The sequence below is a fragment of the Daktulosphaira vitifoliae genome, unplaced genomic scaffold, assembly GCF_025091365.1.
Source record: "Daktulosphaira vitifoliae isolate Bord-2020 unplaced genomic scaffold, ASM2509136v1 Scaffold_5, whole genome shotgun sequence".
Taxonomy (NCBI): domain Eukaryota; kingdom Metazoa; phylum Arthropoda; class Insecta; order Hemiptera; family Phylloxeridae; genus Daktulosphaira; species Daktulosphaira vitifoliae.
In genome coordinates, this window is record NW_026099576.1 from 13,617,412 (window position 1) to 13,686,815 (window position 69,404).

General features: G+C 24.9%; 4 protein-coding genes across 8 annotated transcripts; 3 read left to right on the forward strand and 1 right to left on the reverse strand.

Moving 5' to 3' along the window:
- Positions 1 to 4,543: 4,543 nt before the first annotated feature.
- Positions 4,544 to 11,203, reverse strand: LOC126908624 (RAB6A-GEF complex partner protein 2-like). Its single transcript, XM_050690865.1, has 7 exons — positions 10,902 to 11,203; positions 10,599 to 10,831; positions 10,231 to 10,380; positions 10,054 to 10,166; positions 9,548 to 9,700; positions 5,022 to 5,211; positions 4,544 to 4,918 (listed from the first exon to the last, which is right to left on the reverse strand). The coding sequence occupies exons 1-7, from the start codon at positions 11,021 to 11,023 to the stop codon at positions 4,704 to 4,706; spliced, it is 1,176 nt and encodes a 391-aa protein (XP_050546822.1). The 5' UTR covers positions 11,024 to 11,203; the 3' UTR covers positions 4,544 to 4,703.
- A 147-nt stretch (positions 11,204 to 11,350) lies between these two features.
- On the forward strand, positions 11,351 to 17,307 carry LOC126908621 (cytochrome c oxidase assembly protein COX15 homolog). Of its 3 annotated transcripts, XM_050690859.1 has the most exons (9): positions 11,351 to 11,608; positions 11,684 to 11,758; positions 11,842 to 12,089; positions 12,896 to 13,082; positions 13,178 to 13,424; positions 13,855 to 14,009; positions 14,085 to 14,198; positions 16,948 to 16,962; positions 16,995 to 17,307. In XM_050690859.1, exons 1-9 carry the CDS (start codon positions 11,540 to 11,542, stop codon positions 17,115 to 17,117), a joined length of 1,233 nt encoding a protein of 410 aa, XP_050546816.1. In that variant the 5' UTR covers positions 11,351 to 11,539; the 3' UTR covers positions 17,118 to 17,307. The 3 variants fall into 3 exon arrangements, with proteins under 3 accessions (XP_050546816.1, XP_050546817.1, XP_050546818.1); XM_050690860.1 differs by lacking the exons at positions 16,948 to 16,962; positions 16,995 to 17,307 and adding an exon at positions 14,428 to 14,531 and having other exon boundaries at positions 11,352 to 11,608; XM_050690861.1 differs by lacking the exons at positions 16,948 to 16,962; positions 16,995 to 17,307 and having other exon boundaries at positions 11,352 to 11,608; positions 13,855 to 14,023; positions 14,085 to 14,190.
- A 244-nt stretch (positions 17,308 to 17,551) lies between these two features.
- On the forward strand, positions 17,552 to 20,837 carry LOC126908617 (tubulin alpha-2 chain-like). The gene is made up of 5 exons (XM_050690854.1): positions 17,552 to 17,959; positions 18,039 to 18,340; positions 18,402 to 18,569; positions 19,206 to 19,553; positions 19,651 to 20,837. Exons 1-5 carry the CDS (start codon positions 17,692 to 17,694, stop codon positions 19,906 to 19,908), a joined length of 1,344 nt encoding a protein of 447 aa, XP_050546811.1. The 5' UTR covers positions 17,552 to 17,691; the 3' UTR covers positions 19,909 to 20,837.
- A 2,515-nt stretch (positions 20,838 to 23,352) lies between these two features.
- Positions 23,353 to 52,088, forward strand: LOC126908613 (delta-1-pyrroline-5-carboxylate synthase). Of its 3 annotated transcripts, none has more exons than XM_050690846.1 (14): positions 23,353 to 23,509; positions 35,502 to 35,632; positions 35,702 to 35,875; positions 35,975 to 36,391; positions 37,600 to 37,815; positions 39,290 to 39,455; positions 41,537 to 41,746; positions 42,662 to 42,813; positions 43,459 to 43,596; positions 44,145 to 44,340; positions 47,184 to 47,305; positions 48,401 to 48,587; positions 48,671 to 48,766; positions 51,910 to 52,088. In XM_050690846.1, the coding sequence occupies exons 2-14, from the start codon at positions 35,510 to 35,512 to the stop codon at positions 52,074 to 52,076; spliced, it is 2,364 nt and encodes a 787-aa protein (XP_050546803.1). In that variant the 5' UTR covers positions 23,353 to 23,509; positions 35,502 to 35,509; the 3' UTR covers positions 52,077 to 52,088. The 3 variants fall into 3 exon arrangements, with proteins under 3 accessions (XP_050546803.1, XP_050546804.1, XP_050546802.1); XM_050690847.1 differs by lacking the exon at positions 23,353 to 23,509 and adding an exon at positions 35,087 to 35,312 and having other exon boundaries at positions 35,705 to 35,875; XM_050690845.1 differs by lacking the exon at positions 23,353 to 23,509 and adding an exon at positions 35,088 to 35,312.
- The last annotated feature ends 17,316 nt before the right edge of the window (positions 52,089 to 69,404 follow it).

Here is a 69,404-nt window from a genome sequence, read left to right on the forward strand (position 1 = left end):
AAATTACATTTGTTGCATATTGTAATATAATATTATAATAATGTTATTTATAGCCACTGAATCAATTTTAAATGATTGTTTATTTAATTTGAGTTTGAAGAAAACACATTTAACATTTTTTAATAATAAATGTTTGCCTAAATTATAACTTTGTACTTATTTTATAAAACAAATTAAAAAATTTTAATTTATTTATAACTAAAAAACAATTTTATTGTTATAATTGAAAACAATCAATATTGTGTAATATTCAGACCGAAACAATGAACCGAAAAGTGAAAACGATACAGTGTTTTGTGCAAAACGAAAACAGACAAGTATGAAAAATCTCCGCTCTGGTAATAACGGGTTAAGTGTTTTAATTACAGATTTTATCGCCAAACGAGCAAAAGAACAGTGGGCTAATTAAATTTGTCAAGTTAACAAATGCTGGGCTGGAGGGCGACACGATGTAGCAATGACGAAGAATGGGCCGGTTCCATTATTAGCAGCTTTGGAATGCCTATGTAATGGCCGGGAGAGAAAACCAAAATCGTCATCCCTTTTTGTGTGCTACAGCCCGTTTTAAAAGGCATTCCTGATTTTTATTACATCGTCGCCGTGAGTATCTCCCAAAAGGTTTAGCAGTAGGACGAACGGGGTTTATTGGATTCCCTTTTCGCCTCCGTTTGCCATCCCTGTTGTCGCTGGATGTATATTATTGTAGCTAATAATATTATGTCCTTTTCTTTCAGTTTTCAATTTCTCTACTATGGGTAATATTTACATAAAAAATGCTTTATTTATGCCAAACTATTAAAAATTATTATTTCTGTAAAAGGTAATTTGTTTATAATGGGTGCACAAACAATTATAACTATTTATAAAAAATATACATAATATGATGGATTTATTACTGATTGAGTATGCAATTGTGGTTATTTTTTATTACATTTTTTTCTATGATAAATCTAAAATTAATCAATAGAATATTGTTCAAATATTGGTTAATTAAAACAATGTGGATTCATGAAGTTTTTGCACTAGTTGGTCAATTTTTCTCTAATTAGTGTAATTTTGGATTGAAATATTTATACGAATCTGCTTTCCTTGTATTTATATTTCTCTCTTTTTCTTCTCCTAAAGGCCTTCCCTTGTTAAAAAATTTGGTTTTCCATTCTTCCCTGTTTATAGTCAGTATTTTCATGTCTGCTTATTAATTATAGCCAGCTTGTCTTGTCATTTCTTTTAACTATGTCTTTCTTGTTCTTTCTCTTCTTTCATGTTTATATATATGTACGTCCCTCGAATATGTTCATTAAAAACGGGTTAAGTGAACGAACATTTTCCCGTTCCTTTCTTTTATGATATTTAACAGAATCCTATTTTCATTTACTTGGTTTAATATATTTATGTTACTTTTAATTCTATCCAACTGGCCTTCAATAATCTTCTCCGTGATCATATATTCATGGCTTCCAGTTTCTTTTTTATTATTTTTAAAAAATATTCATTTATAGAAGATATCTTATTTCTTATCCTTAGGTTGAAGTGTTAAAAATATTTGTTTCTTTTTTTCTTATGACTTAACATTATTTTTAGCTTCTTCTTATTTTATATTCAAAATTTTTGTATTAAATACAATATTCTATTATAAAATTTTATTTACGTGCTAAAAATTTATAATTGGATATTATCAAAATAACATAAGACTTTACCAAATGGAGAAAAAATCATTTACAATAAAAAAAACTTGAAATATTTAGGTTAGCGGGATAACTAAGAGAGTTTGGGAGTTGTATTCTCCCTTTTTACACTTATAAAGCTAATTTTTAAAAAAAAATATTTTAATTCCTTCCAGATAAAATACTTGTTTAAATTTTTTTTTATCATTACCTACTTGTATAAACTAATGAAATTGATCACAAATGATAAATTTTCAATATCAACGATATATTGTTGATTTTTAATTATAAAATGCATTACTGAAATAATAATACATCTAAAAATAACACTATTAATGCAGTAAGAACGTATTAAAAAATATATAAAGTTTAAAAAAGCCGCTTGTTTTACTTGCTGGTTATTTTTACTACACATATTTTAAACAAATATAACACACATTATTAATCACATATAAACGAAAATAAGAGAAAAATCGCAGGCTCCAATTACAAAATAAATTGTAATACTACCGAGCGTTCTATCGGGAAAAATTATATTTCTCAATAGGTCTGATTAATTAGAGTTAGACGGTTAAGACTGTAATATTTGGAAAATTATCCAACAAAATAAATTTGGTATTTATCGTCTTGTAAATAATCTGCTTGTCATAAAAAAATCTTCCTTTGATCAATAAGTTATTTCTGTGACATTTAATAATGCTTTATCATGATGTCTATCCTAAATACTAAACGAAAACAATTTAGTCACGATTGCACATTGAAGTAGCCACTCCATGAACCTTTACAAAAAGAAAATACACGATATAACTCTGTCATATCCCCGTCTCTGTTTACGCGGGTGGATTCGCAATGGTCGGTGTACATAAAAAAAAAATTGATTACACATTTTATTAAATAACAACGACGACCATGTACAATTGCTAATACAACAAACAATAAGCACACGCAAAACCAGCAACGGACCGAGGGGTGAGCTGCCTTTTATATGGTTGACATCACCGCTGTTACACTCTTCTATTGGGTTGGGACGGGGGAAACTAGCGTATAAAAATTCCTCCGTCTCGTTACACGCAATATATACAAAGTGAGAGGGTGCGCTTAAAGTCTTTAATCTGTTGAACACGCGGATCTAATCGTCCCTCACAAGCCTTTAAACGTGAAACGCTCGTCATTAAAAAATATATATGTATGATGATGATGATAATAATAATAATAATGCGACGACAAAAAAATGAACACTGTTCAAAAGGCGGCTCGTAGATTTTTATATTAAAAATAATAAACGTTACGCGGAATTTCAATTAGCTTTTGACTGAAGCGTTGTACGCCTATTAGTTATTAAAATATGTACACTGAATATTATCGTGTGATCTTCGTACAAAACACCGTAGAACTGTTTATCTAATGCCTATGATGATATTTAAATTTAAGTGTCTAAAATATAAGTACTACATTTGAAACTAAATATAGTTTTAAAAAGTCATTTTATTAGCCGTTATCGACAGTTATATAAATGACATAAAAATATGACTTGATTCTAAAATGAAAATAAACAGAAAATAGTTCGGTGTTTTTCTTTTTTAATTGCTCTTTAATAAAAAAATTTTCAAAATTTAGGAGTAGTTGTAACAATTTCTACAACATTAATGCTGTGTACATACATAAATTCAGTGCGTGTATTGTGGTGCTTCTTTCGAATAACCATTATTATTGAAACGATTCATCAACCTCACCCTATTCAACAAGACCCGTTACTTGTAAATGTATATGGAAGTTTAGCTGTTCGATTTTCATGAAAATTAAAAGTTAATGTTGACAAATAAATCACTCGAAAAGGACGAGCAGAAGAAAATCGAAGATACTTAAACTTCACGCACGCTAATTTATCGACAGCGCGTTATTAAATTCCCATTGACTGTAAAATCAATTATTATAATCTTTTGTAAAGTATGTTGTCTTGGATATCAGCTACGCTGACATTTACACTGAAATAACAACTTAGTAAAATCAACAAATTCATTTTTGTTATTTAACATCAATCATTTTTTACAAGAATAAAAAATTTATCGAGCAAATAAATATTTTGTTCGAGTAACAAAAATATAATTGTTTTAACAATAAAAAAAAAATGTTGGCTGTATTTTTTCTTTTTTGATAAAAACTTTTTGTTCTACTGTTTGAAATTATTCCAAACGGCAGTATTTTGTTTTGAAATTCGTCGGTATTGTAATAATATTTGTAATCTAACAACATGAAAGCACTTTTAGAAAGGAGACAATGACCATAAAGAATTTTCGTGGATGATTTCGCTTAAAATACGAACGATTTATCGCATATAGGTACATGATAATCCAAAGCAGCCTTTCAGACATTTATGATGATGTTTGACCGACCGGAAGTTATTTTAATATTCATATATTTTGGAATGCTTTTGTTTGTGTATAAAATTACACACCGTTTGGTTTCTTGTTTGTTAAATGATTAGCATTTCATAACTATTTCAGCTGCATAATATTACAATTATTTTGTATGACATAATTGTTTAATACGTACTATCACCGTATTCATGTTATCAAGGGTTACCAAAGTTTACGGGCCCGTCAGAAGCTTTTGAAATAAATATATCATTTTGTACACGTCACAATGATAATGATTATTTTACTAGAGGATCGCGAGTTTTCATCAGTTATAAAACTTCCTATATGTCTAAAACAGTCAACGTGTTTTTCAATGATTAATGTTCCACGAGTAAAACTGGACATTACATCTTTTAATAACAACCCACAAAGGGACACGTTTTATTGTGTTATTTACGTAATTTGAAATTTGTGAAAGGATATTAGGGTCGTTTACTAGACAAGGAGAGGAAGAAAAAATCTCACACACACAAATGGAGCACTAAGAGAAAAGGTCCCTTTTTAAACAATTTTTAATAACAAAATAAAAATACATAATTTATCAAGATTTAAATAATAAACAAAAAATAAGGTGTAAAAAAAAGATGATTAATAATTTTTTTTTTATTTAATTAAAAAGAATTCAAATAGCGATTGTTATTCTTGTTTGAGCATGTGGGTCACTAGCTGTAGATGGTACTGAAGGGTAAATATGTATAGGCAAGTCCCACACCATAGTTTCAATGGCAATGTGTTCAGGGCCAGTCCAGCAAGAACCTTCTTTGGTCTTAACCAAACGTTCACCACTTTCTTTTGTGCTGGTGACAAACTCAAAATGTAGTCGCCATTTGACACTTACTGATAGTATTAAATTTCATACAAAGAAAAAGAAACAAGTTTAATTATATTTAATATGATTGATAAACTATAATTTTTACTGAATAATAAATAATTTTAATACCTAGAAGAGTATTAAATGCAGGTGTTACATTCAAAGGAATAGCTAGTTGTAAAAATGACTTTAAAGTATTTGCACAAAATTGATGTTGAGTGTTGTATGAAGAGATGGACACATTGTCTTTACGAGACCTAGGATTGGAAACAATAAATTCTTTATTCACTTCTTCTTCACACTGTAAACTAACTGTAAACTAAAAAATACAAACAAATTTATGTTATTTGATGGTAATTAATAAATCACATTGAAAAATTTCATAGTAAATGTTTATAAGATATTATACAGTGTAATTTAATAACTTTACTAAAATATTCATAACATAATTTCTTAATAAAAATATACTGGATAAAGTTTTACTGTGGATTTTCTTATTTTCATAACTCATGATGATATCAAGTATATAATTGAAAAAAAATTATTATTTCTCAGTATAATTTTAAATGTAATATAAAATTTATTTTATCAAACAAATAGATGGAAATTAGTTTAAATAATTTTTAATAATAATAATTAAATTTGTCATACTGATGTTATAAAATTTAAACAAGTTTATCTCAAAATAGAGTATAAAAATATTACTATGTTATGCATCTCTCTTGTCAATACTTAAAAATTATATCAACTCAAGTATATGTATCTAAAAACTGGTAACTAACCAGCCAAAACATTATTTAGTCCATTCTCCATCTAATTATAAATTTGAGTGTAGCAAAAATTAATGTAGTTGGTATTGTGATGATAATTTGTAATGCTTAAAAATTGAAGAGTCTATTGCAATAACCAGCTATCCTCATTTCTTGAAATTGTTCAGAGGATACATAAACTAAATAACTTTAGAGTAAAACTTTGTATATTAGGAATATCATCATAACATTTATTGGGTGCGTCTTATAATAATTTAGAGACAAGTTTACATTTTTTTATAATTTTGATAGGTTTATTGAAAATCATTGTGATAGCAGGGAAAACACCAATTTTCAACTTTTTTTCACATAATCTAGGAAATTTTTATCAGTTTTAATCTCTAGTCATTGATATAATATTTTTAGAGGGAATTTAAATCATTATTGGATTTTTGAACATGAATACAAATGTCAGAGCTAAAAATGTTTAATATATTTAAGAATAAACGATGAAAATTGTCATAGATAATTAGTAGGCATGTAAAAATTAACAATTTTAAAATAACTATAAAAAATATTTATTTTTTTTTTACATATTTTTTCTTTTACCTTGCATGTAAATAATAACTTATTAATCAATTGTCAATTTTTTATCGAACAAAGGAAACCCAGACTAATTAAAGCATTTTTGAAAACTGAACATAACAAAATGTCTAAGAAATGATACAATCATGAAATCCCTGGTAGATTTTGTCACTCATTTTATATTCTTGATATAGCTAGTTATATGTTTTCATTTGTAAAACATAAATTGTTACTATTTTAAAAGGATGACAACTTTTTTTTAAAAAATGATAGAAAATAGGATTTTTATTCTAAAAAAAAAAAATGATAAAATTTATATATTTTTGTGGATATTATATAGTTAAACACAGGGATTATAATGAATAAAACCCTAGGAAAAAAGTTAAAGGCTATATACAATATGACGATAGAATCATTGTAGTCAAGTTCCAGACGAAACCAAAAGATACAATAGTAGTTCAAGTCTATACGCTGACATCAAATAGTAATGATGAAGAGGTAAAAGAAGTATACGAAAATATAGATAAAATAATCGAAAATGTTAAAGAGGAAGAGAATCTGGTAGTAATGGGTGATTGGAATGCTGTTGTAGGGGAAGAATAAGTAAATGTAACAGGTGCCTTTGGGTTGGGAACACGAAATGTAGAAGGAGGACGCTTATTAGAATTTTGTGCGAAATATAACTTAATAATCACAAACACTTGCTTCGATCACCATCGAAGAAGAAGATACACGTGAAAAAATGCCAGGAGACATAAATAGATACCAAATAGATTACATCATGGTTAAGAACAGATTTAAAAATCAAGTAAAGGAAAGTAGAAGTTACCCAGGAGCGGATAGCGACCACAATCTAGTAATGATGAAATGCAAACTTAAATTTAAAAGAATAATGGATAAAAAGAAGAAAATAGTGCAATGGAAAATTAAAAATCTGAGAGATGAGAAAATAAGCAAAAAATATAGTGAAGACACTAATGATATAGTTATTGAAGAATCCCAAAATATTAAAGAAAAATGGCAAAACTTGAAAGATACAATTACAATGGCTGCAACGAAAACTCTAGGAAATAGCAACAATGCAACAAGAAAGGAATGGATTACAACGGAAATAGTCAACATGATAGAGGAAAGTAGGAAATACAAGAGTTTGAACAGTATAGATGGACAGGAAAAATACAGAGTACTGAGGAATCTAATCATTAGGAAATCGAGGGAAGCAAAAGAAAAATATTTGGAAGAAAAGTGTAATGAAATAGATACCATCATAAAGACAGGAAGTAGTGATGAAGCATATAGAATGGTGAAAATGTTTTTTGGTCAATATAAGCCCCGAGCAGGGGGAATAGAAGATAACAACGAAAGAATGCTATATGAACAAAATGATATAGTGAAAAGATGGAAAGAATATCTAGAAATCCTGTATAAGGGGGAAACACTTAAGGAAAATGAAACCAACGAATCAAACAAAGAAGATAAATCTGAAGAAGATGAAGAAATAGACCCAATTATGAGAGAAGAGTTCAACAAAGCTTTGCGCAATCTGAAAAATAAAAAAGCAGCAGGAATCGATGGAATACAAGCAGAGCTTTGGAAGGAGGCGGGAGAAAAAGTTAAAAGGGAATTATTTCAAATAATCAAAGTCATATACGAAACCGGTGAATTGCCTGAATATTACATAAAGAACCTAATTATGCCCATCCCAAAGAAAACAGCAGCAAAGAAATGTGAAGAATACCGTACTATTAGTTTGCTATCCCATGCCTCTAAAATACTAACAAAGATTATATTCAAACGTATTGAAGGTAAAATAGAACAATCATTGAAAAAAGACCAATTCGGGTTTAGAAGGAATATGGGAACGAGAGAAGCAATATTGGCATTAAGGATAATCATTCAAAAAAGGATTAGGAAAGACAAACAAACATTTATAGCTTTTGTGGATATCGAAAAAGCATTTGATAACGTAAATTGGAAGGTAATGTTTAACATGATGAAAAGATTGGGGTTAAAATACACAGATAGGAAACTTCTGTATAACCTATACAAGGATGAATCCACAGTTATAAGGATGAGGAGGAAGAAGTAAAAATAAACAGAGGAGTTAGACAAGGTTGTATATTATCCCCAATTATATTCAACGCATATATTCAAGAAGCAATAGATATGATAGAGGAAAATGCTAATCTAGGGATAAAGATTAACGGACAAAAAATAAGTATGTTACGTTTTGCCGATGACATAGCTTTAATTGCTGAATGCAAGAAAGATCTGGCTCAAATAATTAAAGCTATGGATAAATCATTTGAAAAAGAGTTGGAAATGAGAATAAATGTGAAGAAAACAAAAGTAATGGTATGTGAAAGGAAAAATAATACAAGAATACAGATAAAAATACAAAACCAAGAAATAGAACAAGTAGATGAATTTACATACCTGGGAAGCGCAATCAGCAAGGATGGAAAAAACAGAAGTGAAATTATAAAACGTATCTGTAAAGCTAAAATAGCCTTTAACAAAAAGAAAATTATATTTACATCAAGAAGCATGAATCTAAAAATAAGAAAAAACCTATTAAAGACGTATGTATTGAGCATTGCTCTGTACGGGTGTGAAACCTGGACAATAGCAATGGAGGAAAAAAGAAGACTTGAGGCGTTTGAAATGTGGTGCTATAGAAGGATGCTAAGGATAAGTTGGATGGACAGAGTAACCAATGTAGAAGTACTGGAAAGAATATCAGATGGAAAGTTACTATGGAATAACATAGTCAGAAGACGCAACGAATGGATAGGTCATATAATGAGACATGAAGGATTGTTGAAATTGATAATAGAAGGAACAGTAGAAGGAAAGAACCGTAGGGGTAGACCAAGATTGGAATTCATTCAACAGATAATAAAGGACCAAGGATGTGACTCATATGTGGAAATGAAAAGGAAGGCGGATATAAGGGAAGACTGGAAGATGTCTGCAAACTAATCTACGGATAGAAACCATAGAGAGAAAGAGAGAGAAACACAGGGATTGAAAATGTTTCACTTTAAGTTCTGTTTGCAGTTTGTTCAGGTTAAACATTTTTTTATATTTAATTAAGCCTACTGAAAGGAACCTCAAAACTATCATAACTCTTTACTAAAAAATATTTTATTATAATTAATAAATCCTGCGGAAAGCAAGTGCTTTTTTCAAAAAAATTTTATTTATTTATTTATTAAATTTAATACTAAGATAATGGGATAAAATATCAGTTACATAGTTTTAAGATTTAATTTAAAGACAAACCACTAACATATATTAAATAATATATTGTAATATTACCTCAATACATGATACATCAGTCTGTTCAAAATCAAAAGTTCCAACTATGTCTTCTCCAAGTTTATAAGCTTGTTTAAACAAACAAAAACGAGCTACTTTTCCTTTAGAATTTGTTATGTTATAAAAATTTGGACTACGTTTTGCTGTTATGTTCTGAAAAGTCATACATGCTAAATAATATTATAAACTAATTTGAATATAACTAAAAATACAACAATCTTATTTAAAAATTGTAGTATTGAAATATTTGTTCAAAATAAATACAGCAAAAGTTTATTTTGAGGGTAATGTTATAAAGAATGAAATTGGGTAGATCTTAAATGCACAAGTTTCTGTATAGAACTTACATTTAATATGATAATAACATGTATAAAGACCAGAATTTTTCAGTTTAGTATAAAATCTGTTAATTATTCTATGAGAAAAATAAATTTATAATTATTTGAATTGTTTACATACATCCTAAAAAAAATCTTCTTATCTCAAATTATAAATGATAAAAATACCTGTAAAATTTGAAGAGCCATATCACTTTCTTCATGTTTATCCTTGGATTCTATAAATGGATTACTTGGTGATAAGTCTACACTATTTTCACATGTTGCTCCTTCTGTTAGCCCTAAAAATTATTACAATGAGAATTAAATTAAAATTCTGTAAGTTATTTAGATTACTAAAATTACCACAAATAACCACAACCCGAAGAGGCACTCTTAATAATTTAATAGGACAATTTAGGCGCTGCATTCCAACAGTAATTTTATAAGCATATTTTACCAAATGACCTTTATATGATGGTGGAGCATCATTTGATAATGTTTCACTGTATAAATCTATAATATAAAAATTTTTAATGTAAATTTTTTAGAACAAAAAAAAATATATTTTCTTAATAAAATCAAATTGACATTTTCTGGTTGGATTATAGATGATAGAGAACATTTTTTACTTTTATGACTTATCAGCTTTTATAAAAAAAGCTTAATATACTCTTTTCAAATTACTCTTTCAAAAAAAAAACAGAACTCATATATGTTAAATAAATACTAACAAGATTTGCTTTCACCCGGTGATAATCTGACATCACAAAATAAAATTTTTGGTTTTGTAGACAAAACAACATGCCCATGTTCACTTAAACATGGTGCAAAAGATGTTTCAGAATTGCCCAAGAAACGTTCATCTTTAGTAACACTCATATCAAGTGGAAAATTTATATTATCATTTGTTAAACAAAGACAATTTATCTGTACACTAGCCCATGCTAAATTTTCTAAAACATCACTGTACAAATAAAACAAAAATTAAAAAATTATATTTATATATCTTTTTTATAAATTTATTATTTACATACTCATTACTCTGACTTCTAGAATCTGATGGTAATGGAGGATGTGTAAAAGTAATACAGCATCCAATTTTGCTACCAGGCATAAAAATAGGTCCACCAATAAGTTTAGTTGACACTTCTATCATTTTTTTAAGTTAAAAAAAGTTCAAGATATTTTATTAACTATAAAACTAAATAAGAGTATATTATATTCAATTATTAAAACAGAGATTCATTATTACAGAATATTTCAAGTTTAAAGTTAGTTAAATTATCAAATAATAAATATTTATTTTAAATTAATTAATTTGAAATGAATTGGTACATTTACTGTATAAAAATATTACGATTGCTATTGTGGGCATGTATAATGATAAGGTTTATTTCCAAATCAGCTGAGTTATCAGATTATGAAGTCTTGATAATTTTGATTAAAATATTTTGTAAGCCGGATAGATAAGTTCGAGATAAAAATATTATTACTCATGTTGTGAAATCCACTTAACGATTTAATGTTTCTAAGCTTTTTGTTGTAAATTTTATTACCATGTTTGACTTATTATATTATTTTCTTAAGACTTTTCAAAAAATTGATCATTGACTTTTTGATTTAAAATTTAAGTAAAGTAGTTTAAGTGAGGAACGTATTCTAAATTTGAATCATGTTAGGTATAAGGAACTTTTTCTATAGTTCGTGTTCTAAATTGTGTTTATGGCGTATTCCTAACATGGTATTGTATATCATTGCATTATTTATTTTATAATTACTAAAAATTAATTTAACATGGAAATTATTTTTATTGTAGAATAAACTTGAATGTACTATTTCATCACAATCTAGATATATTTATAAATCGTCATTAATAAAAAAAAATATTTATGTAAGTTGAGTAATAATGTTTATCATTCCTAATAAAAGTGTAATAGTTATGCAATAAACACTTATAAATCTTAAAAATTTTAGTCAAATATATGGAAAAGACATTCAAGTAACATAAAAACTATTGAAACAGATACTAAGTTTGTTGGTTACTGGTTTCTTGGTTGTAGTGGAATGGTTTTTGTTGCTGTTGCTTTAGGTGGAGTAACCAGACTTACTGAATCAGGTTTATCTATGGTTCATTGGAAATTACTCGGTGAAAAATTACCAACTACTCAGAGTCAGTGGGATGAAGAATTTAATAAATATCAACAATATCCTGAGTTTAAAATGTAAATTTTATGTAATGTATATTTGTTAAATATTTTTTTAACTAAAAAGTGTTTAATAATTATTGTTAAAGCAGTTTATAAAATAAAGTGGAAGTATCAAATGTTTAATGTACTAAAAAGAAATCATTATTTTAAAAAACATTTTTTAAGATGATTAATCATTTTTTTTAATTAAAATTAAATCATATTACTTAATAATATAAATCACAATAAAAAAACATTTTATGAATAAGCTGAATTGGGCTCTCATAAATAAATAAGCTCCAATAAATCATTTAATTTTTTGTTGAAATGAATTATGAAATTCCAATATTCAATGACTTTTTATAAAAACAAAAAACTATGTTTGTTGATTACTTATTGTTCTAGTATGCATTGTTATGCTAATATTTTATCTCAGTTAAAATTAATTATTTTAGTAGAGAACTATATTTTTGCAAAAAAGCCTAATTTGGTTCTTATTTTGAAAATAAATTGTAATGTTACAAGTATTTTTCAAAATTTAAAAGTTAATGTTAGCATTTTTTATTTGGGTCATTTTTATTTTTTCAAATNGTTAATGTTAGCATTTTTTATTTGGGTCATTTTTATTTTTTCAAATACATTTTTTAAAACATTAATGTTAAAGATTATTTTCTATTTTTGCTTGATGTATATTTTAAATTCTTAAAATAATATTTTAAAAAAAACATTATTGAAATAGACTAAATTCCTTAAATTGTGAACCAAATATAAGATTTTGAGAGCTTAAAATTATTTGTTTGATTGCATACATTTAAAGGTATCATTTTTTAATTAATAATTAGGATAAATTCAAGGATGACTGTTGAAGAATTTAAATGGATATGGTGGATGGAATATGCACATAGAACTTGGGGTCGGTGTATTGGAGCAGCTTTCTTTATTCCAATGAGTGCATTATGGTTAACACGTAAACTGAGTCGTACATCTAAAATAAACTCTATGATTTGTTCTATATTATTAGCAGGGCAAGTAAGTTTCTAACTAATTTTATGGCATAATTTAAAATTACCATTTTTATCATTGATGATACAATTATTTTTAATTTATATTCAAAAATGTTTTAGGGACTTATGGGTTGGTACATGGTTAAATCTGGTTTAGAAAATAGATTTGACAAACCTACTGATGTTCCTAGAGTATCTCAGTATAGATTAGCTTCCCATCTTGGTTTAGCATTCATATTATATTCATTTCTACTAACTAACTCACTACGAATACTTTTACCAGTTAAAATTATGGGAACTGTTAGTAAAAAAATTTTTAGATTATCCATAGCTGCTACAGGAATCGTGTTTCTAACAGCTATGTCTGGTTAGTATATTACTTATTTCTTTATCATTATTATTAGTATTACTATTTTTATTTTTTATTAAGATGGACAGTTTGGCCGAGTCAGTAATGTTCAAATACTTGATGTACATTATAACAAATTCGAGACTCGGTCACATGTATTTTCATTTGCTAAACAATAGATTAGTTCAGCAATTGGAATCACCATTCCTCTCTCCAATGATGGTCTAACCATTCATCATAGAGTATTTAATGTTAAGAAAGCTCCTCTTTAGAGAATGCTGCATTGGCCTTTAATGTACTATAAAAAGCTAAAAAAAAATTTTTTTCTTTCGATCTGTTACAAAATTTGAATGATTCATATATGATTTATGATAATATAATAATACATATTATGTATTATTATTTATTTACTTATAAAATTTTTTTACTTATTTTTTTACAATTTTAGGAGCATTTGTGGCTGGTTTAGATGCTGGGTTGGTTTATAATTCATTTCCTAAAATGGGTGATAACTGGATTCCTGATGATATATTAAATATGGACCCTATTATTAGCAATGTTACTGAAAATCCAACTACTGTTCAATTCAATCACAGAATACTTGTAATTAAAGAATAGTTTGTTAAATAGTATGTTTTCTATATTTAAAAAAATACTTTATAATTTTATTTTTATTAGGGTATGAGTACTGTATCAATTTTATCTGCATTATACATTATGTCACAGAAAAGTAAATTACCTCCTAGAGCCAAAACTGCTGTCACAACTTTAGCTATTTTTTCTTGGTGTCAAGTAAGCCTTAATTTTGCAAAAATTAATATTAAAAATGTAATTAAGCTTTTTTATAGCCATGTAAATAATTAATACAGTATCATTATTCAAGTAACATAAATATCTCACACTTATATAATATTTTAATGATTTTGACTTTATTTTCTTTAACTAAATGTTAAATACCTTGCTGAGAAGGTATTAATTTTACTATGATATATTTTTTTGTGTCTGTTGACATTTTTTTCAGCTCTCACTGAACCGATTTTGATGAACAATATGTTAAAAGATCACAAATCATATTTAGTTGAAGACTTTACCTTTAAAAATTGAAAAAATTTCTGTTGCTCCGAGTTAATGGGGAAAATTTTTAAAAAAATAAAATTTTTCAAATCTGTAAATTTTGTTANCTCCGAGTTAATGGGGAAAATTTTTAAAAAAATAAAATTTTTCAAATCTGTAAATTTTGTTATTTTTTTTTTTCATTTTTTTTTCTTAAAATTACCATAACTTTTTCAAAAATTAACAAAACAACTTAATTTTTTTTGTATTAAAACCTTAGATATTTCCCTTTCATTTGGTATAATTTTTTTGAAAATCTAACACTTAACCTGCTCACAAGGGGGGATTTAAGATAGCAACTTTTTTATGAAAATTAACTTTTGAAATTGTTCGAGAAATAATGCATCCTTTAAACAAATATCAAATTAATGCTCATGTCATATACTATAAAATGAAAAAAAAAACATGCTATTTTTGTTTTAAAATTTTGATTTTCGATTTTATATTTTCAAGTTTAAATTGCTATAACTTTTAAAAAAATGTATGTATCAACACAAATTATATACCTCTTTCATTTAATATACTTTTAATTTAAATTGGAAAATTTCCTTTTATACAGGAGGCGTTCAAAACTTGATACATACATATAAAAAGTAGCACTTTTTCTTAACTTTCGAAAATGTTCTGGAAATACTGCGTCCTTTAAACACATGTAAAATTCAACCTTATAATAAATACTTTAAGTTCAAAAAAAAAAAATTGTTCCGACACCTTTTCTTCTGTTGGAAAATGGCTGTTGAATTTAATGAAAAATGTAATTTTTATATAAAAATCTATGTTTAACATGAAATATTTTAATACTTAAAACTGCCATAACTTTTTAAAAATTAAACAAATTAAAATTATTTTTTTTTATACTAAAACCTTATATATTTTTCGTTTATTTGATATAATTTTTTTGAAAATCTGATTCTAAATCTGCCCGCAGGAGGAATTCAAAAAATCAATTTTTGCACACAAGTTAAGTTTTTTCGATGTAATTTTTGAAAATGTTCCGGAAATAATGACACTTTTATTTAATCTTAAATTATAGTTTATATTATATACTTTACTATGAAAAAAAAAAATTTGAAATATAGATATTCTTCTTAGTGAAAATGGCTACTGTATTCCAAAATATGTCATTTTTTGTGTTAAAATTCTGTACTGTATTTTATATTATTTTAAAATATCTTATAAGGGAAATACACTGACTTTCATTAATATTATAAAATTTAATTGACATAGAATAATGTTCTTAAGACATAAGATGTTAAACTTATTTAAATATTTTTGCTTTTTTATATAAATCATTAATCTAAAAATAAAATTATTTTTAGTTTAAAAATGGATTTTTACAGTTATAATGAAATTTTATAATACACTCAATTGAGTAGATCTTTTTAATAATTTTTTTTTATTGGTTTTTTTAGTTAAAGTAAATCATTAAAATTAATTCAGTTCTGCATATTTCAATTGTAGAATCTTTTTAAACACTAAATGTTAATTAGAAATGATTACTATAATTTCTATTGAAGTGATATATTACGATAAAAATGCAAAAAAATTTGAGCTTTTCTGATAAATTTACCATAAATAGTAATTATAAAATTTGCCGACTCCTTATTAATCTTAACAATACCATTTTTTACTATTTAATGATGTCAATTTCAAACTTGCAAGTTGAGCTAAAAGTTATGGCAGTGAATTTTTTTTTTTTTTTATAAAGAACTTTCACAAAAAAAGTAGGTTAAAAATGATTACTTTTTAAAGTAATTACTTATTAAAAATCAAAATCAGTAATAATTTGAAAACAATTTATTATAAAAATTATATAATATATAATTAAAAAAATATGTATTATATTTTTGAATCTAAGAATTACTAATCTGGATATAATAAAGGAAATAGAAGTTGATGTTACTTTTGTAATTATCCACCAATTTCTTAGAATTAAACACTATCTATAGATTTGCATTGAAACGTTTCTTTTGATAGTGATTTTAATCACTATCATATTAAATCTATACTACATCTCCACTGTGCTGAATTTTTTTCTTTTAATTTTAAAATAATTAGAGGTTTTAGAAATATATCATGTCTTAAAAAATGTATTATTTGGAAATCCTAGATGTTTTAATATTGATTAAAAATTCATCTCATAGTATAATTTATTTAAAAACTATACTATGCAAAATGATGTACTAATTATTGAAAGATTTAAGCACTTTCCTAATAGTTTAATATACACATTAGTTTTGTGTATAAGTAAAGATTTAAAGAAAATGATTATTTTTTGGTCTATAATGCTTATTTTTCATATGTATTTTGTGTTTTATAAGTAATTTTTCTGTAATTTATTTATACAACTTTTCAAAAGTTCATCTTTGTATTCTAAATTAATGAACTTTATAAAATAATAATATTAATGTAATAATTTTAATTTCAGATGGGGCTTGGACTTTTAACACTTTTGACATATGTTCCTACTTACCNTTAACACTTTTGACATATGTTCCTACTTACCTTGCTGCAGCCCATCAATCGGGGTCACTTACATTACTTTCACTCTCTTTATGGTTAATTCACGAACTTAAAAAATTGCCGAGAGTCAAATGAGTGGAGTAGAAATATAAATTAATTTGTATAGTATTCATTAAAAGTATATTTATTATAATGAAACAATATTCAATTTATTAATTGTATTGTCTTAATATTATTATTATTTTAATTAATGTATATAGTTAAAATTATTGTCGTTTTTAAAAAGAGTTTAGTTGTGATTCCAGACGTTTGATATTATTTCAAAAATAGTTTTTTGAAATGTATATATTTAATTGTATAAAATGATAAAGTTGTTGTTTTAAGAAGTATTTAGTTTACTTCATTATGTAATACTGATATTCTATTTGTATTTACTATTTAATTGTCTAGTAACCATTTTAAAAATTAAAACAGTAAAAGTCAACAAATAGTATGATTTTTTTTTTAATTAATATTAATGGGATATTTTGTTTTGAAAATTAGATAAATATTTTATATACAATATATTGTAATTAAAAATTAACTCATCTAATGCCTAAGGTAAAATAAATAAGATGTATCCAAAAAAATATTGTTTTAAAAGTTTTAGAAATGTTTTTAGAAAAAAGTTTCAAAAAACCATAAGATTAAAAAGAAGCTAAAAAAAGCGATGTCAAAAGAAGTAGAGAGTACAGTATTATCAACTCCACCACCACCATTTCCACTCACTCAAGGAGAGTTTATATTTATACATGTTGGCCAAGCAGGAATTCAAATTGGATCAGCATGCTGGGAATTATTTTGTTTAGAACATGGTATTAATCCTGATGGAACTGTACAAAAATTAACAACTAGTTCTACTTCTATATTTTCTTTATCTCAAATGGGAAAATATGTACCTAGAGCTTTGTTAGTAGACACTGAACCTTCAGTCATTGGTATATTATATTTAATTAAAGTTAAATTATTTATGTTTTTTAATATATTCTGAATGATTATTTGTTCAATATTATTTAGATGAGATTAGAACAGGTGCTTACAAAGATTTATTTCCAAGCCAAAATATTTTTACTGGTAAAGAAAATGCAGCTAGTAATTTTGCAAGTGGTCTATATGGAATTGGAAAAAGACTATCAAAATCTATATTAGATCAACTTAAAACATTAGCTGAAGACTGCAACTCATTGCAAGGAATTGCAATCTTCAGATCTATAGGTGGTGGTACAGGTTCTGGATTGGGTACATTGCTTATTGAATCGATTAAAGACTTATATTTAAATAAAACAGTTCTCGATTTTAATGTGTATCCCTCACCTCAAGTAAAAATTTTTTAAAATTATATTTATTAAGATCTTATTTTTCATATGTTTAATCTTTCAGTTATCATCAGTGATTGTTGAACCATACAATGCAATTCTAACTACACATCATGTTTTAGATTTGGTCAATTGTTCTATGATATTTGATAATAGTGCATTGTACAATATATGTTTTAAATTAGGAATTATAAAACCTACATATACTAATATTAACAGGATAATATCTCAGGTTTAAAATTTAATTTAAATATATAATTAAAAAAAACATTTGCTTCAGCCTATTATTTAAATTACTGAAAATTCTAGAGGTTAAAAAAATTACTGTAAAACTTCTTTACAATCTCATTTATTTTAATTAAATTTTTAAAACAATACATATTTTTTTGTTTAAAGCTTCAAGACTTAAAATAATTAAAAATATATATTTTTACAAGAATTTATTTACAAAAATACTCATAAATTTATTTTATAAATACATTTTGTAGAATATTTTATTAAAATTGCTACAATAATATCTTAAGTAAAAAATAAGTTCTAATCAACCTTACATGTCAAATTTAGTTTAGAATAATTGCCATATTAACATGATACACAGGACCAAAAAATTTGATCCAATAAATTTTATTGTGTAATAAAATTTTCTTACTTACATATTATCTTTTCTCTAAGATAAAATTTTTATAAATATACTAGTTATGTCCAATGTTATACACAGGTTAAAAATACCAAGTTATGAAAATTAGATACACATTTGATATGTAAATTTGAAACACAGTAGTAAAAAAACACATACCATATGGGGCTAACAAACCATTTTGATATAGCTTATAAAAATAATAAGTAACATGAAAATATTGTTTTATAGGTTTCATCAGGTATAACATCATCTCTTCGTTTTGAGGGTTCTTTGACAAGTAATTTATCAGAATTACTGAGTAATCTTATTCAGTGGCCTAGACTACATTTCCCATTAATTACTCATGCTCCTATTATGACTAATATTAATAATTTATCAGCTAATTCACAACTTGCTCGTATGTGTTTCGATGTTAACAATCAAATGATTATTGCTGATCCTCAACAAGGAAAATATTTATCAATTTGCATGATGTTTAGAGGTGATTTAACACCTACTGATGTCAATACAACCATTGCTTTTATTCAACGAGAACATACTATTCCTGTGACAAATATGAATTCTCCACCATTTAAAGTTAGTTATAGTAAAAAATAATTTAAGATGTTAATTAATCCATTTAAAATACTCTCATAACTTCATGGTAATACTTATTTATTGAAATCATTTTTAGTTTGGTTTGTGCTATCGGCCTCCTATTACTGTGCCAAATAGTGATATAGTTCCTACTGCCAAAACAATAACTACATTGTGTAATAACACAGCAGTTAGGTATAGATGGGAAAGTCTTTTAAAAAAATATGATACTTTAACGAAAAAAAGAGCCTTTATGCATCACTATGTAGGTGAAGGAATGGAAGAAGGAATTTTCACCTCAGCTAAACAGAACATAATAAAATTAATAGCAGATTATGAAGAAGTAGAAAAATAATAAAAAATGATAAATAAATACAAACTATAAAAGTTTTATTATTGATCTATTGTTACTTTGTTTTATGTTAAAAATTATTCAACTTAAATTAAAAATCTAATAATAGAAAATAATTTAAGACACGTTAAAACTTATTTACTTTATATATTATTTATATTTTTAGAATTATCAATAAAAAAATATTTTGTAGTTGAATGGATATAACCCATGTAGCAAATTTAGACATATTCAAGTACTTATCAATACTACATTTAATTGAGAAGAGCGGGTAAAATTAGCTTCTCATACAATCGTTTTTAGTTCTTGGTAAATTATTATTTTATTGGCTGCTTATAGTAATTAATTAATATTTCATAATGGTAACTTCATATTGTAGTGTAAAAATAAAATGTTTAAACACTAAATATCTTGTATAACTTAAATCAAAATCTGCATTTTTGTAAAGTGAAATTTAAGCCACTAATTTGAGTTTCACAAACGTTAGCTTTATTTCTTAATTTCTTTTATTTTTATGACTAAACTTTTTTAAAACTTAGACATTTTTTGGCAATACATAGGTGTTTAAAAATTGTTGGACTTAGCTTTCCTTGATTTCCAATTTTAAATTACACTTGTGATCATTTAATTTAATGAAAAACACTAGAACCGTATGCAAATTATACAAAAATAGAATTTTTATTAGTGGGATAAAAGATGTGTATATAGTTCAACCAGATTTTTTTAGCTTTGTAACATAGGAGGGAACCGATTTTATTTATTAATCTTTTATCTTCTACGTAGAAAATAGTTTAATTTAATATAATCTAAAATCCATTTGTCAAAATATTAATTTTGAAAAAGCTCGTTGAATACCTATTGTCAAATATTATCTATATTCATCTGTATGTCAGTCTTTTGTAATCTTTTAGTAATATATTGTTTTTAATAAAACCATTCACTCATTTTTATTGTTGATTTTATTTTACATAATCTACAAAGTTATTATTCACCAATAGCAATTTAAATATCTAAAAATTTATACATCCGATAAGTTTTTTACAAACGTAAGTTATTTTAAAATAACAACAACCTATAATTTTAATTAATTAAGAATAAATAGTATTTAATTGACCAATATTATTGTGGATAGATGTTTTTTTATTTAATAATAAAAAAGCGAATATCATTAGTATGTCGAAATTTGCGTATCAATATTAGAGAACTTGTTTATCTAAAATTTCCGGTATATCTAAAAGTAACTAAAATATCTGATTTCACATTTGAAACTATAAGTTTTATTACAAACTAAAATAAAATATGGGTGGAAGTTCAGTAATAACATGGTGTGCGATCCGATTTTGTTATAAAAATTCCGCAGAAAGGGAGTTTAGGTGAATAGTAAGCTCTAGATACGAACACTTTTTCAAAACATAAAATTTTAATAACGCAGTGGGGAAATCCGGAAATACAAGTAAAATAGTTGATGATGATGCCGTTACTTCAAAATTCCCTCTTCTACTAGAAATGTTTAACAAAACTAGATTGCATGATAAGGCTTCGTGTTCAGTTCATTTAATCTTAATTTGTGGTTTTATTTGTTATCTCCACCGGATAATATATAATGCACAGAGTTGTACTCTTTATTATAATAAAGAACAATGATTATTCCTTATCGTGTTTGATGTTATTTATTATTGTAATTTTAAATCAGCATTTGAAAATCCTTTAAAAAGCAATATTTGCTAATTCCCATTCCGGTGTTAAAAAAAAGAAATGTATTTACATACAAAGTTTGAAACATATTAGTTGTGTGTTCCAAAAAAAATTTTTTTTCAATGAGATCTTACAAAATAAATATTTTTTGAAAAGAGTAAATTTAGATTAAAGCAATTGAGTGGGAAGACACAAATACTCATCCCTCGAGTATTTTGGTTCTGGTAAAACGGCTGTTAACTTCTGCCAACAGCTAATGTAATGTTGACACGATGTCTTGTTGGGTTATAATTTATTTAAATATTTAACCGTTGTACTTGTCCGTTTACGTTATTATCACATAATAGACATCACTAATTGATAAAAAAATTATTTGATAACATATAGTATATGATATCAAATATTTAATATAATACAGTACACTACATAGTTATATTTTTAATTTTGAAATGTTACTTATATATATATTGTTCGGACAACGCTGTTAGTCGTCACCACACATGTTCGTGTGTTGCGTGCGTACCGCATATGCAGAGAGAAACAACTATTGTTTGCACACAACAAATGTATTTTAACTATTTTACTATTTAAAAAATTGCATTTTTAATAAAAATGTAGATAAGATTATACAATTAATTTTCTTCTTTTAATTCATTTTAGTAAGGTGTACGATCGTCCCGTCGTCCAAGCCACGAGCCGCCACTGCTACAAAATATAACATACATAGTATAAAAATTGTAAAAAATTTCAAAAAGAGTAAGTCAATGGGGAGATCTATCAACTCCATTTGACTGCCATTATAATATGTTTATCAAAATATTATTTAACATTAAGTCTTTTAATAAAAATATGTATGTTGACTATACATAGTGTTAATAATTTTTAAACTGTTTAATGTTGTACATCATGTACACTCTATATAATAATAATGTTTTAAATGAATTACTTAATAAAAACTTATTGATTAATTTATATTTTATTTTTTGCTAGAGCCCTCAATTTTTTTCTCTACTTCTCCCTCACTAATAATCCGTGGGGGGAAGCTTCGACAAGGACTTGCTGAGGAGCAATAATATTAAAATATAACCCATCGTAAAAATATCCTAGATACACCACTGTTGTATTATATTATATACTGTATATTATTTATAGTTGTATTATGTCTATAAATAGTTATAATCTATTATATTCTGATATTCAATGAGTACATTTTAAAAATTTCTTGTTTTCATTTAAAATGCAAAGTTAAATTGAAAATGTATCAACAATTTGTGTGATCAAAAATAGATATAATTGATGCTTCAAATATTTTTGACAGTTCAATAAGCAAGAAAAAGCATTCATTATTAATAAAAAAATTGAGCATTAAAGTTTAGGGTAGTACTTTTAAATTAAGTTAGAAAATAAGTTCCACGATATTTATTGACTATATGACAATACATTGAATTTAAAGTCGCAACTCATAAAGTTCATGATTTGTTATCGACACTAAAAACTGTTGCTCGCAACTCTTTATCATTTTAAATGGTATTAAATAAAGTTACAGCTCTGATATTGTCTCGTATTTGTACAAAATGTTATTACAAGACAGTTTCTACAAACGAGTTGATGTATTATTTATTAAATCTAAATATTTGATAAGAGTAAAATGATAAAAATGTAAATATTTGATAGAATAGTTATCAATAGCAAAGTGCTTAAAATTTGTTTGATAAAATTTCATAAATTTGTTTTTAAAACATTTAATAAATTTGTTTTTAAAACATTTAATATTTTGAATTGTTCTCTATTAGTGGTTAAATCTTGGGACGGACACAATCTTATAGATGACGTATATTAATTTATTTAATAGTTGATGGAGCCTGTAATTATTCATTCATTTTAATTTGACAATCGAAATAAATATAAGGTAAGGTTTTTAACACTATTTTTGAATAATAGATTTACACTAGTGTTATAGTAAACTCTAAATTATAATTTAATAAAATTAATATTAATGCGTAATAACAGGTTATTTATTATCGTTTACATGACAAGTACATAACACCTTTTAATTTTAGACCGCTATTAATCTTTATTCAAAGATGAACCATTAGTTGTTTTGGAGTGTAATTCAAACTACCTTACGTACAGTGGCGTTCTCAGGGTTTCGTCTTAGGGGAGATATACCCCATATCCCCACAGTGAGAACGCTCATGCTCCCCTCCCCAACTTAACCTAGGTTAGAGTTCTTTTTCATGAGTTTAATTAAAATAAATATTTTTATTCGTACTTAAAAAAGTAATACTTATTAATATATATATACAAGTTCAATATAATTTATGAATCGATAAAATATATTGTTTTAACTTAATAATTTTTGACACATAATCTAGCTTATCATTACTGAACTTTAATTAGATTTTAAGTCAACAAAAGGAAAATGTAACAAGTATGCCATTTAATAGTTTCGAATTCCCATGTGAACACAATGTACTCATACGTTATCGTTTACTGAGTGTAGATACACTTATAGTTGGTCTAAATGTGTTAAACTATGAAAATATTTTTTTCATGTTTAATGTTCTACTATGTTTTGGTTACTTATATAAAAAGAGCATTGACTATTTTAAAATTAAAAGGGTATTATTGTAATTCATTTTTCGAGTTAATAAGATATTTAAAAAAAGATCAGTGTTGTCAAAAAATAATTATGATTTTAAAGTTAAATTAGCTTTAAGATTATACTAAATACTCTTACTATAGAATACAGTTTTACAAAAAGCAGACATTATGTTGTTCATTTTTAAATTATTACGAGCTTAATTAATCTCTGAATCTCTTGGAAATTTTGAGAAAGATTTAATAATTAGATACTAGAAAACCGGGATTTATATAGATAAATTGAGAAATCTTTTAAGTTTTGGTTGGTTTTTTTCTGGATATATAAGTTACTTAAGTTAAAATAGTAATCGCTTAGAGATTACTATTTTACTAACTCGAGATTAATTAAAATAAATACTTGTTTTAATTGAGATATTAAATTTATATTAACTTAAATTATCTATACAGCATAATTAATGTACGAATCTGAAATAGAAAAACTTTTTAGGGTAACTAAATTACTTACTCATGTCGTTATTAATAGGACTATTATTTTCAGTGTTAGCGAAAATTATAATCAATAGTTTGCTAGTTTTTTAATCACATAGAAATAAAAATGTTATTATGGTTAAAATACTGAATAAAGCTAATTTTTCAATAAATTNTAGTTTTTTAATCACATAGAAATAAAAATGTTATTATAGTTAAAATACTGAATAAAGCTAATTTTTCAATAAATTAAAATTTTTATGTCAATTTCAATAAATAATTGAGAGTCATTTATTTCAAAATATATAATTGACATATATCAGTGAATGTAAAATAATGACATTGATTTATTTTGTGTCAAAGATTGATATTTTAAATTTAAATTTAAAATTTTTATTGTTTGACAAAAAAATCCTTTTTTTTTTTTTAATTTTATTTACAGTTTTTTTCAAGTTACTTTTGTAAGATGCTATTATATTTCAGATAGATAAAAAAACCATGTGATACATAGCTTGTTAATTATTTTTTTTATTTTGGCAAAATAGGTATAATTCAAATTTATAATTAATTTGAATCTTTTTTTACTAAATATGACAGAATTAAAGACGAACAATGTATTCACATAAAATTAATTTTATTGGAAAATTCAATAACAATTGTTGTTAGTTAGTTATCTTGACAAAATAAATGATTGTAACGGACTCACCAGAGACATTTGACAGCTTTGTTGAAATTTAGGTTGTCACATCAAGTTATTTTCTCATTGTAGGATATTTCTGTGATATATTCAATTCAATAATAGTTAATTACATTCAGATAAAAAAAAAGTGGTTTGTACATTATTTTATTTATAACTGACAGTTACAAATGTTTCTTAAGTAATAAAACATCTTTTGCGAACAAAAAAAAAATAAGATGTTTCTGTTTAATTGTTATTACAGAATATTTTTACTTGAATAAAATTACACCACAAATTATAATTACACTCGCAAGAATTAGAAAAGTTAAATTCTGAGGAGTGTCATTTTACCTTTTTTTTTAGTGGAAATTGATTCGTAACAAAAATAGTTATATCGAATTATGTAGACACAATCTGGATGGGTCTAAGGTAGGATTAGCCTTCTCCAAAATTATGAAAATGACATATTATAGATATATAATTTATATAAAAATATTTTTAAGGAAGGAGAAATTAAGTTAGATCCCTAAACATTTTATTCAAATTGCACCAATGAATTTAAAAGGGTAATGCATTTATCAAAACAATATTAAAAAAATGCAAATGAATTACAAATTTATCAGTCAAACAAGAATATTTAGTAATGGGATTCTAATTTATTTATTTATTTAGTATTAAAAATTAGAGTTCTTAAATACTTAAAATAATATAAATATAAATTTTTATTACCATTATTATGGAATGATATATATAAAACAGTTAGTTTTAACCCTAATATTAAGAAACTGTTAATATTGATGTTTAGTATAGTGATTTCATATGGTATGTATATATATATATATTTTAATTTGAAATATCATTTTAGGAATTTTGCTATAATGATATTGATCATTGAAATATTGGTTATTTTAAAATGACGTTTTAATCATAACTGAAAGCACTATATTAATTTTGTTATTATAATTGGCCAATGTATATAATAAATTATTTTAAATAATTTCTCCAGTATATGTAAAGCATTTTTGTTTGATAGACTATACATTCACATAAATACATTGATATACATAGGTTCAGGGGAAATATGGAACAAAGCACTGTTGTAAAACATTAGTTGAAATACTCGTAACATAAATATTCCCCTGGGAAAGAACCAAAATCACAATACTGAACAAATGTAGTGCTGTAGAGTATATTTTAATGATTCTCAGTTATATATTACGTAATTCGAATTTTAGTTGTCTAATTTTATGACGAAATAATGTTTTGTATAACTGTACACTAAGACTTGAGATTATCAAAATCGTGGATCTTTTTAATATCCCTGTAATAAAAAACATGTTAAATACGAGAAAATAGGTTAATTTTAATAACAATAATTGAATTTTATAATTGAGATATGAATATGTATTTCTGAGTAAAAATTATTTTAGATTATTTCACGTATAAAATTAGTTGCCGTTTTTTTTATTTACAATAATTGTAAATAAGTCAATTATTGACTTCTAATGCTGAAGTGAAATATAAAATTTCAAAAAAAATTATTTGTAAACAGTAATTTGTTAGAACTATTTTCGTATTTAAGTCCTAATATGATTAAGTAGTGGTAAGTAGTTTGTGTCAACATTGAGAATTATAAAACTAATTAATTTATAATGAACTCAAATATTGTAACTTTGGTGAGTAACTCATTTTTTACTATATTGTCGTTCTGCCCTCTCCTTTAATGTTGAGCGTCCTCTAGGTTGGTCGGTCGACGGATCGGCATGTCACCGAAACAAAATACTAATAAATATAAAAGCGTTCACTAGAACATTACGTTGTGCGACTACTTTGAGCTGACAGATCAATCGACCTGATGAACAAAAGAACGATTGGATTTTTCCAAATTTGTCTACTGTCTGCTACTAAAGGAGTCACAACGTGTCATATGTTTACTCTTATCATGCGGTTACAAACTACATTGTAAACTGTATAATGTTGATTTATCAATATTTTGTATTGATATGATATGGTACCATAAATATGATAAAGCTTTATGTTATCTGTACATGTTATTTATGTAAAATATACCCTAGTACCTAAATACTCTAGTATAATATAATATAGTTCGTATGGACAAAAGTCATTCATGCAGTCCGTTCATTTTAACTTTTTTCTTCTGACGGCAATATTAATTCTGATCCTATTAATATCCATAGTTTTTGTTTAGTTATGTAATATACTTTAATTTGAAAAAAAAATTTGATCTCTGGACTTGTCTTTGTGGTGAAAACGGACATCAAAGTTAAAGAAAAACGTACAATTTCCGTGAAAAAATTCTCGATTTTATATTTTTAAATTTATATTGCCATAATATTTTGAAAAATGTATTAATCAATATTATTTTTTTTTATAAATATTTTTTATATGCCCTTTCCATTCGATATACTGTTTTTTGAAATCAGACCATATCCCATCATACAAGGATGATCAAATATTAAACATGCATATAGAAAGTAGAAGTTTTTCAACTTCACTTTTGATAATGTTCCGGAAATACTGACACTTTTATATATATCTTAAATTAAAGTTTATGTAATATAATTTATTTAAAAAAAAAAAAAATTGACATCAGGACGTATGGTTAAAATGACTACTATAAATATACTATTTTTGTGTTAAAATTCTGGGCTTTGTATTTTATTTTATTTTAAAATACCTTACATGGAGAATAAACAGATATTCATAAATATTATATAAATCTAATTGACATAGCATAGAATGTTAAACTTATTTAAATTTTTTTGCTTCTTTTAAGTCGAGAAAAACAACTTTGAAATTTGAACTAGCGTAAATTGCCATTTTTTTCATTCGATGGAAGTGACGTTGGGTTGTCGAGTCTGTAACACTTGTGTCTTACGTGCTAGAAGTACGAGGTACTCGTCTGTGTCTATGATTTTTTGCACTTTTTTCTTAATTCTTTTTGAGTTACAAAAACATTTTCAACTCTTTTATTACGATATAATTAAGGAAATAGGAGTTAATGTTGCTTTTTTAATCATTCATCTTTTTGTTAAAATTAAACACTATCTACAGATTTACATCAAAGCGTTTCTTATGATAGTGATTTTAATCATTGTCAGATATCGTTTATACTTGTCCCAACTGTTTCACGCCCATACTGTGCCGCAACTCAACTGTGCTACCGTTTTTGTTAAAAAGAAATATTTGGTTATTTTTAGTTTTGTGTTAATGTAATAACATAATTTCGAACAAATAATACATCATGGAAATTCAGTTATAAGAATAGCCTCGGAGACAATAAATTTTAGTAAACTGTTCAGAAAAAATTGTTTGAATAAATAATTTATATTTTTTTCCCAAATATTCTTTATTGAAACTTTTTTTAAGCTAAAAATAAAAATGTTAACATTTAAATGATAATTATTTAAAAAATCTATGTAATTGTATTGTAAATAAAATTTAAAATTGCAGTGGTAAAAAATTCATTCATAGCATTAAATTAATTATTTATCATTTTTCTTCGTTATTTTCATGAGCATAAAATTTTATTTTATATTCTTCTACTATGTTAGTAACGAAAATGTTTATAGCTTCAATTAGTTCCTTATTCTTGTGTTTAATTTCTGTCGGAGGATAATATTTTATGTCTATTAAATTTTGACTTATTATAGATTCGTACATATCCCAATCTATTTCTAGGTTGAATGAAAATAGAGCACTAAAATAATATAGAAAATATTTTTCCTCTATGAAATAATTATCTATGATATTTATGATTTCTCTAAAAACATGGTGTATGATTTCAAAATGTGGAACAGAATTTGGTTCTATCGGTGAATGTTTAAAATTCTCTAAAACATTTCTGATGTTTTCTAGAAATTCATTTTCTAAATTAATAAACTTAAAAAAATGTCTTATGGTGTATACCGCGGTATTTAAATTTGCAATAGATTTTTGATGATTCTTTAGTCCAGTGGTCATATTACCATAATAGGCCAATACAAAGACATATTTCAATGATCGGTAGACCATGGCATCTTTATAGTAAGGGTAAAGCAACCTCCACTTTGCATCTTCATCTATACTTTGGTTTTCATTTACAACTTTCTGAATTGTCTTGAATGATTTAAATGAACAGCGATTAGCCAATGTGGGGCGTAACGAGATTAATCTTACTGATTCATTTTGCAAATATTCTATATTTTCGAATATCAATTCATCTAATTGAATATAATCAACGTAGAAACACAGTAAAAAAATTGTAGACAAAAATAAAGTTTTATTTACTCAACTGAATGAGTATTTTTCAAATAAAATAAACTGTTAAATAATTAAATACAAGAAATATTACTAATAATAATGCTTTTTTTTTTATAAAATTTCTAGAGCTGCCATTTTATGTTCGAACTATTTATAATTTTAACTGAGTAATGAAATTATGAATACATGTCCCTGTGGATAGGGGATAAGAATACTTCCACGGCCCCCCTGCTAGTCGTAAGAGGCGGCTAATGAGGTTGCGTCAGGTCAACAGTCGGTGTAAAATTGTTGTCAAAAAGTATGAGGAGTCTTGAACAAAACTTAGGCGAATTGTCCCATCTCGGACGTACGCGATGATAACAGGTGAGAGGAAGTACAGTAGTTAGTTACGGAGAAGGCCTTAAGAATAAAGTCTTTAATATTAGCAGGACAACTTTTGAGGTAGCTGTATCACCAGTCATGTGTACAGGTCTACCCAACGCTTGAAATGTCAACGGTGTAGAGATATTATCACTTTTTTTATCTTAATTTAAGTTCATATTTAATATAAAAAATAATAATCAGCCATCATCATAAAAATATTTTCTATACTTGTTAATTAGTGTTTAATCAAGTAATTAATTTTTCCATTTTCAAAATATTCAGTTCTACTGTTCACTAATTGATTAACCAGTGAGTTTTAAAGTTATAAATATCGTATTTTTTAATTCAAATTTATAAAGTCTAATACAAAAAATAATTTTTAGATACCTTAACACAGTTTATGTACTACATGATAATTTGAACGAAAAATTAGTATTAATTATACTTTAAAAACAACTTCCAAAATAGTTTAACACACAATATGTAAAAACAAAGGCCAGATTCTAGATAATGTTTGTATTATGTACTGCAATAGTAAGAAAACGATACAATTCACAATAATTGTTAGATTTTGTTTGAAATTATTTTTAATCCCACGCTCATGCACCACCAGTACTATATCTTATTCAGCAGGCTGGTACTATAACTATATTTTATGACTATCAGATAATGTTATCACTATACGCTATTATTTAAAATTTAATAATTTAATTTTTTTCTAAAGTATCTTTCAAATACATGTATAAATATAAAAGTATTTTAAGTGCATCTCAAATACCCGAAATAAAAAATATTCTTAATACTTTATTAATATTTAAATACACTTACTCAATTACTTTAAAAAATTGTTTGTTGTAATCTTTATAGTCTAAACCTTTTGAATTTAATATGTACAAATTTTTGTAAATATACTTTAGTCTCATTTAACTTATGGTCATAGTTTGTTAAAAAATATAGCTTTATTTCTCTATTAGAAAAATTTAATTGTCAAGCTATCGTATTTTTAATAATGGCTATTAAAAGAAAATTGTAACTTTTTACTAGAAAAATGGATTTAAAATATTTAAATAACGGTTTACTAACGGTTTCTATTTGTAAATCGTTATGGTAACTAATTATTTAAAAAAAAATTAATAAAATTCGAAGCATTATCACACATTTTTCAATACCATAAGTGTACTCCAAAGTATCGTATTAAGTCTTTTCTTACACTTACAAAGGCTTAAACGTCATATCGTTTACTAAAAACGTCTACTTTACATTAATGTCTAAAGTGATTTTAAAGTGGTTTTAGAAAAGAAATTTTTTTGTTTCTCTTTAAAGTGAAAAAATTGTATCTTTGTCATACAATTATTTTTCGTTATTGATTGATTCGATATTATATCTTCCTATAATTAAGCCAGTGCATTGCAATAGACAAGATGGTCTACTAAACAAAAAACTTACCAAAAAAAGTCTACTATATGTATACGGTTGTCATATATACTACCTAATAATATTATTACTAATTTAACATAATTTTAAATATCAGTGTCTGATTTATATACTGACTATGGATCAACCCGCCTCAAATTTTTTCACAATGAAAAGATTTAATATTATCTAAAAATTAAATATATATTTGATAGTATATACTACCAAAGATATATGAATAGAAATGACGAACTTTTACAGTATGGTTCTTTTAACGATATTCACTTAATATTTCTTAAAATAATTATTTTTTTGGCGTTTTTAGTTATATATATATATATATATATATATATATACATTTTATGTTATAAAATATTTTTTATGTTCATTCCTCATATCTTTAGGGATGTCAACTACTTCAGGAGTTATTAACTATATTAAGTAATTAAATTGGAACGACCTCAAGTAGTTTGTATAAAGGCGAGAAAAAAGAAGATTAACAATTTAAAATAATGATTGTAGGTAAGGCACAGGTGATGCCTATTTTTATCATTACACTTTTTTTGGTCTCACTCTTTCTCCCGTCTAAATATAAAAATGTTTATATCTTCTGAAGTACCTATCCAAAAGTTGTTACCAGTCAGTCATTTTAATAATCACATTATTTTATAATTATTATGTATGTATGTAAAAGAAAAATAATGTTGATACCCTTTTAAGGTATAAGGGATAAACATATTTTATAACATATAAATGAGGATACATATGTTATTAACAAAATATTTCGGCTGTAGTTATAAAAATAGACGATTAGACCGTGCATCTTAAAAAGATAATGATATGAAGTTTCAAGTTGGACGCATTTGTAGTCTCTTTGCATGGTGATCGTCATAAAATTTTTATCTTTTTAAATATTAAAAAACTTCCATTTTTTCATTTTTAATGCGATACTTTTTAAAGGCAATGAGCATACATAAAACTAGAGAACTCGGAATATTTTTCAATATATTTAAATTAATTTATTTTTTAGACATATAAGAAACCTTCTTTTAGACTAAAATAATGCGTGAAACAAAAGTAGTTGGTATAAAATATCATTTATCTTATATCATGTAAATTAAAGTTTAAAACTCAACAATTATGTCGTCATATTTTGATCTTTAATTGAATAAATATATATTAGGATGGATAAAAATAAGTCGAACATCGAAATTTTAATGAGAACCCTTTTAACTCTATTATATACATAAAAATAGATATTTTGTGAAAATTTGAGATTTTTAAACAAATTTTTTACTTACAAAGAATCATTACCATTGAAAAATATAATTAGTTCTTATATACTATTTTTAATTCAATGATAACAAAAATTGTTTATAATTTTTTTTGTATACAATGAGCCGTTCATCTGTTATCACTTGTTAAAGTTAAGCGATTTTTGATCAACTTGCCCTTATAATTTGCTATTTAGCATAATGTCAGATAAAAAAGTTTTTACTGACAATTTTTTTTTTATCAAACTTGTCAGTTACGATAATAAAAATTAGAACCAATAATAGTTTATGGGCATTTGAAATTGATTATTTCTACATCCGGCGTTATAAAAAACAAATTAATAATGAATTTCTATTTTCAATCTAAACCTGAAAATATTTTTAAAACGCAGTTGACCAGATAAAAAAAATTATAAGAACATTTAAAAAACGGTAGCACAGTGGGGTCGCAGCATAGTGGAGACATTGCATAGTAGGGTCCAGTATAGATTTAATCTGACAGTGATTAAAATCACTATCATAAGAAACGCTTCGATGCAAATCTGTAGATAGTGTTTAATTTTAAAAAATTGATGGATAATTGCAAAAGCAACATCAACTTCTATTAAAATAAAATACAAAACCCATAATTATCATACAAAAATAGTATATTTTTCAATATGGTAGCCATTTGCGTATAGAAGATAGATCGTCGGGACAAATTTTTTTTTTTCATTTTGTAGTACATAAAATAAGCTTTAATTTTATATATGTTTAAAGGACGCAGTATTTCCGGAACATTTTCAAAAATTAAGTTGAAAAAGTTATTTTTTGTAAAAAAGTTACTATTTTAAATCCTCCCAGTGAGCAGAATAAGTGTTAGATTTTCAAAAAAAATTATATCAAATGAAAGGGAAATATCTAAGGTTTCAATACAAAAAAATATTATTTTTATTTGTTCATTTTTGAAAAAGTTATGGCAGTTTTAAGTACAAAAAACATCCCGATAAAATGTAATTTTTATCGCAAACATTACATTTTTTTTTAAATTTTCGACAGCCATTTGCACATAGAAGATAAGATGTCGGGACAAATTTTTTTTTTTCATTTGATAGTATATAACATAACCTTTGATTTGATATATGTTTAAAGGACGCAGTATTTCCGGAACATTTTCAAAAGTTCAGTTGAAAAAGATCTATGTTTTTTACAATATTTTAAGTTTTGAACGCCCCCTATATAAGGGGAAATTGTCCAATTTTAATAAAAAGTATGTCAAATGAAAGATGTACTTATAATGTATTTAGAAAAAAAAAATTTGTGCTGATATATACATTTTTCAAAAAGTTATAGCATTTTTAAGTTGAAAATTTAAAATCGAAAATCGAAAATTTTAACACAAAAATAGTGTTTTTTTAACTACGGCAGCCGTTTAAATGTAGAAAAAAAAGTGTCGGGACAAATTTTTTTTTTTCATTTTGTAGTACATAAAATAAGCTTTAATTTGATATATGTTTAAAGGACGCAGTCTTTCCGGAACATTTTCAAAAATTAAGTTGAAAAAATTAATTTTTGTAAAAAAGTTGCCATTTTAAATCCCCCCCAATGAGCAGGTTAAGTGATAGATTTTCAAAAAAATGATATCAAATGAAAGGTAAATATCTAAGGTTTTAGTATAAAAAAAAATTATGTTGATTTGTTGATTTTTCAAAAAGTTATGGAAGTTTTAAGAAAAAAAAGTGAAAAAATTTCGAAAATTAGCGATTTTTAAATTTGTAATTTTTTTGGATATTTCCCCCATTTGCGGGGAACGAGGGAATTTTTTTCAATTTTTAAGGGTAATGTCTTCAACTAGATACGATTTGTGATCTTTTGACGTATTTTTGAAAGAAATCGGTCCAGTGAGAGCTGAGAAAAAGTGGCAACAGACATAAAAAAAAAAAAAAACACATCATAGTAAAATTAATACCTTCTCCGCTTCGCATCGAAGCTAAAATATTTAATGAAACTATAAACAAAGGTTTCCATTTAAGAGAATTAAACCTAAGGTTTTTTATCCCTGAAAAGTAATTATTTAAATATATTATATAGAGTTTTTTGGATCAAAAAATATTTTCCTTTATAAAAACTTAAAATATTTAATAGTTTCTGAGAAAATGAGTTTCTTATTCTTAATCGATCACTCTGTATAACAATAATATAGATTTATTAATAAATATTCTATTGTTTGTTGCATTTACTTAAGTTGTATTACAATTGTAAATTTATCACAATCGCTAAAATATTCATATATAGGTAATAGGCACTTCACAATATCAATAATATCTGCCTCTTCTTACGTATGAAATGAAATATTAATCTATGATAAGGAGAGTGAATAGATAAACTGGTAGCTATTGCCGGCAGCAATAGTGAGAGATATAATAATTGTAATTAATTGTAATTGAAGGAACGGAGTTCTTATTGTATTTTATCATACAGTTTAATAATCAACATTTTCAAATAAATATGTGATGTGTGGACTGTCCAGGGTTCAATATTTCAAAACTCGTAACACGTTATTAGTTAATAACAAACGATAGGTAAATCCATTGTAAATCAAATAAGAATAATATTCTACATTTAAATAAGCAGTGTCAATTAGTTATAACTATAGTGTGTTATTCAATGTAAGTATTCTGCAACAATTTACTTTTGTTTTTAATTAGTGTTCATTTAACTACTTAACACTATTTTTTTTAAAGTTAAATTTCTTTGAAATTAATTTCTTATAAACTCCTGAAGAATTGTTTACTGATATATTACGTATTATTTTTACCATACAACACAACTGTGCAATAATATCACTTTTTATCTAGCAGTCAAAATGATCTTGGGCTACCGAAAATGTCATATAGCAGCGTTATCAAGCCGTATTAGGGTATGCAGATGTTTGAAATTTAGTTCCCCGAACATTCGACATTATGCATCTAAGAATTCTTATAGTCAGGTATCTTTAATATGCAGTATTTAATTGAAAAATCATACATTATTCTATTTTTGTTGTTTTTATTTTAAGAAGTTAGATTTGAGACGTGCATTACAAGTAGCTAACTCTCAAGTTAATGGATTTTCAGACAGGTCACAGTTGAAATATGCTCGTCGTCTTGTCATTAAAATGGGTAGTGCCGTAATAACTAGAGAAGATGAACATGGAATCGCTCTTGGTCGCTTAGCTTCTATTGTTGAACAAGTAATTGTTTTAAATTGATTTTTTCCAGCTATTATCTTTAGTTTATTACATTACCTCAGTTTTTTATTTACTTTAAAGCTTAACCGACTCCATTCTTAGGTAGCTGAATGTCATTTAGAAGGCCGTGAATGTATAATGGTCACTAGTGGAGCAGTGGCTTTTGGAAAGCAAAAACTGACCCAAGAAGTACTTATGTCATTAAGTATGCGAGAAACCCTTGCAGCCAAAGATAATACTAGGAAAGATGTAACAACCCTTTTAGAAGCTAGAGCAGCAGCAGCTGTCGGTCAATCGGGTTTAATGTCTTTATATGATGCCATGTTCTCTCAGTATGGCGTAAAAATAGCACAAGTACTTGTAACGGAACTTGATTTTTACAATGATCAGACTCGCAATAATCTCGTGAGTACTCTGTCTGAACTAATCAGTTTGAACATTGTTCCTATTATTAATACAAATGATGCGGTGACACCGCCCCCTCAAGACAGTGAACAGATGAAGTCAAAAGGGAAAAAGGTATGTATCTATAAAGTTGCTTTTCTCCTAAATTTTATATTCAATATTATGTTGTTATTCATATGTTTCTTTGTGTCTGTCCATAATAATTCTATGCTCTCACAGACAAAATAATAATATTTTTTCTGAATTGTCTAAAATAACAATTTTTAGGCGATTTTATCATAGATTTTTTTCGGTGGGAAAAAAAATATTAAACTACACACATTTTATACAATATTATTACACTTTTGACTTCTATGGTAAGAATTTCAACTTTGGTATTTTATTGAAACCAACTTAAAATTAGCTTTGAAAGTTCCTTTTTTTTTAATTTGTTGCGTTGTAAATTATTGCAAAAACTCAATGTTTCACCACTTTCATGGCTGAGATTTTATTATTATTTAAATTGGGTTAAAAATATAGTTTATTATTGTAGAATTATTGAGAGGACGGTATGGCCGAGTTACCTCGAGTTCGAATCTCGGTCACGAGCGAATTAATTTGCCGAACAAGAGATCAGTTCGGTAATTGAAGTCGCCATCCTTCTCTCCGTCGATAGATTAACCATCCGTCCCGGAATATCAGTGGTTAAGTAACTTCCTCTTTTGGACCTAAAAAGCGTTAAAAAAAAAATTGAAGAATTTATAGTTAAAATTCTTAAGTAAATTGATATATATATTACACGAGAGATTACAAGTACAGGTAGCTCATTGGTTTTTTCAACGTCGCTATTTGCAGACACGCACCATTTATTATAAACAGATATTCTTAAATATGGTAGTAAGGCACATCGTTGTGAGTTTATTAAAACACTAACTTGCAATATAGAGGGCATATCTATTGATAAAGTCATAATTGACAATAAACGCTTTGTATCTGCAATAGCAACTTCATAAAAAACCTATTAGCTACTTGTATTTGTAATTCTTTGTCTATTATATATTAAGTTTAACTCAAAACTTTGAAACTCTATAGTTTTATATTTAATAAACAAATAAAATTGTGTTAAAAATTCAAATTCCCTTTACTATTAAAATAAAATCTTTTATCGCATTTTTTTGTATATTCTGTGTCTTTTTGAGTTTAACATTTTTAATATTTTTTTAGTTTTAAATTAATAGTTCAGATATTTTTTTAATTTTAAGTGTGATTTTTTATTTTTTATTATGTTATATTGTTATTTGATTCTTTAAGTAAAGAAATGATTGCAAAATTTTTGTTTACAGGTGATCAGTATCAAAGACAATGACAGTTTAGCCGCAATGGTAGCTGCTGAAATTAGAGCTGACTTGTTAATGCTAATGTCAGATGTAGATGGTATTTATACACTGCCCCCTAAACAAGAAGGTGCAAAAATGATATGGACTTATAATAGCGATATGGTGGATATAATTCAATTCGGTCAAAAATCAACTGTGGGTACTGGGGGCATGGATTCAAAGGTGAATAATAAAACTTTTTGTAATTGCATAAACAAAGTGTTTGTATGAATCGTACGTAAATCAGTAAATACCATTACATCGTTTTGTAAACATAATTTTAGCAGTCATTAAATTAATTGTTTCCGTGTGTGCTAAGATAAGATAAGAAAAAATATGTATTTTTAATTTACATTGCCTAATGTTACAGTTCAGTTTAAATGATTTAATCTTTGGCTACTATAATTATTTTTTATCTATACTTTATTTATTTATTAAGTAAATGCTATACCTACTCTTAGCGAAATAGTCTATTCTTAAAATATGTCTACGTAAATTGTATTTTATCTTTAAGTAAAAAATTGAATGGGAAAAATGTCTTTTTTGAGGTTTACCACATAAAATTTAATTTTATTTATTATCGTCTCAATATAAAAGTGTCCTAGAGTAGTATAACAAAAATAATAGGTTCATTAAACATCTAAATGTTTAATATTTTTCGAAGAAAAACATACATATTAAAATTTAATGAAAATGAATTTGCCAGTAAAATATATAAATTTAAATCATAATTCATAATTTATAACTACCTGGCCGACTCCAAGTAGTTGGGATTAAGGTGAGGAAAAATAAGAAAGAAATATAAATTATAATTTGTATCAGTATAATTACTATATTAAAAAATACACTTTAAGCGTAATTTAAGAAGGCAATAATAATTAAAAAAAACAAAACAAAATGATAGGTAATTGTATTTAAAGTTATAGGCATTATTGTCCGTTAGATCTGGACAATATGTATTTTGTTCTTATATGAAGAATCATGTCTTATATTTACACAATATGTATAATATACAAATTTACATTGTGTATCTAATATAAAGTGTAATTCTCTAAAATATTGATTATTAATATCTATGTTAAACATTAAAAAATATATGTATTCTATATAAAATAGTGACATATTACAATCATAGGTGCGATCAGCTACATGGGCTTTGAATAGAGGAGTTAGTGTAGTAATTTGCAATGGTATGCAAGAAAAAGCTATCAAGTCAATTATATCTGGAAGGAAAATTGGAACCTTCTTTACAAACGCTCCGACAAGCGAAACAGCATCTGTTGAAGTATTAGCTGAAAATGGTAAGTGTAAATTAACATTATTTATGAACATTTTTCTTTGGTGGTTTACTAATTTTGTTATATGAATGAATATATTCCTATTCAGATGTATAAGGATGTTATTTTTATAACACTTTATGTGTTACTTTTTTAAATAATTATTTACTGATTAAATACATTAAAGTATTGAAAAATCAGTACTTAAGTATTATTTGTCTTTTGAACATGATATAATGTCTAAGNATGTATAATATACAAATTTACATTGTGTATCTAATATAAAGTGTAATTCTCTAAAATATTGATTATTAATATCTATGTTAAACATTAAAAAATATATGTATTCTATATAAAATAGTGACATATTACAATCATAGGTGCGATCAGCTACATGGGCTTTGAATAGAGGAGTTAGTGTAGTAATTTGCAATGGTATGCAAGAAAAAGCTATCAAGTCAATTATATCTGGAAGGAAAATTGGAACCTTCTTTACAAACGCTCCGACAAGCGAAACAGCATCTGTTGAAGTATTAGCTGAAAATGGTAAGTGTAAATTAACATTATTTATGAACATTTTTCTTTGGTGGTTTACTAATTTTGTTATATGAATGAATATATTCCTATTCAGATGTATAAGGATGTTATTTTTATAACACTTTATGTGTTACTTTTTTAAATAATTATTTACTGATTAAATACATTAAAGTATTGAAAAATCAGTACTTAAGTATTATTTGTCTTTTGAACATGATATAATGTCTAAGATAACTTAAAGTTCATGGAACTTAGATATTAGTTTTTGTTAGCAAAAAAAGGGATGAGTGGTAAGATAAAAATGTTTAATTTAATTAAAAAAATAAATATATATTTAACTAACTTTGTAATCATAATTATAATTCAGGTATTAAATGTATTTTCTTTATTTTTATTTTAAAGTAAAATATTCAAACAACTTATAATAAATTGATACGTTATAATTAAAATTACCATAGTTTATAAGTGTATTAATAATGTATAACTTAATTATCTCATTATATCCAATACGTTAATTAAAAAATATCATAATAATTCTTAGAAGTAATTGTATAGCAATGTAAAAATAATTATTAATTAATATTTATTAAACTATTATTTATTTAACAATTTTTTTTTTACAATAAAATTTTGCAATTATTCATAATATGTTTGGTTCATTTTAATGTAGTTTACAAAAATTCACAATGATAAATTACAATAGATGTATTAAAATTATAATACAATATTACACTTAAGATTATGTTATGGAATTATTAATATAAGTGTTTTCACATTACTATCTGACTTTAAATAAACGTTTATCTAAATTAAATATTTACAATAAATTAAGGACTAAGATCAGTAANAATTCTCCATAATATGTTTGGTTCATTTTAATGTAGTTTACAAAAATTCACAATGATAAATTACAATAGATGTATTAAAATTATAATACAATATTACACTTAAGATTATGTTATAGAATTATTAATATAAGTGTTTTTACATTACTATCTGACTTTAAATAAACGTTTATCTAAATTAAATATTTACAATAAACTAAGGACTAAGATCAGTAACATATATGTAATTGATCTTCATTTTTTTATCATTCAATACACATAAGACATTGCCTTAATTTGGGACCTCATAACATTTATTTTTGGGATTAGATACGTTGATATAAAATATAATTTATTGTAATTAAAAGGTAATTTAAGTGTGTTCTATGTTAAACCCCCTAAGCTAAACCAAAATATATATGTATAATTAATATATAAAAATTATAATAAAATCATTTTATTGACTTTTTATTGCTAGATAGCTACTTAAATATAAAAATTGTACAAAAATATCTCTTTTGAGATAAATAAAATTCATTGAGGACCAAAAACACTATTCATCTCCGTATTAAATTCCGAATTATTTGTCATTATTAACCACTTAATTAATGGAAAAATAAATATTATATTAAGGAATAATTATGTTTTTCTCTATTAATCATGATGTATTTTTCATGTACATAGCTTATACATTTTAAGGGTGTTAACTTTAATTTTTTAAATATACATTTTTAAATACCTTATTTTTTAGGTTATAAACTGATTAATAAAATAACAGGTCGACAATAAATAATGGATAAGTATTTCAGAAATTATTAATAATTTAATTTATTGGCGGTAGGTGATGAGGCGCGGGCTTTGTTATTTATATCACTAGCCATTTCTAGGCCACACTTTTCCCTCCGCACAGATATAACAATGTTAAAAGAATGAATTTTATTATTTAACTAAGAAAAGCTTGTTTTATTTTTGTTTTTAGTCATATGTCTGCAACTAACCACCCCTAAAAAAAAAAATTCTCGTAAATATATCTGATTTTTGATTAATTAAGTGGTCAATGATAAAATAATCACCTTGGATAATAACATTTTTTACTATCCTTTTTAATAAAAATAAAAATGTTTCTTTAACATGAAATGATTTTAATTAATGGAAGTCATGACTAGTTTTTAATTTTTAAACTTCCTCTACCCGAAAATTCTTTATAAAACGACACTGAATGTAATAATAGATATTGATAAAACTTGATAATTATATTTTTATTAGCACGTCATGGAAGCCGTGTGTTACAAAAACTACAACCAGAGGACAGAGCTAGAGCAATTTACAGTTTAGCTGAATTGCTAATAAATAAACAGGCTGTTATTCTAGATGCTAATGAAAAGGATATAGCTATTGCAGTAAAGGAAAAAACTTCTGCTCCACTTATTAATCGATTGTCATTAACAACAGAAAAACTAAAAAGTCTATCGACTGGTAAATATTAAGACACTAACATACAAATGAAATAAATATTTTTTATTTTGAATATTCAACAAATAATAGTATGCTGTCATAGTGACACTTTAGGACAAATTTTTTATTCATTATAATTGGAAAATATAGCAATTTGTTTTTTGTTGACAAAAATTCATTTTGTACTTCTGAATTAGAACAACAATTGAGGTGTGGCAGATTTAAGTGATCTAAGCACCAAAAATTCAAAATTAGTTTTTATTAAATCAAATTTATCTGTATATTCTTGGCAATACTATCAAAAAAAATTAACATCAAATACTACTTGAACATTTTAAAAACGATACTCAACAAAGGTAGATACTAATGGTTCTTTATGCGAAAATAGAATAGTTTTCATTGATTTCGCGGAAAACAAATTTTTTGTACTTGGATCACTTGGCCCTTTCATGTCTTAGTTCTTAAATTAAATAAAGGCTACGTTTTCTTAACTTTTTCATGTGTTTTATAAAACATTTTAGTTGGTAAATTTTTAGTAGTTCATGAAAAATAAATGTTGCATTTATATAATTATGACATAAATTATCAAAAATTCGTACACAAATATAACATTTTTATTACTATTTATTAATTTTTCCTTACATTGTATGTGCTAAAAAATTTCAGTATATTTATCTGAAAATTCAAATATTTTTTTTAAGAGTGAATGTTCTTTTATTATTTAATATTTAGTTTACTCGAGAATTTCGTGTAGGGGAGGAGGATGCAACTCCTCTGGCTACGCAACTAATCGGAAACATATTATAACTAATTATAATTATAAATATAATCGAATGAAATACTATGGTTTTATAAATAAATATTATATAAATAATATTTTATTATTATTAATAATTTAAATATCAAAAATATTAAAAATTGATAACATTTTTAAAGGACTTAAGCAAATTGCTGAAACTAGCCTTACCAATGTAGGTAAAGTTTTGAAAAGAACAAAAATTGCCGACGGTTTGGAATTAACTCAAGTTACAGTTCCTATTGGAGTCCTACTAGTCATATTTGAATCTCGCCCTGATTGTTTGCCACAGGTAATTATATAATTTTAATATCTTCACTGAAGTTTATTATGTACAGCTTGATTTCTCAAGTCGTGGCTCAATTTACTATAAATGTAATAAACGTTAGTTATGATAATGTCAATTAAAATTCACATATACACTGTATGTTTACATTATTTATCTCAGTTGGATTACACTGGTTAATCAGTAGAGTTTGCATAACGTCAATTTACTTTATTCATGTTAATTGTCTGTAATTAATCTTTCAGTAGGTATTCGTTTAAGTTATTATCGCTAGTCTTTATTTTTTTGATAGTTATTTTTACGTTTAATTAATACGATGATTATGTGTATTGTTATTATTAATTTATAAATGTAGTTTTTTTTTTTACATAATGTACAACAATTTTTAGTTTTGTTATAAAAAATTCTCCAATTATTGTTTACTAATTTGCCAATAGAGTTTTTATTTCAAAATAAAAATACAAAGTTGTATATAGTTTGTAAAAATAAGATAAATATTATCATGATAGCAATTATACTCTAAAATTTTATTTTAGAAATTTTTGTATAATGTTTTATTTTTTATAAAAATTACAGTATAATTTTAATAAAACTTACTATAAATATAATGCATTTTGAAAAAATTAGTTTTTTAATTTTTGTGTGTTAAAGGTAGCTGCTCTTGCTCTTAGTTCAGCAAATGGACTATTATTGAAAGGCGGTAAAGAAGCCTCACACAGTAATAAAGCGCTTATGAATGTTGTTAAGGAAGCGTTAAGTACCGTCGGCGCTCAGGATGCCATCTCCTTGGTAAGTTATTATTTTAAATTACATTGTCTGTTTTATATTCAACATGAGTCTCAGATAACATTATTTCTGTTCATTTACATAACATTAGTTGTTTATGAATACGTATATAAATTACAACATTAAGGTGTTTTTACCCGGAAATATTATAACTATGTAATCGTAGTTAATAAATAATAGTAACGTTTAACAATAAAAATAAATACTAATGACGTGCTAGTGTAAAAATAAAATTATTATTACAAAAAATTGAAATAACATCAAAGTAAACAATAAAAATTGCATATTATTGTTAATTATTCTAAGAACTGATCTTTATGATACCATTTAATTTTAATATCGCTTATATATGGCCGTTTTTGATGGATGATAAAAATTTTCTATTTAATTTGGGTTAAAATTATTATTAATAATTTCACGTGTAAAATATAATAAATGATTGTCATGCATATTTGGACAAATCAATTCATATCTTGTACTGAAAACTTGCGAAGTCTTATGATATTTTATGCTATCAAAGTTTCGTATAATCACTTACATTATTTTTATAGGTATCTACTAGGGAAGAGATTAGTGACCTACTCTCAATGGAGAATCACATTGATCTCATTATTCCCCGTGGATCTTCTGAATTGGTCCGTAGCATTCAAGACCAAAGTGCACACATTCCTGTCTTGGGACACGCTGAAGGGATTTGTCATGTCTATGTGGACAAAGATGCCAATCTTGAAAAAGCTTTAACCATAAGTAAGTAATCAGCTTTATGATTTTTTTCATTATTATGTCCTTTAATAAAAGAAAAAAAAAACTTAGGTTAAAAATAATTTTTGTGTCAAATTTACAACATTAATTTTGTAAAGCCTCTATTTAAGGTTTATTAAAACAATTCAATAAGAAAAAGGTGTCAGGACTTTTTGCAGTTATGGAAGTGATCTTAACTATGTCCCCACTAAATTTTAAATTAATATTAATTAATNGATCTTAACTATGTCCCCACTAAATTTTAAATTAATATTACTGTTTAGTATTAAGAAAAACTAACATGAATATTTATTTATCGTTTATGTACTCGGGACGACTAAAATAAGTATTATAAATACATTAAGTCTCGAGTTCTGATAATAGTTAATAATTTTAACAATCTAAGCGCAACTAAAATACAATTGTTGGGGGTGCTTAATTGATTTTTCACTCGCACTAAAATTTTTATATAATAATATGAAAAATGGTATAGATTCAACTGACAACTTCTATAACTTGTGATATAATCAACATTTCGTTGTAATCTTTTAAAAATAATTTATGTATTCCTAGACTATGTTAACATTTTATTTTATATTATTTGTTTTAATAATTTAATTTAGGATGAAATTATCATTCAATTATTTAGTATTGTAATTTTTACTGATAAATTATAAAGTAGTTGTTACCTCTGTGGCAAACGTGTATCAAAATTGAAAGTACACGAAAAGAAATACGGTTAGAATAACCTTATAGACGGTTATTATAGTGACAATTGCAATTAATACAGTTGAAATAACTGAATATTCGGTTAGCCAACTACACCCAGAGAAAAACCTCGATCTATATAATAAATTCATTGTTCAATTTGATAAATATATCATTACTATTGAATCAATGATATATTTATCAATATGATATTTTTTTTTCTTGTCTCGAACAATAATTATTTATAAGAATAGTTATTTTGTTCGTATTAATAAAACATTATCATAAACCCTTGATAAAATTTCTCTTTCAATTTTGATTGAGCTTTTTCTTTGGGTGTATTAATTTAGTTATTCCAACTATTTTTATTAGAGTTGTGACTATACCAATTGTACAAGGCTGGGCAAGTTAATGATTTTTTCTGTTTAGTTGAAGTTCAGTTAGTTAAAAAAAAAATTATATTGTCAGTTACAAGTTTATTATAAAAGTTTAAAAAATGGTAGCGCAGTGGGGTCGCAGTACAGTGAGGACGTGACATAATTGGGGCAAGTCTAGATGACATTTAACAGTTATTAAAATCACTATCATAAACTAAAGATAATAAAATTGGTTAACGTAGTCTAAAGTACGAGTGGGACAGTTTTTCTGGTAAACTGCTTTTGGATTTATAATTTTTTTACATACATTTCGCGCCCGTCGCAGCCGGGTATTCCTATCAAAATTAGTGGCTTACAAATGATAACAGCACGAAGGGCCAAATGCGCCGTAGGCTCGTGAGGAACGTAGGCCAACGGGTCTGGGTTGAGCCCCAGCTAGACGAAACATAGTTCTTGTACATCATTCTTCTAATATCGCAATAGTGTAAAATAATCAATAGAATAGATGAAAAAAAAAAAGAAAGTTCTATCATTCTGACTCGGGTTAGGTAATTATAATTTTAGTTATGAAATTGAAATTATAATTAATCATAAGCAATTAATGGCTAGAACATTTTTTTTTTGGAAAAGACGACCACTTTTCTAATACACAAATTGGTTTGAAATTAAAAGCTGCAAAAATTCTCCTTGAAAATTAATTAACTCTTAAAACTTATTTATTATTATTATTTTTTGTAAAAGTGATAAATGAGTGTACTTATCTCCCTCTTCTATATGATTATACTGTTTGATCTAAAGTATAGGTATAAGTAATTGAAATTATAACACAGAAAACGCTGATTTTTTACAATGACATAACATTTTTTGTTTAACTTCGGGGCCGTTTACACATTAAAAAACAAGTCTCTAGGGAAATTTTTTTAAACTTATAGTATGTAATATAAGATTTAATTTAACATATGCTAAAAAGACATAGTATTTTCAAATTATTATCAAAAGTAAAGTTAAAAGAATTCTACTTTTTATAAGTATGTTTCAAGTTTGATCTCCTTTATATATAGGAAATATAGTATGATGTAAAAAAAAAAAATCATGTCGGATAAAAAGCTTACGAATAAAGTAATTAAAAAAATATTTAAAAAAAAAAGAAAAATACTTAGAAATTTATAAAAAAACAATTTTAATTCATCCATTTAAAAAAAGTTAAAATTGCTAAAAAAAAAATGTTTTAATAACATATTAAATGTCAACATGACATTTATCGATTTTAAAAATTGTAATTTTTTTGGAGCATTATTTTATTTATTTATCTTATTTACGGGGAATAAGAGAATTTTTTTGAGGACAATGCCTTCAAATTGATAAAATTTACTTACTTTTGACGTATTGTTGACAAAAATCGATCCAGTCAGAGTTGAGAATAATGACGACAGTCATACACAAAGCAAAATATAAAAATTAAACACTTCATAGTAAAATTAATACCTTCGCCGCTTCGTATCGCATTTTAGCTTCGAATTGAGCTCTGATTTTCCGTAGTCCATAAATAAATAAACTATTAAAAAAAAGAAATTATAGAGATATTATTAGTTGTATTAAAAGTTCTAGTAGTTGCCAGTTAGATCTCTTCCGTCCTTTACATAAATTTCTAGATTTTTGGGGGGCTAATACATCGTTTGGTTGGCTAAGCCTTCCTTACTTTTCCAGATGTATTTATGCTTAACAATATGTTTTTAATTATGATTATTATTATGTTTACGCTAGTTCGTGATTCGAAATGTGATTATCCTGCTGCATGTAATGCCATGGAAACTTTACTTATTCACGAAGATCTATTTGAAGGATCGTTTTTCAGCGATGTTTGCGATATGCTTAAGAGAGAAGAGGTTTGTATAATTATCAGTATTTTTTTATCATGTGCAAGATAATATTATACTTGTAATGAAAAACTTTTGTAATAATTATATTTTTTTAATTTATGTAGACTACTTCAAATTCACTTATAAATGAAGGGCTTACAATGTAAATTCAACGTCATTTTTATTAAAATATTTTATAATCTTATTTTTTTTATTATTGAATTTTGCCAATTATAAATTATCAAATCTGTCGACGCTTGGTTGATACGCACGAGCAGCGCTCAAATGAACATGCCTTTTAAATATTTCTTTAGTTACTTTATGTTTATTATGTTAGGAATTAGAATTCAATATCATGATTTATTATTTGTCTAGAGAGACCAAAATATTTCGTGCTTTGGTCGTTTCAGATCATTTTGAATATAATAAGACAGACCGAATTTTTGTGTTTTACGTTCAATCATATAAAAGTTACATTTCGAGATATCTAGTTCAAGATTAGTAAATATTGCTAGTTTTATATGGATTGAACGTAGCAATGTTTTAACCACGGTCTCTTATTAAGGTAGTTTTTACTAAATATTGTCATAAATCTATATTCTACTCCATTAAAAATATGTGGATTATCAGTTAGTCTGTATTTATGTCCTTATATCAAATGAAATTTTTGGATAAGAAGTATTCAACAAAAACATAAAAAGAAGAGTAAATAAAACCTTTAATAAAAATGACATTAATTTTATGTTGTAAGCTCTTTGTCTATTACCACATGAATTCAGTTATGCAGTTGAATTTTATTATAAACTGTTAAAAAACTTTATCGAATAAAAATAAGTTTTAGTCTTAAAGATCTATGTCTCTGCTTCGCAAAAAAGTATTTTCTGATTATTCGTTGTATACTAAAATTTACTTAAACTTGGATAAAATTTTTAATTTCTGTAAATTATTAAATATATATAATAATTGTTTTTCTAACTCAAATTTGTCCATTGAACAATTTGTATGTTATTATTTTTGATAAATAGTAATTTGTTTTATGTATATTAAATTTCTGATTTTATTTTTTAGAGAATTTTCCTACAAATATTAAAGCATTTTATTACATATAAACGTTTTCTTTAGGTAAAAATATTTTCTGGTCCTGAGCTATCAAAACGTCTGACTTTTGGCCCACCGAGAGCTAAATCACTTAGACACGAATACGGAGAATTGTCATGTACTATAGAATTAGTTTCCAATTTGGATTCTGCTATCAATCATATTCATTCTTATGGAAGTGGACATACTGATGTTATTATTACTGAGAATAGTGAGTAATTTTTTTCTGATACACTAAGTAGAATTTATAGAACATCATACAACAGTTCCTTTTAATAACTCATTATATCTTAGGTGAAAATGCCGCAAAATTTCAAAGAGATGTTGACAGTGCCTGTGTGTTTCATAACGCCAGTTCTAGATTTGCTGATGGTTATAGGTTTGGACTAGGTAATCATATTCATTATCATTAAAATAGTTTTTTTTTTAAAAAGCTTTCAATTGTAGGTTTTCCATGCCTTTTAATATAACAACAGATAATAGAAAAAACTTTATTTTCAATATTTTTTCTGCATTTTAAAACTGCTATAACTTTTTAAATTTTGATCCTGATGAAATTATAACATATTGTTTTTCTAATCTATACCAAATTAAATCCCTTGAAACGTATTACAATTTAAAAAAAAATTGTCCTCATGGTTGTTCTACTGTAAAAATTGTCCATAAAATAAATAAAATTCGCAAATTTTTTTTAAAAAATACGGTATTATCAATTAAGCAAATAATTTAATAAACCAATGGAATTTTAAAAAACATAGAAATTATAAAATTAAAAATATACTAATTATTGTGAAATTTAACAGATTAGTGTTCAAAGCATTTTATATGATAGTGATGTTAATCACTATCAGATATCAAAACTTGTGGTATTCCCAATCTACTGGGTTAATTTCTTTTGTTTGAGTCCTCGTGATAAATATTAATCCTATTCTTGGAAAATCTCGAGAATACTGATAATTTTGTAATTATATTACGTATTGATCAGAACAAGTTTTGTTGTGTAATACAAGATCCGCCTATATATTATCTTTTTATTTCAGAAAAATAAAAATAGGTATTCTATAAAACTGTACACAATATATACGATACGTCTTGAAAAAGAAANTAGGTATTCTATAAAACTGTACACAATATATACGATACGTCTTGAAAAAGAAATGGTGTAGGTCAATTTTATTTGTTTGTAAAGCTAGTATACGATACCTAAGATTCATATACCACTGAGTATAGCTAATGATTTTCGTTTTTAATAAAATCAATGAGATTTACTTTAAAAATTCGAATACCAACGTAAACATTAAGAAACGATTGGTCAACATGTGATTTATCATTTTTTCGAAATAAAAAGGTCACCGTAGAGGCTTTACAATGTAAACCTATACATTACACAACTATAGTTGAATCTCCAATCATAATATATCTTCATTATAGAATTATCTATGTATACGTTGAAATTTATTTGAAAAAATCTTATTAACGAGTTTTAAAGCCATGTTAAAAAACGCAGGGGTTTAGTCTGTATCCATAAACATAATATAGTATAACTGCTAACCCCGGTGATGTATTGTGATAATAGTATTTAGAAAAAAAATGCTAATGTATTAATTGAATATTTTGTATCCGAATCTATGTAAAACTTAAGAGAACAAATAAATTTGAAATATATTTCAATTTTCTAACAACGTTTGCATTTTGTGTACGAAAAATAGCAATATATACCCGTAAATTATATCATGGCAATTTAAATTAAATTATTTAATAAAATAATCACTAAATTGTTATATTATGATTTTGTTATGCTAAAAAAACTTATTATAATAAGTATTTTTGCATAAAAGTATATTAATTTAATGCAAAACTTCATTTCATTAAGATTTTAAATCAAACATGATCTNGCATAAAAGTATATTAATTAAATGCAAAACTTCATTTCATTAAGATTTTAAATCAAACATGATCTGAAAGATTAATTATTTATTTTATTCGTAGACCTAAATTAATAATTAATTAAAAATGTTGTCATGAAAATTGACTGATGCGATTCATAATTTCGTGTACACGTGTAATAACTTTGTTTACTCTAAGAATGTTAATACTCATAAGGTTTACTCTGATGTACTGTATGTTTTATAAATGTAAATTGTTAACTATCGGAAAATTTTACCGTGGATGCTGAAAAAAATAATATATAATGTACCATCTCATATTTTATCAAGGGATTACACTCTTCTATCCTCTTGAAAGGTATGCCACTCTCTCGAATTTGAAGTTTATACAGTAAATGTAGTGTGGATGCTCATCTTTTAAATCCGCTTAATCGCAATGTTACGTTTCGTACATTTATCTTAACTAAAGTGATATAGAACTGACACTACAGTTGGACGAATTTTTCTCGAATGGTAAAAAACAAATCAACAAACAACAGGCGATTGGGTTAGATATCATTTTGATATCTACGATATTGTAATTTCAAGCCAAAAATGTTAATAAAATATTAAAAAGAAATAATCCTCTTATTTTTAGAACTTTCAATGTATTTTCTTTATAAAAAATGAAATGTTTTTGAACGACTAAGATAACATATAAAATGTTTATAATATATATTTTATTATCGTATTTGTTATTCAATGCTCTTATTCAATATTCATAATTAAATTTAAATAAAATATTTTATTTAGCTTTTCGTGCATTTATGTATCATTCGATTCAAATTATTGATAAAATTTTTATCATATTAGCTGTTGTATGTTATAATTACATTAACTACATAGGTGTACTTTCAAATAAAGATAAAATTATAAAACAATACTCACACTATGTATGAAAAGTACATTGCAAAGTTTATTTTAAAGTAACTTACAAAATTACTAATAGTTGTATAAATTAATTAAACTTCTCATAATCAGTTTATTTTGATTGCATGTATCATTAGATGAAGAATTTCTTAAAATAATTTGTGTATGTGAATAGGATGTCATTTTGTACCAAAGTAATCTCACAAGTTCTGTTATGAGATTGTTAATAGGTTGACAAGTTTTTAATGCAACTTGTTATTTCACTATTATGCAAAATACATACATCACATTCATTTGGATAGTATAATTACTGCATAGAAAATAAAATTTTGTTTCAATTTCAATTAAAGTTTGTATACTAAGATATTAAAAAAAAAATAATCTAAAAAAGTTATTTTGATAGCTTATGCACAGCTTGCTTATTCACAAGAATTGACTAATTAAAATTCGTTCGTCTTTACGAGATATTTATTAGTTGATTAATGAATTTAAATGAAAAACATAATTGAATTCTTAGTATTTTTTCATATTTATATCAAAGTTTTAACTGTTTTATATGACTTTAGTTGTCAGCTAAATGAATTATTTGTATGTCTACTCTTATTACTTATATAATACTTATTATTTCAATCATACTAAGTTAATTGGTAATATTTATATTTATTAGTTTCAGTGTGTATAATTAATTAAGGCTGTTTAAAGTATGTTTAGCTTAATTAATAGTTACATTGTTTTTAGGAGCTGAAGTTGGTATTAGCACATCAAGAATTCACGCTCGAGGTCCTGTAGGTGTTGAAGGATTGCTTACTACCAAATGGATATTAAAAGGTGACGGTCATGCAGCAGCTCAATTTTCTGAAGGAGGCAATCGATCTTATTTGCATGAGCATTTGCCAATTAGTTAGAAAAATTATTATTACAAACATTCCTATTAGTCTTAATACGGACAACGTCATAATTGAAACTTTTTAATAAATGATGATCTAAATGAACTTGCAGTATTTCAAGTACACTGACATCCAAAGCGTCGATAGCCTTACAATAATTGATTTATGAGACCAGTACTATTAATTATCAATTAATAACGTTTTTAATTTAATATCCTTTTCTAAGTTATCCTATTAAATTATTCAAATATTTAACTTATATTACACTATCAAAACCAGATTTATATTGTGTTCATTATGTTTTTTTTTCGAATTTTTAAATTTAATATTGACTTGATAATGTATTATTGAAGCATACTTTTTAAACTACACATTTTTATTATATTTTTGTTTAGTTTTATAGTTAATTATTATTTTGTTTTAGCTAAAATAATTTATATGTATTTTTAATTGAAAATAAACTTTAATATGTTATTTTTAAATCTTTACTATAGTAAATTATGAAAAAAGTAAGTGGGTGATATATTTATCCCCCCTTCCAATTAAAATTGCCGACTCAATGAAAATCAATAAAAATTTAATGCAATTTACATTTTATTACAATTTAATAAGCAAAAAATTAACCATTGTTTTCTTATCTAAAGCCCGACGAATGATCTCAATGATAAGAATAATAGCACAACATTATTATCTGTTCAAGTTGTGGGTTGCTATATCTCATAATTTTTATCAAAAGATGCTAAACTAGAACTTAAGTATTATACTTGTACAAATAAAGTTATACCAAATAATTTTTATTATTTTAACTATACATAAGTACTGTTATTACTAAAAAGTAATTTCTATGTATACAATATAATTTTATCATTTGACACTTAATTAATAGAAAAATTTAATATAATATAAGCATTTATTTATTTAGATACATGATTTATCGGTCATAATTTATGTTAATTTATATTTACCCCTTATGAGAAGTGTCGTTACTTTAGCCAGACAATTTGGTAGATTGCCAGGGCCTCGCATCATCTAAAATCAACAAGATTTTAGAACATCGCACTTTTACACTTTTATGCACTTATGAATGATATACATTTTGAATTTTTTGATAGAAAAACATAAAAGTATTATGAAGACAAATCAACAAAACATTTTATTTTAAAATTAAATCATATTGCTTACGCTTTAATGCAATTGATCATAATCAAGTGGGTAGCGAGAAAATATTTTTTTTTGGAAAAGTTTTTAACATACAATAAAAGCTGCAAAAATTTCTCCTGAAAATATTTATATTTAACTCTTAAAACTTATTTATTACTTTTTATTTTTTGAAAATGATATAGATACTTATCTTCCCCTCCTTTATGACTATACTGTTTGATCTAAAGTATAGACACAAAAATTTGAATAGAATACTACAACACAGAAAACGTTGATTTTTTACAATGAAATAAAATTTTTTGTTGAATTTCGAAGGCCGTTGATGCATAAAAGACAAGTCGTCAAAACAATTTTTTTTGTAGTATATAACATAAGATTTAAATTAACATATGTTAAAATGACGCAATATTTTCGAATTATTATCTTTTTTCAGAATATTATTCAACGAAGAAAAATGTTGAGAAATATTTTATGAATATTGTATTGTAAAAATATAATAAAATAACAAATGTTAAAATTTCCAAAGCAATTTTTAAATTAAAATATCACGTACAATTTATTAATTATATAAAAATTCATAATGTTACTATTATAATTATAATAATCCTATTTATTTTTATTATAAACTTACAATACCAGATTGGGAAAACAATGCCCATAGATATTTACCTGAGGTTCCTTCGATGTATTTTCTTTGCCTATCAATTATTATTTAACAGTTGCTCCCTTCAAAATTACTTCTCAAGTTCATTATACGGAAGAAAAACAAATCGCAAGTTATCAAGGATTTGAGCTAGTTTTTTCAAAAAGTGTTTCCTATTTTTTTCAGCCATTTATTTAGAATTAATTTTAAATTATTTAATAAATCAAATGAACTTGGCACAGAAAACAAAGTAACACTTTTATATTATTACACAACGTGTGGTATAGACGATGTAAATTGACATCACTTTATATCCGGTTAAAAATTGTTTATCAATTGTTTCAAATAGACACCTGCCAAACCTAAAGGAATTTTGACTATAGATAAATGAACTCTACTTACTTAATTAACTATTTGTATTTACTTGAGTCGTAAATTAAGGCTGATATTTTATTGTTATTAGTTATTATATAATAGTATTATAATTACTATAAAATGTAATTTCAAATATTTACAAGGATACCCCTAATTTGAAAGGGCCCACTGAGATTTTCTCAATTCTCCTATTCGCCTCTAACTCATTACGTGTTTATTGAAATTATTTTTGCTATTCAATTATTAAAATTTCTTAAAACTAATAGTTGAATAAGTAAAGTATTGATTCATTGTAAATTTCGTTATTTTTATTATTTCTAAACATCATTTGAATTAATATAATAACTTAATAATATAACATGAAAAAATGTTAACTTCATATATTTTTTGATCAAATATCACATTCTGAAAATATAAATCATTGTATCTATTGATCCTAATGCATAGTATATATAATTTATAATAAATCTTTAAAAAGGAAAATCTCAGGTAGGATTTACGTTTTCTACTGTGTATTACAAAGACAACTCTCTGATTTTATTTTATTTTTGTTCTATGATAAATTTATGACCATTATATCAAATAGTTATCGCACATATACTTTTAAACTAACTAAACAAATTTATTTAATACTGGAATATATATTAATTAATAAGTATATAGAGTTATAAAAATAGTATTTTATGTGTCAATCATGTATATGTAGTGAACTATTGTCCACAGACGAATTGTTAACCTTAAAATTTAGTTTATGCGGTCAAACTCAACTATTTTCATCGAAAAAGTACTTTACTTGTTTACAATTTAAGTGAGTTATATTTGTTCTTAGTATTTTATATAAATTTTATTACATTTATTTTATTTGTTGTCGTCATTACAGATATAGATTAATGTAATGTCTAGATTATATTTGTAATTGTACATTTATTGTACAATAAATTTGAGAAGGATATTTTGTATTTACTTTCAATTCAATCAGGATGCGAGTCAAAATAAATAATAGTTTTAATGAATCAGAAGTTTAAAACCTAGCAAATTTTGTTATATTTCATCATTTTCTTGTATAAAAATAAATTGAAAAATGGGTTTGATATTAACAAACTGAATTATTAAATTCTATTAAAGAATACTTTTTAAATTTGTTATTTATAATTGTTCTGAGGTTAGAATGTTTTATGATGCATTTAAATAGTACATATGTAATTATTAAAAAGTACATAAGAATAGTAATTATTTATTTTATTATTAACATGTTCTTACGATAAATTCTTTTAAGAGTTTGTTTTTATTATAAGTATGCTTTAACCATCAAAACTTTTTTTTAAAATTATTTTTCATAAAAATATATTATACATCGTTATTTTTACGTGTTACTCAGTACAATAGTTTTTAATACTCTTAATAAACATAAAAAAATTGCGCAGTTTTTGAATAACCTTATTAATATAAGTCTTCGTCTTATGACAGATTAATAAACTCTAGAATAAATATGAATTAATAATACATGTTTGATTTTTTTAAATGTATTTCATTTATATCAGAACTTTAAATCTGTGCATATTACATAATTTTAGCATAATTTAATATGAGAACATTTTTATTTTGTTAGCATAGTGCCTATTTATTTTACTATACAACAAACATGCATATTTGTTATTTATAAGAATAAATGATATTTATATAATGTTTGATATTTATGAAAGCGATTATTTTTTTTTTTAATTTAGAGGTTACCAATTAATTTTCAGTCTAAAATTCTTTCCTTTTTATTTTTTAGAATAAAGAAGCAATTTCTGGGTTATTTATGCTTATTTTTATATATTTTATACTTAATTTAGCCTAATATAAAGTAATAGATATACCTATAATAACTATATACTTTTCATGAACATTTATACAACGAAATTTGAGTGAAAATGATTACTCTAGGGCCATTGAAAACAATAGCGCCTCCGAATATTTCAAGTTTATTACATTTTATTACTCAGAAGTTCATAATTAAATAGAAATTTTGTCAGGGGATAATTTAATTTGCCATTTGAAACTTTGTTAAACAATGTAATATGTTATATTCACTTATTTTTTTTTATAATTATTATATTTTGTTTTATTTCATATTCACATTACTTATGTAATATATCATATTATAAAAATGTATAATCAAGAAAATATATCCTTATATATTACTGTAATTATTTATTTTAAATGTGTTTAAGGTTTTTTTTTATAAAAGGTAAAAAAACAAAAAGGATGTGAAAAATGAATATTGTTAATGTTTTTTGGTAATAATTTCAATGTACGAAAAGGTACAAATAAATTAAATTACATTAAATTAAAAAAAAATTTTTTTTTATAATTGCTGTCTATTAAAACTTAAAATATTAATAACTTATTGTTATCTTAACATAGTAAAATTATGATTCATCATTTAATAAATTTTTTTAGAAGCTAATGTAGGAAAGTCTGTGCAGTGGCATCATATCTTAGTTACCCTGAAAGAATAACTCTCTTTCAACTCGGAGTAATATAAATATCATAGTTTCTCAATAGTAGTTATTTGATAAATATAAAAAAATCGTACTGACCACGTTTATTCGTTATAAGTCCCGATGATATTACCTAAGCTGTTCAAATACTTTACAATAAAATCATTTATGAAAATTTTGATACGTCAGATATTGTTACAGACAAAGTTTTCCTTTTCATAATTTAATATATTTTCTCACAAATTAACTATGATCAAATAATATATTTTTTTGTATTATAGTCACGACTATAATTTAAAAATGCTTTAAAAATATACAAAAAGATGATAAGTGGTTTTATATCAATGATATTTTAGAATGTAAGCTTTTGAGTTGAAATAACAATAAATTATTTTTATTTAAGATTGTATTGAATTGAATGAAATTACAAAAGAAAAAACAAAAAAAAGAAAATTAAATAATACTTCTTTTCATTATTCATATTCGAAGGATGTTATCGATAGAATTTATAATAACAAATAAAATAATATTAATATTTAAATCACGAAGTACTTGTATCTATAACAAAATTCAGTTTATTATATTTTATTGAGTTTTAGATCACTTACTTATAAAACATGCCTGCAAAACCGATTTTAAGTAGAAATCAATCATTCCTACAAATATTAAAATTTTACAAAGAAGCTTTAAAAAATCAATAATAATAACTTCATTACGCATTAAAAATTAATTATTCAAAACAATTTTCTCTTTAACGACATATCAGTTAAAAGTAAAAATATTCTTAGCTTTATGGTATTTCTTATTAGCTATTAAACTTGACTTAATTCGAGACGTTTATCGACTCATAATTTTACGTATACATAATATGTATAATAAATGTACCAAACATTAATATAAACAGTTAAAATTAGTAGAATAAATACAAATTTAACAAATACGTAATGAGTTTTTACGAAATATATACTAGAAAAATGTTTCAAAGAACACAGAATATATAAATATCGATTATTTTGTTTGCAGTGAAATATTTGAATTAAAGACTCGTAAAAATACGTCTTACCCTGAGCTGAAAAGACACGTATATAATCTGTAGTATTTTTAAACCCATTTTTTAATCTTTTAATTGCTCATCAGTTTTTAATAGGCAAAAGTAAAGGGAAAGTCTCTGCGCTTTACGCATTCTATGAATACCTATGTCATATATCTATTTATTTTTAATAAAATGACTTGTGTTTGAGAAACACTAACATTAATACAAAAAACGAATTAACATAATGTACAGAATGACTATTTTAATATTAGCCATTCGAATTTTCTTAAAATGATAGTTATGTGAAGAAAATTATTGTAGTATTTTTTAGTTTCATATATTTCTTTATTTATTAATAATTAGTTTATCATTCATTCCTTCTATAAGGATGTAATTTTTTTTTAAATAGTAAAATACATATGAAAATACTCTATTAAATAAAAAATCATCTAGTTAATAAAATAAGTAACCAATTTACCAAATGAAAACTTTTTGAAAATAATTTTCTTATAAATAGGAGTTAATTTTTCTATTCTATATTTATAAGTTATATATTATAGTAATTAACTTATCATTAGTTATTCAATTTATCTAAAATAAATTTTATTAAGAAAATTATTTTTGATATTTATTTAATTCATCCCTAAAACCTTGTAAGTGTCAATTTTTTTTTTTTTAATGGCAACATTATAAAAATAATATAGCCCTCAACTCATCTCTAATCTATAATTTAAAATAGTTATAACTTCCGAAAAACTTGTCCTAAAATTTTTATCGACCAATAATTTCCGTAATCAGATTATATTTTATTTTATAAACTTAAATATTTCATAATTAATAAATCAAGATATATATGAAATCATTTTATTATGTTATATAATAGGGTTCGTCAACGATGCATTTTTTCATATCGATATCGGACCTAATTTCAACAATATTATATCGTAATATCGAAAAAAAATTGTTCCGATATTGTTATATAATAATATAGAAAAAAAAATTTAACTTATTTTATAAATGTTTCAATATTTTGGTTTTAAATAATAATAAAAACAAAATTATATGTGCTATATATATTTTTTTTTATTGCTATAACTGAAAACAATTTTTCTACTTTTNTCAATATTTTGGTTTTAAATAATAATAAAAACAAAATTATATGTGCTATATATATATATTTTATTGCTATAACTGAAAACAATTTTTTTACTTTTCAAAAATAAAATTTAAACCTTAGAAAATAAAACATCATCATCTTCATAGCTATCATTTAATAGTATATATCATCTAATCCTTTTATTTTTTAAATTCAGTTTCAACTAGTGTTGCTGTATATCTTCTAATTCTAAAATTTCTTTCTCCAATTATCTGCATACCTTACTTTAATCGTGTTTTGTTAAAAATAAGAATAACAACAACGTCATAATAAAAAACTTAATCTAAGTATAGAATTTTGTATCAATAAATATCATTTTTCGTCTTATTTCAATTTTATATTACATAACATATTTGAATATAAAAAATGTATATAAGATTATCACAAACTATTTGTGGCCTAATATGAAATGTATTTTATAACAAAGTGACTAAATTTCAAACAGATTATTTTATAAAAAATTATTCTGGATTATTGCAATATTTCAAAAATAATCCATATCGTGGAAAAAATGAAAAAAATCGGCGATGTCTATATTGTTATCGAATCCTATTATATAATATTGATTGGGTTAAAAAATTATTAAAATATTTATTGAATCATTCAAATTTTAAACTTTGTATCTTATTTTTATTGAAGTTCTCGTTTATATTTATATTATTTATTTTATATCAAATATAATAATCTTATTAAATTATTTAAATAACTAATTACTTCGTGAACTTAAATAGGAAATATTTTCGTGATTTCATTTCATAATGATATCGAATGAAACGTATTATATTTTACGGTATACTAAGATAATTTTGTTCATTAAGTGTACTGTAGCTTAATAACTTTATAATAATAATTCTTATTGCTTTCTTTCAACTTAACATAATTGAAATGAACTTTTAAACGTCGATTTTATACTTTAATAATATGATGTATAAGGAATTTGTTCGATTCCGTTGCACTAGGCTATGTTGGCTCTTTCGTTTTGTCTGACACAAGCAATAACTTAAGAGGGGACCTCAAACCTTTTTATCGCTAATGATAATTTTTGTAATTATTGAACAGGATTCATAAATTTTAGCATTTGTTTTTTGTTTTTTGAATGTCCTAATAATACCTGAGTAAGCTGTACATTTTTTATAGAACACTAATTAACTAAATATGACATTAATATCGTTTTTTGTCATAAAATATTTTATGTTGCATATTTCAAAGTTTAAGTACTATTTTCCTTATTTTGTGTTTTTAGTGCTATTTAAGTATCAGTTAGCAGCGGTTAGTATAATCCTTAGTATATTATATTATAACTCAGAAATTCGTAACTTAATGTGTTATATCAAATAAATGGAACTCTGTCCATATTAAAAATCCAAACGCTATTTCCTATTAAAAAAAAATCAAACCATTTAAAATAAGTGTTCCTATTTGAAAAACCAAGTTGATGTGCTTAAAAACCATAAGGATAAACACAAAAAGTATTACATAGATATTAATTTGAAACAATGATAAACCAAAAAAATTATTCTGCAAATAATTTATTAGGTTATGATACTTAACTTAAATTTCATTATGGTTGAAGAAATGTATTAGAAATTATCAAATAGAAGTACTGTATACAAATTTTTGTCTCCATTGTTTTATATATATATTTATATATATATATATATTAAGTCAATTATTTATGTAAGGAAGTAATGTATTGATCGTAACAAAACAAATTACGTTACGAGGAACCGCAGCTGAGTAAATACATCTGAAAATAAATGTAATGGACATTTATTAAATGTATTAATAAAAATATTACAGATTTCTTTGATAATGTTAGATGGTTCGTAGTTTATTTTTTTAGTTCCAACTCTCTTTTAAGGAAATTTTTAACTAGAGAAAAATCACAGTACAAATAAAATTCTATTTAAAAATCACAAACATTGTTTTAATTATTGATTTAGAACAGTTAATATTTTACAAAAATAAATTATCATTTTTTTTAAATTACATAATGAATAAAGGTAATCCTTTAAAATTATTAATAGACAAAAATAATATATATACGAAGTTACTTATGATCAACTAAATATTTTTTCTATTTTAATAACATCGTGGTAAAATTAATACATTCTTAGCTTCACATCGAAGCTAAAACTTGTAAGTGCTTAGTATTATAACAGTATCAAAAACAATACATTTTTTAATTAATCAGAAATTCTAGATAGATATTTTATGAAGTTAGGAATTTTTTATTTATGGTATCTCATTATTTTTAGTACGAGGTGCTGCAAAATCATATGCCACTTACCCCGGCGGCACTTGTAAAACTCTAAATCTAAGGACTGAGAGGACTGTACTACTAAGTGAGGATCACTTACTCACACACGGTCTTACTTGAAACCGGAAGGGCGCCTAAAGGAAACAAGAAGGTGTGCGAGATAGGTAACTAGGAAACTTAAAAATATTAATGAAAATGATAATATAGTTGCAGTTATTACGGCTGTGTTATAAAGTAAAATAAGAATAAACAATTAATGTAGGAATAATTAACTGCAATAATATAGTAAAAATAAATAAATAATTTAATAATCGTCTCTTTGACACATTAAATAATAATTATTATCATAATCAATAAACAATAAGTTAAAAAAGTTAATTTTTTTGTGAAAAAGTTGCCCTTTTGTAACCCTCCTTGTGGGCAGGTGGTAAAGGGTCAAATGTTCACAAAAATATATCAAATGATGGTTCAAAACCTAAGGTATATATAAAAAAATATATATATATATATTGATTTGTTAATTTTTAAAAATGTTATGGTATTTTTAAGAACAAAAAATTGANCAAATGTTCACAAAAATATATCAAATGATGGTTCAAAACCTAAGGTATATATAAAAAAGAATATATATATATTGATTTATTCATTTTTAAAAAAGTTATGGTATTTTTAAGAAAAAAAAAATTGAAAAAATGTCGAAAATTACCGATTTTTAAAATTCTCCAGTGAGAGCTGTGATTGAGTGGCAACAGACAAAAAAAAAACCACGTCATAGTAAAATTAATATCTTCTCAGCTTTGCATTGATGTTAAAATGTTTGCCCGTTAGGCACAACAATAATTACTAAAATAAAATAAATATGTATAAAAAGTAGACTATAATAATTCAATAAATTTATAATTAAAATGTGTTTTTCATAAATTATTGTACTAGATAAAATGTGTATAAAAATAAACTCTAAAATAAATAACTAATAAATTCTATAAACAACTAATAATGGATAATTAATTTCAAGAAATATTAAATCACTANAATTTTATAAACAAATAATAATGGATAATTAATTTCAAGAAATATTAAATCTCTAAAATCCTATTTTTGGTAAAATAAAAATAAAATCTTTCTCTCAATTATATAAAAAAAATTTAACTTTCTTTTTGTAAACAATTCAATGTGTTAAAATAAATAAATAATATACCTCTTATTTGAATGGGCAATTATCTGGTAACTGTAAATTTACTTAGAGGGACTAGAGACTGCTCTATTCTCTAGTAAAATTGTTTAATATTTATTCAGTCTCTAGTCAATGATTTTTTATTTCAATATAATAAAAGATACTTAAATAAATAAATGATAAAATAATTCACAGAAATGCTGATGGAAGGCGTGAGTACTGGCCAGCAGCGATAAACATCTAAAACTCACTTAAAATTCGAATTAAATTAAATTACAATAATAACATAGAACACGTAATATATGAATTAACAAAAACTTAACTATAAAAATAGGAACTTAATGTTACGTATCTGCTTTAAAATTACTTAACAAAAATTACACATACACATAAAAACTCAAGTTAAACATAAACTGAATAATATTTACAAATTAATTAAGCTATTATACATAACAGAGACGTATTCAAAAATTAGGCGACCAGACGACACCCTTAAAAAAATGCCGTTCGGGGCGATCACCCCCTTTAGCCACTCCCAAATAAGTCTCTATTACATAAGATGAAGAGTTCACCTAAAAAAGAGTGAACCGGACACATGGTGTCGACTGCGTATGTTTCCGGTTTCACGCATAGAGCGCGGTACATAATTGGTTAAGCTTAAACACTCATAATCCTAAGCTCGAACAATTTTTTAAAAGAATGTAACGAAAAAGATCATAGATTGTATTATATAATACTATTGTATTATTTACAATAGTAGAACAAAAGTTATAGGATTTGTCAGAACACTCGTAGTTATAATGGGCATAACGCAAGTGTTTCGATGATTGAATAACTAATAAACAAGACACTGTTATAATCAAAACAATCGAATTTAAATTTGAGTAATTCAACAATAAAATTAATTTATACAGCTATTGATGTTTTTTTATCGTCTGTGGTAATTTATATCAGTCACGATAGAACGACAGTAATTTGTAATTTTTACCAATTTCTTATACTGTAGATATTATTTTATAAAATGTCACTTCAGTGGCGGTATATCCAAACATTTTTGATGTGGAAGGGATACCAATTTTGATTGAAGAGAGTTCTTGTTATACTATTCAATTTGAAATGAATAGTTATTTTTTAGTTATTAGAAGTTTTAAGAACACAAAAACATTGACATCGAAATTATTTGAATGTTTTAAAGCTTTTATAGATAGTTGTATTATTTGAAATGATTATAGATGTATCCACGTCTTCAATGTACGGCTGACGTTCCGGACGTTGCAAAATCCACTATCAGAGTAATAGCTACAGCTTCGTGGTTGGAACTATACTACCACCTTGGTTTATTTACATTTTGTTTTTATACTGGCTGATAACTAATGACGTCGATGTTTATTATCAGTTGTTGTTTTTGAGCTGTTATGTTTTTGTCCTGTTGTTATTGGTAACAAATGTTTGTTGTTTGTTGTTTTTATTTACGGTATTTTTGACATTAGCTCTTCCTATTTATTATTGATACTCGTTATATTTTTTCACAATCAAAAATATAAACATGGCACATAGGAAATTGTCAGAAATACAAACACTTAAAGTTATGAAATATCGTGTTTACGTAATAATCCTTTATTGACAATGATCTATTAATACTATAAATTTATATATTAACTATAAATAGTTATTGCAACAAGAATCAACGCGAATCTGTAACCAAAGGCGTAAAGCATTTGAGTAAATGTATTTGAATAAAAGTATTCAAATACTTTCATTGGTATTGAATAGTATTTTTAAATACATTTAATAAAAAGTATCTGAGTAGTATTTTAAATACAATTATTTAGTATTTAATACTGTTTAATATTCAGTACTATTAATATACTTTTAGCTTCGATGAGAAGCTGAGAAGGTATTGGTTTTACTATGATGTGTTTATTTTTTTTTTTTTTGTGTCTGTTACCACTTTTTCTCAGCTCTCACCGAACCGATTTCTTTCAACGATACGTCAAAAGATTACAAATCGTATCTAGTCGAAGACATTACCCTTCAAAATTGAAAAAATTTCCCTCGTTCCTCGTAAATGGGGGAAACCTCCAAAAAAATTACAAATTTAAAAATCGCTAATTTTCGAAATTTTTTCAATTTTTTTTACTAAAAACTGCTGTAACTAGTTCAAAAAAGAACATATCAATATAATTTTTTTTTATAGATGCTTGATATCTTTACCTATCATTTGGTATATTTTTTTTGTAAATTTGACCTTTTTTCTGCCCAGGGGGGGGCAGAAAAAATTTTTTCAGGGGGGGATTTAAAATGACAACTTTTTTACAAAAAATTAACTTTTTCAACTTAACTTTTGAAAATGTTCCGGAAGGTCTGACACTTTTATATATATCTTAAATTAAAGCTAATGTAATGTACTTTAATTTGAAAAAAAAAATTTGGACCTCTGGACTTGTCTTCATGGTGAAAACGGCTACCGAATGCTATTTTTGTGTGAAAATTTTCGATTTTATTATTTATATTATATTTAACTTTATAATGCTATAACTTATTGAAAAGTTTATGGATCCACACAATTTTTTTATGAGAAATAATATTTTTTAATAAACTTTTTTTCATTTGACATACTTTATCTTAATCGAGATATGAATAAGGAACCACCAGATCAAGTAGCTTTTGGAATAAAACACCAATTTTTTTAAAATTAAACACTATCTAAAGATTTGCATGGAAGCGTTTATTTTTGATAGTGATTTTAATCACTGTCAGATATCATTATACTTGATCCAACTATGCCACGTCACCACTGTGCCGCGACCCCCTGTGCTGGGTTTTCTTAAATTTTTTTAATACATCAGTTGAACCTACAATAGCCTATTGCAGGTTCAAATGATTTACTCTATTGTCAATAAGACATACTTTACAGGTTTTTACACGTGTACTAATATTTATTTTTTTCACTGATTAGTCTCCAATAATTAATTTTATTTATCTCTAACAAAAAATATCGAAAATAATAAATGAGTTCTCTTAATTTAAGAGTACTCAATATTTGACTCAAATTACCCTCTTGGTAATTATTTAGGTGAAACCTTTTGCTCTTAATTAAAATAAAAACATTATTATTTTTTTTTAATTGTATTCTTAGTATTTGAAATACTTTTGTAAAGTAATTGAGTATTACTCAAATACTTTTGTATGAAAAGTATTCAAATAGTATTTTAAATACATTTTTTTTTAAATATTTGAATATTATTTAAAATACTTTTTAAAAGTATTTTTTACAACTATGTCTGTAACTATCACTTTGAAGATGGATTTTGCTATGAGTCTCAAACATCTGTAAACATTTCAAATAAAACTTTATTCTCTTAAAAACATTTCTAGTTTCGTCACAAAAAATTACTATATAGAGACCAGTATACTTTGTGGAACAGTTCAATACATGGTTATTATAATATATTATTAATAATTTTATAAATAATAATCAAAGAACAAATGTATTAACTATTTAGATATATTATAAAATAATACATCTAATGATTAGATTATTTATGAATTATTATAAAAAAAAATGAATGAAAAATCGATCATTAATCTTCTATCAATTACTTGAGGTTGGCAACCCTTATCCTAATCTTCCTCTTGACACGATCACCACCCTCATCTACGCTCACATCAGCCGTCCTCATATCGAATTCAATTACATCTCTTTTTTTATCTTTCTTTACCTCATATTTCTTTAACATTCATTTCTATAGCTGTTCTTATAGCTTTCGATTCCTCTCTCCTGATAACATGACTAAACCATCTAAGTATATTTTCTCTCATCTTATCCACGATTGACGGTACACCTATACTCCTTCTTATATGTTCATTCCCTATCCTATCTTCTCTAGTCACTCCCCATATCCATCTAAGCATTCTGATCTCTGCTACACTCATTTTCAGCTCTACATTCTTGTCAACTACCCAGCATTCTGAACCATACATCATAGCTAGTCTCACTACGGTCTTATAGAATTTACCTTTCAGTCTCATTGAAATTCTTTTATCGCATAACACACCAGACGCATCTCTTCACTTTAACTACCTGCACTTAATCTTATATCTTACATACTCGTCAATACCGCTCTTTTGCACAACTGATTCTAAATATTTAAAGTTTTCTATCTCTCCTATGACTTCCTTGCCTATTGTCACTGAACTCCTCATTTCACCTACCTTGAGTTCTTATTTGTCAAATTCGTACTTTATATACTCTGTCTTACTTCTACTTATTTTAAACCATTTTCTTCAAGAGCTGTTCTCCACGCCTCTAGCTTTTGATTAATTCCCTCCCAACTTTCTCCTATTAACACTATATCGTCGGCGAACAACTTGCACCACGGCACCTCTCCTTGTATTTCTCTAGTAATTTCATCCATAACTACAGAAAATAAGTAAGGGCTTAAAGCAGAACCTTGGTGCACTCCTACATTTAACCCAGAGAATCACTGAAAACATATTCGTGTAATTTTTTACCGTTCTCCCTTAGAGTTTAAATGTGTTACTTGATTTACTATTTTGAAATCTCATTGTTGCAAAGAAATAAGAACGGCATTGTATTTAGCCATCTTTATATCGATTAAAAATAATGTAGCGACTTTAATTTAGTTATTCAAAAATGTTTTACGTTTGCTACATTTACATCTTTAAACATTATTGTATTCTACTAACACCTCTCTTTTAAGATATTTCTCTTGTTTGACAGCTAGTGCAAAACAATTGGATCCCTGTAACTGCGTACGCAGAAAAAAAGAATTTGTGAGTGTAATATGTAAGATACCCAAAATATGATTAAAAGATCATTTCAATTATTTATATTCACTCTACTTAATACATCTTATCTATGAATTACTTTTATAGTTTTCGTTGATTTATTGTTTTTTGGTTACAAAATTATTTTTATGTTCTATATTATATTAAGTAGTTTAAAAAGAGTATTATTTTATGACGTTATAGTTTTTTCATTTGTTTGATATTACTATAATCCATAAAATATTGATATATAATGGTTCCTTAAATGCGTTTTATGAAATATCTTTGGAAATATTAGAGCTAATCATTTAAATTTTTTGACAAAAATTGCTAAAAAAAATTATATGTTTCCTTGTTGAGCTCATTTTCACAAAAAATTAATTGTCTCATACCATTCCTTGTATTTTAAACTCGTATAAACTTTAGATTTTCAAATGGTAAACCTATTTTTTTTATAACATCAGATTTATTAATCTGGAAAAAAAAATGTTTTTTTGTATGTTATTTTATTTTAAACGTGTTACGGTTATTTTAAGTTTAGGAGCATTCAAACAAATCATACTTATTTTTAAAAGAGGACTAACTTATCATGTAATATATAAATAAATGTCACTGGTTTATATATATACGATAATACTGTACATTATATGGTGTTAAGAACCGTTAATATTAATTAATTTACGACCCAATTAAGATGGCGTCTTTTAAAAACAAGTACATATTTTTTCTGATAAACTTTAAACAGCTGTATTATGTTAAAAATTGAATAATATAAAAAAATATTTTAAACAAATTTTCATTTTAAATTGTATAAAACTAATGATGTAAAAAAAAATATTAGGGATGCCATTTGTAAATCTAAAGTTGATAGTACAAGGGATAGTAGCAGAAAATTAGTATTTTAGTTGTTATTTTTAATTTTAATTATTATAAAATTATAAAAATACCATTTACAAATGGTTTTGTACAAATTATAATATTTTTAAAAATAAAATTAAAACTAGAGATGTACTTACCATTTATTATCTCGGAAAAATGAACTAAAATATTTTTTTGGTTAATAATTGTTCAATTAATACTACAATTATTTTATTTAACATTTAATTTTATAAAATTTGTTCAATTCTATTAGGAAATTATCGAATGACACATAATTCTAAATTATATAATTGTACTAAACGTACAATGAAAATAGATTTTAACTTCTTAAATCAATAAAATTAACTTTACTTCACTAATTCATTTTACTATTTTTTAATTTAATAAGATTGACCTCACTGTAATATTAGATATAAATTATGTTACATTTCTATTTTTTAAGAAAGAATTTGTAAACTTACTTATTAGAGACATTCTGCTTATAAAATTTCATTTTATGTTAAGCATCAACAATTATTATTCACGCCAAAAGAATACAATTGTATTATGGTAATAGGTGATCTCAAGCGCTTTTTAAGCTCTTATATATTCATTCTTTTTAATATTTTGTTCTTTACGATTACTCAAATGATAGTTCATTGTATATACTAATATATATATATATTTAGTCATTTGTCTTTGATATTTTTTTTGTATTACAAATACAATTAATTACATTTACAATTTAATTGTAGGTCAAAACAATTTTTTTTTCGGATGTTTATGAAATTTATATAATTTTAAATCGTGTAATATTCTTCATGCATAATTAATACAATTTTAAATTAATCAAATTAAACTAGTATAATTTAATTTGTTATTTTTAATTTTAGAATATTTTTACTGTTTTATACAGAATGATTCATTTATAATGAACTATATAATTAATCGAAAAACAAATATAATTAAGATATTTTATTTGGTTTCATTTAGGTATATATTTTTCAATTTAACAATCATGAAGTATTTTTAATGCTTATTCCTTATATCTTATAATATACTTTATTTTTTCAGATTACAATGTGTATGATTAATTATCTTATTAAATTGATAATTACCTAATTTAGAAAATGACTACTCGATAGTAATTTTTGAACAAGTATTTCGAAGTTATTAACATTTTATAATGGTGCCTGAATATGTGACACGATTTTTGTTATTTTTACATAAGTTATTTCTCGCCATACGGCCCAGGTATAAAAATGTTGAAATCCTCTAAAATACTGGTTCAAAAATTGTTATCGGTCAGTCATTTTTTTAATTTAATCATTTTCTATTAAAAAATCTAGTTGATTATGTTTATTGACATTTGAAAAAATAACGTTGACACTCTTATAAGATATAAGGCA

Bases quoted from the DNA above. Each gene is read 5' to 3' on its own strand.
- LOC126908617 (XM_050690854.1), top strand. From the start codon at position 17,692: ATGTCAAAAGAAGTAGAGAGTACAGTATTATCAACTCCACCACCACCA. The intron at 18,570-19,205 runs GTTTAAAATTTA...ATTGTTTTATAG, and splicing joins TTAACAGGATAATATCTCAG to GTTTCATCAGGTATAACATC. The intron at 19,554-19,650 runs GTTAGTTATAGT...AATCATTTTTAG, and splicing joins TGAATTCTCCACCATTTAAA to TTTGGTTTGTGCTATCGGCC.
- LOC126908613 (XM_050690846.1), top strand. From the start codon at position 35,510: ATGATCTTGGGCTACCGAAAATGTCATATAGCAGCGTTATCAAGCCGT. The intron at 36,392-37,599 runs GTATGTATCTAT...TTTTGTTTACAG, and splicing joins TGAAGTCAAAAGGGAAAAAG to GTGATCAGTATCAAAGACAA. The intron at 48,588-48,670 runs GTGAGTAATTTT...ATTATATCTTAG, and splicing joins TGTTATTATTACTGAGAATA to GTGAAAATGCCGCAAAATTT.
- LOC126908624 (XM_050690865.1), bottom strand. From the start codon at position 11,023: ATGATAGAAGTGTCAACTAAACTTATTGGTGGACCTATTTTTATGCCT. The intron at 10,832-10,901 runs GTATGTAAATAA...TTATTTGTACAG, and splicing joins TCTAGAAGTCAGAGTAATGA to TGATGTTTTAGAAAATTTAG. The intron at 9,701-10,053 runs GTATTTTTATCA...ATGACTTTTCAG, and splicing joins TGGCTCTTCAAATTTTACAG to AACATAACAGCAAAACGTAG.
- LOC126908621 (XM_050690859.1), top strand. From the start codon at position 11,540: ATGTTAGGTATAAGGAACTTTTTCTATAGTTCGTGTTCTAAATTGTGT. The intron at 13,083-13,177 runs GTAAGTTTCTAA...AAAATGTTTTAG, and splicing joins CTATATTATTAGCAGGGCAA to GGACTTATGGGTTGGTACAT. The intron at 13,425-13,854 runs GTTAGTATATTA...TTACAATTTTAG, and splicing joins GTTTCTAACAGCTATGTCTG to GAGCATTTGTGGCTGGTTTA.